Source organism: Urocampus carinirostris, chromosome 7, assembly GCF_059441175.1.
Source record: "Urocampus carinirostris isolate Australia breed hairy pipefish chromosome 7, RoL_Ucar_1.0, whole genome shotgun sequence".
NCBI lineage: Eukaryota > Metazoa > Chordata > Actinopteri > Syngnathiformes > Syngnathidae > Urocampus > Urocampus carinirostris.
This window is the reverse complement of record NC_142355.1, coordinates 37,184,358-37,252,454: the sequence shown is the minus strand read 5'-3', so window position 1 is coordinate 37,252,454 and position 68,097 is coordinate 37,184,358. Positions and strand designations below refer to the sequence as shown.

At 40.9% G+C, this 68,097-nt stretch overlaps 3 protein-coding genes across 13 annotated transcripts in view; 2 read left to right on the top strand and 1 right to left on the bottom strand.

Annotated features, from left to right (window-relative positions):
• Positions 1–7,962: 7,962 nt before the first annotated feature.
• Positions 7,963–49,226, top strand: pot1 (protection of telomeres 1 homolog). 8 transcript variants are annotated; one of them, XM_088340842.1, is made up of 17 exons: positions 7,986–8,082; positions 8,733–8,780; positions 17,992–18,114; positions 18,233–18,454; positions 19,732–19,839; positions 20,966–21,049; positions 21,129–21,234; positions 22,810–23,306; positions 24,013–24,168; positions 41,376–41,560; positions 41,629–41,717; positions 42,895–43,051; positions 43,127–43,344; positions 45,953–46,091; positions 46,164–46,249; positions 47,959–48,053; positions 48,132–49,226. In XM_088340842.1, exons 3-17 carry the CDS (start codon positions 18,007–18,009, stop codon positions 48,345–48,347), a joined length of 2,466 nt encoding a protein of 821 aa, XP_088196968.1. In that variant the 5' UTR covers positions 7,986–8,082; positions 8,733–8,780; positions 17,992–18,006; the 3' UTR covers positions 48,348–49,226. The 8 variants fall into 8 exon arrangements, with proteins under 8 accessions (XP_088196969.1, XP_088196968.1, XP_088196970.1 ...); XM_088340847.1 differs by lacking the exons at positions 7,986–8,082; positions 8,733–8,780 and adding an exon at positions 17,343–17,586 and having other exon boundaries at positions 18,233–18,305; positions 18,363–18,454; XM_088340848.1 differs by lacking the exons at positions 7,986–8,082; positions 8,733–8,780 and adding an exon at positions 17,344–17,586 and having other exon boundaries at positions 22,810–22,940; positions 23,013–23,306.
• Positions 49,227–50,929: 1,703 nt separating this feature from the next.
• Positions 50,930–55,967, top strand: LOC148363232 (prosaposin receptor GPR37-like). The gene is made up of 2 exons (XM_088340839.1): positions 50,930–51,697; positions 53,925–55,967. The coding sequence occupies exons 1-2, from the start codon at positions 51,044–51,046 to the stop codon at positions 54,768–54,770; spliced, it is 1,500 nt and encodes a 499-aa protein (XP_088196965.1). The 5' UTR covers positions 50,930–51,043; the 3' UTR covers positions 54,771–55,967.
• A 5,938-nt stretch (positions 55,968–61,905) lies between these two features.
• Positions 61,906–68,097, bottom strand: part of LOC148363231 (hyaluronidase sv-hya-like) — a 23,636-nt gene continuing 17,444 nt past the window's right edge. For all 4 annotated transcript variants that reach the window (XM_088340835.1, XM_088340837.1, XM_088340836.1 and 1 more), the window contains one exon: positions 61,906–65,245. In XM_088340835.1, coding sequence (XP_088196961.1) covers positions 64,808–65,245 — 438 coding nt within the window. In that variant the 3' untranslated portion in view covers positions 61,906–64,807. The remainder of the gene's footprint in view (positions 65,246–68,097) is intronic.

Here is a 68,097-nt window from a genome sequence, read left to right as displayed (position 1 = left end):
GGAAAGCCCCCTACCACAACTGGTCCTAGTAGGCACCAACAATCGCTGTCATGATCCGCAAAACTCTGTTGTCGAAAAAAGAACTCAATTACTGGGTGAAAAACTGGGAAAAATGCATGGAAATGAATGTATTTAATAACATCTTCAAGAAAATACTACACAATTTATAAATTGGAGTTTTTTTTTCCAAAACAAAAGAACGTACTTCTCTAAAATGAAAAAAAAAACAACAACCAGATAAAAGAAAGCAAAGAAACAAATTTGTCAAGAATCGGAACAGGAGGAGAACCCAGATGCGTGACGTTTCTCACACAAGATTTTATTTTACGAGAAATGGGGCAGTCATGCACGTTAGGCAGCAGTCTGGTGTGGAATGAAAGGAAGCCAGAGGCCGACAAGATCGATACCAATTGCCCGAGCAGATATCGGACTGCTGGGGGCGAAACCGGACAGGACGGAACAGACAGGGTTGATATCAAAACAGGATATCAAAATTAAACAGGAAAAACTAGACGCGAACGAAAACTGGAGAGAATAATAACAGGACAAAATAGACGGGAACAATACCAGACAGGAAACCCAAGCAGGAAACCGAACAAAACTTCAAGTCAAAACCGACGTCTTGCAGGTGCAGAGGTTCTTTGACAGACTGACAAAGGGTGAGTGAGAGCAAAAAAGGGACAATTTTATTCCAGACGAATTATTTTTCTTATTTTCAACTAAAATATTCAAATTGTCCTCAATAAGTTGGGGGGCTGAGGGGTATGTTTTGGATATTTAATACCTATAAAAGATAAAATAAAATAAAATAAATCCACAATTTTATTAACAGCCTAAAATTTGATTTTTTTTTTAAAGAATAACTATTTCTTTAAAAGAATTCTAAAAATATGATTATGTCACGGTTGCCACGGCGCTTAATTGGCCCCGTCCATGTGGCACCAGCTGCGGCTCGTTGACAAATTGGCTTCCCTTCTATTTAAGCTCAGTGCTCCCACTCACCCTTTGTCAGTCCGTCAACGAACCTCTGCCACGCAAGACGTGTGTTTTGACTCTGTCCGGTTTCCTGCCTGTATTTCCTGTCTGGTAATGATCCCAGCTATTTTTGCCCTGTTTATTATTCTCTCCTGTTTTCGTTCCAGTCTACCTTGTCCTGTTTAATTTTGATATCCTGTTTCATTATCTATCATGTCTGTCCCGTCCAGTCTGGTATCGAACCCATCTGTCCGATATCTGCTCGGGCAATTGGTATCAATCTCGTCCACGCCAGACTGCTGCCGTAAAATAAAACGTCACGCATTTGGGTTCTCCTCCTATTCCGGTTCATGACAGATTATTTTTTTGAAGAAATAAATCGCCAAGACAAGGCATTTTCATCATTGTTGTTAAAATGAAACACACCAGAAAATAAAGTAAGGAAGCGAGATCCAGATGGTTCATTTTTTCCCCTTGCATTTGACATTGATTTTTTTATTAATTTATTTTTACAATGGATACATTTTAAAGTTTTCCCTTTTTTTGTGGGCATGGACATGTTCTTTATTGTTAAAATGAAAGTACAAAAAAAAAAGACTAAAAGGCGATATTTTTTCCTGACATAACATTTTTTTAACAAAAGAAAAAATCGAACTCAAAAAAATTCTTATGTTGTTGACAAGATTTATTGTTCTATTTTTATTTTATTTTAGCAATGTCAGAGCCCGAACAGACGATGAGCCCAAAAGCGTAACATTTTCACAGCAGGCTTTATTTTACGGAAACGGGGCAGACATAGGCGGGAACACAAACGCCAGCGATCGCTGGGCAGAGAAGTCAGGCACGGGAAAACAGGAAGCCAGGGGCAGACGAGCAGGTTCCCGGACAGGGCAGACGGGATTGATACCAAATACACGAGCAGGTACCGGACAGGACGGGACAGATACCTGGTACAGGATGCATGAGCAAGTTACTGGACAGGACGGGACAGACTAAATCGATACCTGATAAAGGAGCAAGATACCGGACAGGACGGGACAGACGGGATCGATACCGGATGCAGGAGCAAGATACTGGACAGGACGGGATCGATACCTGATACAGGATGCACGAGCAAGATACCGGACAGGACGGGACAGATACACGAGCAGGATACCGGACAGGACGGGACAGACAGGATCGATAGCATATGCAAGATACACGAGAAGGATACCGGACAGGACGGGGCCGACGTGATTGCTATTGGATACTGGATACACAAGCAGGATACCAGACAGAGTCAAAATGCTTGCCTTGTAAGTGCAGAGGTTCATTGACGGACTGACGAGAAATGAATGAGAGCACTGCGTATGAATAGGATGGGAGCCAATCCGGCAACGAGCAGCAGCTGGAGCCAAACAAGCAGGCACAGGTGAGGGCAATGGGCAACCGTGACAAGATAAAAAAAAAAAAAAATTCCAACAAATGTAACTGATTTTTTTTAATAATTAAAAAATTCAATTTTTTGGGGCAAGTGGGGCATGTATTTTATTTTTAAATAATACTATAAAATCCGTACAAATAATTTAGAAGTGGTTATACTGTAATTTTTAATAAAAGAAAATTATTACGAATATTTTTAAAAATAATACCAATCCCTCCAAAACTGAAAAACAACACAAACGAAAAAAATCTTAAAATATATATTTGTATGATTTTATTAATATATCACATAAAAGTAAAGAGACAAAATGAGACCGAAAAGGGACACATTTTCTCCTGGCAAACAAAATGATTTTTTTCTCTTTACAATGGAAATATTCTAATTTGTCATAGAAAATTTTGAGGAAATAGGTGTTCGATTTCAAATTCTTATTAAAAAAAAAAATGATTCTATGAGTGGAGTTTAAGTGGTAAATGTTTTTGCAAGCGTGCAAAGTGTGCAGATGGCGACACAGTCTGTTCCCGAGAAAGTTTCCCGGAGTGAAGAGGAAGTTAAAAAAAAAATCAGGAAGACCTTTGTCTTTGCACATTTTTCCTTCTCCTTTTTGGCACAATTTGCTCCTCACGTTCATCTTGTCAAACATCTTTTTGCACTCATTAATTTGGATGCATTATTCTAGTATCATTCCTCCTTCTTATTTATTTTCCCTCAAGTTCAATCTTTTTCATAAATCATGAATTTATTTTTATTTTTTTCATCCCTCCACAATATTTAACCTTTAAGTGTCTGTTGTGTTTCCAACTTATACAATTGTCATGGTTGCCAAGGCGCCCAATTGGCCCCGCCCGTGTGGTGCCAGCTGCGACTCATTGATAGATTGGCTTTCCATCTTTTTAAGCTCATTGCTCTCATTCTTCCTTTGTCAGTCCGTCAACGGACCTCTGCCCCGCAAGATGTGGATTCTGACTCGGTCCTGGTTTCCTGATGGCATTTCCTGTCCTGTATTGTTCCCGTTTATTTTTGTCCTGTTTAATATTGGTTTCCAGTTTCGTTCCCGCCTATTTTTGTCCTGTTAGGTCCTGATCCAATGTTTTCAAATGTATTACATGAATTTGATATTTAGTAATCATCGTTTGTTATTTGCTTATTGGGTCCGTTACTGACAAAATAATTTACAGTAACAGTTTACATTTGAAATTTGCTCCATTAACCTCCAGATTACCGTATATACTCGCATTGAAGCCAACCCCCTAAAACTGCCTAAAAAAAAGCACATAGTAAAAGAAAAAGAAGAAAACGCACTCCAACCCGTGAAAGCAGTGAACCCTTTTCTTATTTATTAATTTCTGAGAGCTTTCAATTGAATACTTACCTGAGACACTCCATATCCATTTTGTCGCCTGTCTTCAAACCACTCAAAGATCTCCTTCTCCTTTTGTGGGAACTGTCCTGTACGTTTTCTTTTTTCTCCAGGCGTGGTGGATCGCAAAAATGATTTTACAAATAAAAGGGCTAAAATTCAGCACACTCTTACCATAAATACTGTGCTTATGTTTGTCCTATTGCATTCCTGTTGGTTTGTTGTTCCTGTATATTATTGCTCATTTCGATTCAGTTTTGTCCTGTTAGAGCTGATTGGTGTTGAAACTTTATGTAGTGGAAAATGTGAGTATAGTCTCTGCATCCTTGTCCTTACATGTTTTGTTCAGTTTGAACCACTTGGTACTCCACCATAGCATGTGTATTTACCATTCATGTTTCATCTATTTTGATCTAGGTATTGTACTGTTACAGCTGGATGAACATGAAGTAGTTGTTCTTTTCACGCGTCACTATGTTCCTTGTGTCTTTGTACTTTCTTGTTTTGTTTAGCTGGAACCATTTGGTATTCTACCGTCTTAACTTCTCATATATTGTTCATCAAGATTGAGGTTTTGCTTCCCGCGTCCAGCAGGCTGTGGCGCAGCCCTTCCTCTTTCCTTCAATAAAACTTGTGGGAAACGTAACACAATTTGGTCCTGTTTCCGTTCTCGTCCTGACAATAATTCTGTTCCCTGCCTCCTCATGCTGTCGGGTTATGTTCAGTTAAAACCTGATGCTATTTCACCATACCCTGCACCTCCTTTCATGTTTTGTTCATTTAGATCTAGTTAATTTTTCAACATTATGTTGCAGGGAGGTTTAATGGAGCCTGTGTTAGACTAGCTTTGTCTTTGAATTCAGAAGATCCTAGTAAACTTTGTTGTTCCGTTACAGTAAACCATCTGATACTTTCTCCTTTCCTGCAAAAAAAACATTTTCTTATATCTTATTTGGCGTCTACATCTACATCTTGACGCCACTTTCTTCACATCACTCGTAAAACATCTTGTCGTATTGCAGCAATTCTTCTTGCGGTAAACAGTGCAAAAAGTGGAACAGTCGGAAGAAATGGGCGCTCTGGTCTCGCTTGGAGTGCGGACTTTATTGGCGACATCCTTCACGGCGGAGCGCCAGGCGGCGCCGGACCGAAGCCGATGCAGGAAAAGGACAAAGCCATTCGGGCTGAGCGATGAGCCGCTTGCTAACAAAATGACGCCTTCCATCTCAGCCTTCACGCAGTCTTTGCCGTTTCCTCAGTGTCACGGAACTCTTAATGGCCTTCCGTTTCGGATCCATTAGCGAGACAAGAAAAATGGCGCAGTTGTTGTGAGATCAGAGCGTTTTATCCAGGATGGTGATACTTATTACTATTTTTAAACTAGACTACACTGGGGAAACACTGTTAGCCCATTGCCAGATATGTTTGCTTATTTTCAAGGGAGAGTGCGTAATATATACTGCCTCCTAATGGTACTGTTCTTCAGTAGAAAAAAACATTGATTTGATAGATAGTTTATGTATTTTTGCCTATCATACCAATTTTCTATCTATCTATCTATCTATCTATCTATCTATCTATCTATCTATCTATCTATCTATCTATCTATCTATCTACCCTGGTCATATCCCACGAGAGGGGTGACCGGCAGCAAGACAAACACATACACAAAAACAAAGAAAATAAAAAAGGAAAAAGTAGCAAAAAAAATCACACACAATTTTTTGGGGACCATGGCCAACCCAAATGCCCGAACACCCAAACAAGTTAAGCACCTCGGCACTCAAGTTGGTCATGCTTTCGTCCCTCCAGATGAAACGGGACACAAGAAAGCGGCCGTGTCACTCGGGTCAGGGTGACACAACACACTCTTTTGTTCAACAGGGCCCGACAGCTTTCACTGGTTTACCCCTGCCGCATTATACAAGTGCCCTGCCCATCCCTTAGAACGCGTCCAAACATCCCACTATCCTTTTACAACACCTCTCCACTCATTCCTATCACCAACAAGAGCTCTATCTTCCACCAGATTTAGACCTCGTTCCTGCAGTGCACTCGTAACACCATCCATCCATGTCAACTGTGGCCGTCCTCTTGGTCTCCTTCCATTTACTTCTGCTCTGTGGATCCTCTTTAACATTCGCTCCTCATCCATCCTCTCAATGTGTCCAAACCAACCGAGTACTCTCTTATCTTGCTCAATTCCACGACTACTCCAGTTCTGTCTCTCACAATTTCATTTCTCAATCTATCCAATCTTGTCACTCCTAACATACTCCTCAAACACTTCATCTCAAAAACATTTAATTTCCGTCTCAAATCTGCGTTCATGCTCCAAGTCTCTGCACCATAAAACACAGTCGGCACAATCACACTCACATACAGTCCCCTCTTAACATCCTTACTCATACTCTTGATGCTCATCACTCTCCTCAGAGCACCCAAAACCTTGCTTCAGTAAGGCATACCAATTTTAATGTATATAAATATTTATAGGTGAAAACATTTGTCGACAGAGAGGAATCCATACCTAGTAGTTGCCGTCTTGTTTGTCTTGCATCTTACTGCTTTGCTCATTTGACACTAGTTTTCATTCGCATTAGACAATACAATGCCTTCTAGTGGTCAAATACAATATACCTTTAAGCATTGGTTCGACCTTTGTAATTAGCGTTAAGCTAGCAGGGCAATTCGATAGACCCATTTCATTATGCTTCTTTTTTTCTTGTAAATCGATTTTCTTTTGTTTTTTTCTGGTTGCAAAGTAAGGGAAAACTTGAGCCAATTGATATTGATTGCAATTCCCCTTCCTAGGTCAAGTCAAGTCCTGTTTATTTGTATAGCCCTTATCCACAAAGAGTCTCAAAGGGCTGCACAGACCACAGATTATTGCAAACCACAGACTATTATGACACCATCCCCTGATCTAAAACCTACATGAGGGCAAGGAAAAACTCAAAAACCTCAACATGAGGAAAATGAAGAAACCTTGAGAAGGGACCCCACATAAGGTCGTCCCCCTTCCAGGATGACCAGGCTGCAACAGATTTTGCAATAACAAATGATAAACAGATATTGTCAACCTAAAATAGAGGTTATTCACATGCTATAGAATAGAAATGTGTTTTAAGCTTAGATTCAAACATTTCCACTGAGGTTGCAGATCGAATCTCAGGGGGAAGAGCATTCCACAGCATCAAGGCCCGAATGGAGAACGCTCTTTAACCTTACAAACACAACGGCTGCGCCTATTTACTCACAGAAACACAGACATTGTTGAATAAAAACAAAGATAATTTGTGTAAACAAGTTAAGCTCGTGTACGGCGACCATTTTATCAATCTACATTGACATCTGCTTTCAGGGACTGAGACGATCCGGATAAGAGCCGGAATTGTTTGAGACGAGATGAGTTTCAGAATTTTGTTTTTTACCTGTAATAAAATATGATATGGCGTACACTGTTTGAAACGCTCAAACGACATATAAAATACGGGGAAAACGTCCAAGTTGACAGGTATGGGATAAGGAGAGGGAAAAAGAAAGAAATAAGAGAAAATTGTGTAGTGTTTATTTAACCAAACATATTCTCATCTCTCATCTCATTAGCCGTACCGCTTATCCTCAGTAGGGTCGCGGGGGGGCTGGAGCCCATCCCAGCAATCATCGGGCAGTGGGCAGGGGACACCCTGAACTGGTTGCCATCCAATCGCAGGGCACACAGGGACAGACAACTCATTCGCTCATTCATACCTAGGGACAATTTGGACCGGCCAATTCACCTGAAATGCATGTCTTTGGAATGTGGGAGGAAACCGGAGTGCCCGGAGGAAACCCACGCAAGCACGGGGAGGACATACAAACTCCGCACAGAAAGTCTGGAGCTGGATTTGAACTCACGACAGGTTCCCATGACATGAACTGTGCCGCACAAGCGCTAACCACTGCGCCGCCGTGCTGCCACCAAACATATTATACTTGATTAATACACTAGAAGCTGTTCGTCACAGCACAACACACAAAATATATGAGCTGTCTTTTCCTTTTTGTAATACATATTTGATTTGATTTTTATTGTACCTTAGTTTTAAACTTTTATTATCAAAGAAATTTGCATTGGCGTTTTTATGATAATAGGCCTAAAGACGACCTCGTCGGAGAATGACGTCACGTGAAAGTTCTAAAAAAAGTCTAGTTTGAAACGTGGCGTATCGCGCATGCGCGTTTGTGCAGCTTCCGTATTTTTCTACCGCGCATGCTCAGCTGCCCGTTTGAAAGCCAAGCGAGGGATTTATCGAAATAAAAAGGAAAAGCACCCGAAACGGTAATAAAAAGGTTTTGTCACTTAAATGTCATTTCACGTTCTGCGTGTTTTCAGATACGCGGAGTAAACCGAAGACTTAAAAAAAAGTCCGTATAACCGCTGTCGGAAATGACAGCTTCCATATTCAGGGGTTGGTTGGGGGATAGCCCAAGTTAGCTTTAGCTTCTAAGTTTTTCCTAATACACTATTGGCAACCCTTAATTCAAGGTAACGAAAATAAATTGCCTTGACGTTAAAATTTTACTCTATGAGTGTATTTTAGAAACCATGTACCATAAATTTCCAATTTCAATGAGAAGGATAAACCACCTTTTACACGATTCCCTCAATTTTCGCGGTTGGTACCTCAGTGTAGCACATGCAGTTTCCCCTCATCCGGGAGATTTGTATGCCTCAAAGCACTGTGGGACTTGGAGTACTGAGACGAATGATACATGTGCCCCATGTGTATTGTTTAATTTCTCCAGGACATGTATTTAGCTTTGTTGGGTGGGGAAAAAGGAAATATTTTATTTCCTCAATGTACATTAAACGTTTGTATACAGCATTTTGAGTGTCAATTCATTGCCTGTAAAGGGCTTCAACATTTTATTTTGATCGAATATTTTTTCCTGTATGCACTTACGGCAAACATGCTCTCGTAATTCCAGGTGGAGATCAACTAACTACTACAGCTCAACTTTTAGCATAGCCACCAGGTGAGTGCAGCTAATCCCCCAACCCCTTCCAAAATCAACAAATCCAACAAGACCTTTTTTTTTATTCTGATTGCTGTAATAGTTGGAAATAGACATCAACTGACCACTTAAGCTCCAATCTTTAGCATAAGCACCAGTTACACCAAAAATTGTTGACAAAAATCAACAAAAATACCGTTTTTGGTCTTGTGATTGCCATAGTATTTGCAGGTGGAAAGAGAATAACTACTACAGCTCCAATTTCGAGCTTAAGCATCAATTGTAAGCAGCTAATCAGAAAATACTACCAAAAGAGCAAGAAAATAATCGCTGAAAAATAAACAATATTTGTTAGCATTCTTATTGCTGTAGTAATGCAGTTGGAGAGCATGTAACTACTACAGCTCCAACTTTAGCATGACCAATGAATAAATCAAACAACGCTTGATTTCAGCCAATCAGAACGGGAAGCAGACGACTGCCCGGCCCCTTTTGTATTACAATGAATGGCATGCTAGCAGCTTCACCATCAACTCAACGTGCATTGGATCGATGGGAACCGAAACCCAAGTTATTTGTTCTACATTAAGTGTTTTATTTTTATAACACTGCTGTTGGGTCGGTTAGTTGTCAGTGAGATAAGTTTGTAAGTTACTGCGGCCGCTTTACTTGGAATTTCTTTGAGTATATCATTGCTACCTCGTAAGCATATGACACAAACAAATACAAGGGAAATTGGCCTTTCGTAGTTAAAGTAAAACTTGTAAATTATGGGATTGATAGGATGTGCAGTTAGTGAACCGGTGTATCGGGTTTGTGGGGCTCGTGATGCAGTTTCCAGATGTTACTCGCCGCAGACTTAGAACAGGTGGAGATTGCGCCACTGCTTTGTGACTTTTATGTGCTGGGTCTTTTGTTTGTATATCTTGTATATACTGTTATCTCTCACAAATCTGAATCTGTGTCCATGTGTAGTTGTTATGGGGCTTCTGACTTCCTCCTAAATCGCCAACATTTTGCATCCACCCCGTACAATGTTATTAGCATCTTTGGACACTTTCATGTCATGGATAAAACTGTACAGAATAATTGAGACCCTTTTCTTCTGACTTTTGGGATACGTTTGTATATCTATCTATCTATGTCATATCCCTCAAGACCGACAGCAAGACAAACACATACAATAACAAAGAAAATAAAAAGGGGAAAAAAATAGCAAAAATCACACACATTTTTGGACCGTGGCCAACCCAAACACCCAAGCAAGTTAGGCACCTCTGCACCTAAGTTGGTCATGCTTTCGTCCCTCCAGATGAAACGGGACACGAGAAAGCGGCCATGTCACTCATGTCAGGGTGACACAACACACTCATTTGTTTAACAGCAGGGGCAGAAAGCTTTCACTGGTTTACCCCTGCCGCAAAGGAAGGGGGGCGGGAGACCGAAAGGTCTAGTAAACCCTATTAATATGGTCACTAAATGTGAGAGGATGTGGAAGTAAAGCGACTGAGTGGAAGAAAGAGGAGATCGGAAGGATGATGACTAAAAGGAAGGTTGATGTGTTAGCCCTGAGTGAAACAAAGATGAAAGGAAAGGGTGAATTACAGCTCGGAGGTATGTATGGTAGAAGGTCTGGAGTTACGGGTGGACATGCTAGAGAAGGAGTGGCTGTGCTTGTGAGTGAGAAAGCAAAGGAAAAACTGGTGGAGTGGAAAGAGATATCTTCCAGATTGATGTGGGTGAGGTTGAAGTGGGGTGCAGAAGTATGGATGTTTATAAGTGCATATGGACCTGGTTCAGAAAGAAGCGCTGAGGAGTTGTGGAAGGACTTTTCTGAATTTGTGGCAAGTGCGAAAGAAGGGTGGAAAGTGGTAATACTAGGTGACCTAAATGCGAGAGTGGGTGATGGAACGGTTGAAAATGTGATATGGAGTACCAGGAAGAAATGACAGTGGGAAGAAATTGGTTAAGTTATGTGTGGAAAATGAGTTGGTGATTGGAAATACATTGTTTAAAAAGAGGGACGTGAATAAGTATACCTTTGTCAGAGTGGATGGTGGTGAGCTGGTGGACAGAGCACTGATGGATTATGTAGTGGTTAGGAAAGGGATATTAAGTAGATTGCTGAATGTGCATGTTTAGAGAGGTGAAAATATTGGTATGTCTGATCATTTTTATGTGAAAGGAAAACTGAGAATAGATGGATGGTGGAGGGCTAGTTATAAGAAGAGTGTGAGGGAAGAGGTGAAAAGGAAAGAGTTTAAAGAAGAGGATAGGGGAAGAGTATGAACGGATTAGTAGAAGAGAAATGTGGAGAGTGTGGAAATGGAATGGAAGTGGTTTAAAGAGGCAGTGTTGAGAAGTGCAAAAGAAGTGTGTGGAATGAGAAAAATTGGTCAGGGTATTAGGTAAGGAAGTGAATGATGAGGTATCAGAGGCTGTGACAGAAAAGAGACGTGCCTTTGAGGAGTGACTGCAAGATAAGAGTGGCGATGCGTATGAAAAGTATAAAGTAAAGAAAAGGTTGGTAAAAGTGGCAGTGGAAGCAGCGAAAAGAAAAGCAAATGATGAATGGTATCGAAAGATAGGAGTGAACTTTGAGGAAAGGCGATAAGTGTTCTGGAAAGAAGTGAAAAGAGTAAGAAACAGTGAGTCTGGAAAGGAAGAGAAAGTGAAATATAAGGATGGTAGATTGCTGGTTAGCGGTAGTGCAGTCAGGACGAGATGGGCCGAGTATTTTGAGGAGTTGCTAAATGTGGAGGATGGGAGAGAAGTGAGAGTCGGGGCGATCGATGGTATGGAGAGAATGCCTGTGTTGGGTGATTTAAATGTGAAGCCTGTGGAAACATGGGAGGTGCAAGAGGCAGTGAAATAAATGAAAGGGCGGAAGGCACCTGGGTTAGATGGTTGCACTGCTGAATGCCTGAAAAAAGGTGGCACAGCTATGATTGACTGGTTAGTTAGTAAGCTTGTTGAACGTATGCTTTTTAAGTGGTGTAGTGCATGTGTGGTGCCATTGTATTAGGGTAAAGGTGTTAAGTATGAATCTAGCAATTCGAGAGGTATCAGTTTGTTGTCCGTGTATGGAAGAGTCTTGATTAAGAGAGTGAGAGAAAGAACGAATAGGGTGGTGATGGAGGAGCGGAGTGGTCTCAGGAAAGGAAGTGGATGTGTGGATCAGGTGTTTGCAGTACGACAGGTGTGTGAGAAATATTTTGCAAAAGGTAAGGATGTTTATTTGGCTTTCATGGACTTGGAAAAGGCTTATGACAGTTGATAGAAAGGCGTTGTGGCAAGTGATGGTAATGTATGGAGTGGGTGGAACGTTGTTGGAACCATTGAAGAGTTTTTATGTGAACAGCAGAGCATGTGTAAGAGTAGGGAGTGAGACAAGTGAGTGGTTCCCTGTGTTGACTGGTGTGAGACAAGGGTGCGTGATGTCACCATGGCTGTTTAATGTGTACATGGATGGCATGGTGAGAGAGGTGAATGCAAGAGTATTTAGCAGAGGTGTAGAGATGATGGATAACAGTGGAACGGCGTGGCAGGTAAGTCAGTTGTCGTTTGCAGATGACAGCGCTTGTGGCTGATTCTAAGGAAACTTTGAGAAGGTTGGTAACGGAGTTTGGAAGAGAATGTGATAGGCGTAAGTTAAGTGTGAATGTTGGGAAGAGTAAGGTGATGAAGGGTTCACGTGATGGAGTGGGCATGACGTCAGAAATAAGGTTGCATGGACGGGTGCTGGAAGAAGTTGAAAGCTTTAGGTACTTGGGTTGTGATGTCGCTGCAGTCGGTGGAATGGAGTGCGAGTGAATCAAGGAAGCAAGGTTTTGTGTGCTCTGAGGAGAGTGATGAGCAACAAGAGTATGAGTAAGGATGTTAAGAGGGGACTGTATGTGAGTGTGATTGTGCCGACTCTGTTTTATGGTGCAGAGACTTCGAGCATGAACGCAGATTTGAGAAGGAAATTAAATATTTTTTAGATGAAGTTGTGAGAGACAGAACTGGAGTAGTCGTGGAATTGAGCAAGCGTGTTGATAAGAGAGTACTCTGTTGGTTTGGACACATGGAGACGATGGACTAAGAGGAAGGCCGCGATTGACGTGGATGGATGGTGTTATGAGTGCACTGCAGGAAAGAGGTCTAAATATAATGGAAGCTCAGGCTCTTGTTGGTGATAGGAATGAGTGAAGAGGTGTTGTGAAAGGATAGTGGGATGTTGGACGCGTTCTAAGGGATGGGCGGGGCACCTGTATGATGCAGCAGGGGTAAACCAGTGCAAGCTGTCGGGCCCTCATGTTGAACAAAAGAGTGTGTTGTGTCACCCTGACCCGAGTAACATGGCCGCTTTCTCGTGTCCCGTTTCATCTGGAGGGACAAAAGCATGACCAACTTAGGTGCCGAGGTGCCTAACTTGTTTGGGTGTTTGGGCATTTGGGTTGGCCATGGTCCCTTTTATTTTCTTTGTTATTGTATGTGTTTGTCTTGCCTTCGGTCCCCCCTCTTGAGGGATATGACCAAGGTAGATAGATAGACCCCTGCCTATTATACAGGTGCCCTGCCCATCCCTTAGAACACGTCCAAACATCCAACTATCCTTTTACAACACCTCTCCACTCATTCCTATTACCAACAAGAGCTCTTGCTTCTACTAGATTTAGATTTAAGTTTGTTTAATAATGATATATAATCTCTAAAGCCTTTACATAGTCAATAACCTGATTTTAATCTCTACATACCTGTTGTTTTATACCATCTATAATATTTATATTTATTGCACTACCATGTCCTTCTTACTTAACCATTATACATAGAGTTTACTCCTGCACTCTTTTACATAAATATTTAATATTTATACGCTGCTCTGCATTTCTGTTTGGATGCTAACTGCATTTTGTTGCCTTGTATTTGTGACTTGTGCAAAAATGATAAAGTTGAATCTAATCTAATCTATAAGAAGGAAGGAATGATATGGGTATGTTATCAGGAATAGCAACTAAAAAGTCGCTTACTGTTGTTTCGTACGCCCTCTCTGTCTGATCTACTATATTAATTGGAGGAAGCAAGTTGGAAAAACTACAAAAAATAAGAATTACCGTATTTTCCGCACTATAAGGTGCACCGGGTTATAGGGCGCACCCCGAAAAAATAGTTTTTGGTCCTATATTTGACATACATAAGACGCACCGGATTATAAGGTGCTACAATGGGAACGTCGACAAAACAGTCAGATAGTTCAGTCAAACTTATTACCCCCTTAACATTCCCAAAGCTTGCAAAGAAGCAAATACGTGTCATAGACACGTGCGGAAGTGGTGTCCGTACGATGTCACTCAAATGCATCGTTCCAAATATCATTCGGAAGGTTAAAGTCTTGGGATTCAAGAAATGCCAACCATTCCTTAGTTCCTATTTTCTTTTTCGCTCGCAACTTTACTGTGCATATGACAATAAACTCTTGGAATTGTTTTTAAATTAAAAATAGACACTCCATTCCATCCATTATCTGCACCGCTTATCACAGAAACATCGAGTTCAGTCTGAAACAAGATACAGGGAAAATATATAGCCGGAGTAGCTCACCGAAGTCGTTGTGTTCAATAATAATGTGCAACCATGGTCCTCTTATATCCGTGAGTGTAGTAAATCCAGGAGAGTAAAATATTTACAAATACAGTACAGAATAGTAAAATACTGTTTTCTCTATGCCGTCAACCCAACTTGCTATTCACATTCATCTTTTTCGGCCAATTGCAGGCTTTGTTTTGTCCCTTTAGCCTATGCCAGCCTGTAATTGATAAAAAGGATCCGCCCCCTTTACCTCCGAATAACTTTAGCCAATAGTGATCGATTCAACTGATGATTGAAACATCTTTTTCGGCCAATTGCAGGCTTTGTTTTGCGCCTTTAGCCTATGCGAGCCTGTAAATGATAAAAAGGATCCGCCCCCTTTACCTGCGAATAACTTTAGCCAATAGTGATGGATTCAAATGATGATTGACACATTGGTTAGCCAATGAAACGCCGGTAAATAAATCCCAGCATACACCGCGGACTACTTTGCGTTTGGGGGAAATCTAGTCTGCGGCTGCTGCATTAGTTGCAAGACTTTGCGACTTAATATCGATCCATAAATAAGGCGCACTGTATTATAAGGCGCATGGTCAGCTTTTGAAAAAAATTAAGACTTTTAGGTGCGCCTTATAGTGCGGAAAATACGGTATAATCACTGACATTTAACAATAACCTTTTTTTGCTTCCTGATTGCTGCGGTAATTGCAGAGGGAGAGCAAATAACTATTGCAGCTCTAATTCTTATCATAATACCCAGTGGAAGGTAGCTAATCAGAAAAAAATACAACCCCCCCCTTAAAATAAACAATAAAAATTTTCAAGTCAACCTGTCATTGCTATTTCGGATGAGTTTGTGTGTTTTCTATTCAACACAAGCAAGAGGGAGAGAAAAAGTCGTAGAATCCGAAAGGCCATATTCCGGCAACTTTGGAATGACTCCTCTCTTTTTAATTCAGCCTCCCCGCGGCTTCTCTCCCACACTTTGAAGCAGCGAGTTTCATCCCGTTAATGCCCTTTTCCGCGCCTGCAAACGTTGCGTCTGCCCGGCAGGCTGTTGCCGCTCACATTTTTTTAAGCTGAGCGAGTGTGACAGAAAGCCAGGCGTTACCTGCTGGGACCACTTTCCGACTTGACTCCCCCAAAAGCTCTGACACCCGCCCCCCTCTGGGTTTACGTTTGGAGTTTAAACTTGTTTCCTGACTAAATGTCAACTGTGTGGCTCACATATACCTTCAAAATGAAGACATTTCTGCCTTCATCTAAAGTTATTCGGGTTAGGATAGTCGTTCAATAGAAGCACCTGATTTCTAGGATTTGAGATGCGAGATGGATCGCTTTTAGTCCGCATCTTCACTTCTTATTGGTTTGACTTGAGTGTAGGCAGTCGACCCCCGGGATACAACATTAATCGCTTCTGCGGTCTGGATTGCAAGGTGAAACTGTCATATACAGGGTTCTTACGGGTGCTTGAAATCCTTTAAGGCTAGAATTTTAATGTTGTGTTTTCAAGAATTGAAAAGTGCTTGAAATTTGGGTGCTTGTAGATGCTTGAAATTGTTGCCATATTTCTCAACAAATCTGATTGAAAATGACTCTGACACTGCTCTCTCGTTGCTTCGTTTCGCCATTGCATTTTGTCTTCCCTCGTTAATAACTGCAGCTGCTACATTAGTTTGTATTGCATTATCCTATGAAGCATCATCGCCCCCTTTGGGTTGCGCCCAGAGGACATATGCACGCTGCACTCAACAGGGCATTATGAAATGTGTATGGGACTACATATAAATTATGTAAATGTATTATGGACCATGCAATAAATGATGTAGTGTTTCCCAGTGGTAAATTGTGATGGAAGAAGAACTTTCTGCAATGGAAAATGAAAGCAAGGAAATACTGTCATTTTTACCCACCACTTATATGGGGACAGATATGTCTCAAAAATATTTACAATCGTTTGTTCAGATACGCAAATATATTCACGATTTACTCGATCTAAAATCATTTGACTTGATAAATGCACTCACATTATTTCAAATTGCAAATGTAAATTGCAGATATATTTGTGTCTCTGAAAAATACATTATTCACACCGGATTTATTCTTTAAATACTACAGAAAAAAAATTTGTATAATTGGCCTTGAGATTTTTTGGGCCATGAGAAAAGGTGTATGAACCCTGCGTATTGCGGGGGATAGAAACTTATTTAGCTAATCCGTTCTAATCCTCTGGTACACTAGGTAAATACATTGCAGTTGTATATACATAATAAACATCAGTAACGAAATTGTGCATAATAGTCACCACTTATATGTGAGATAAAGGGTATCCTAAAAATGTATACACATTAAATAGCCAAAATGTTCCACATATACAGTAGATGCCCCAACATATCTTTGCACATCAGCCTTTCACTTTTCCTGAATGTTTTCAGAACAATCATCTGCAACTCTTACCACACAATCAAATCTGAAATAGAAAAAAGTCCATTGGCTCTTAAAAGTCAGTGTGTGATTGCGCATATCATAAAATTACATTATAAATAAATATTTACAAAAAAATACATTTTATTTAACAGCTGTTTTTAAAATTAAAAATCAATGTCAAACTTCCACTTGTGAGGTTTTATATGCCTTTAGAAGACTTTGTCATTCCAATCACCTTTTGTTCGTAATGGTCCAGAATCGTCAATTGGTTACAGCCATATTCCTTAGAGAGGGGAAACGATGTGTGTGTCTTCTTCATATTTTTGATATTACAAGCTTCCTTTCAATGTTTATCATGTTTTGCTTTTACCCATTGCTACAAAATGCATTTAAAAAAAAAAATCATTTTTTTTTAATTGCACAAACACACGTTTTACAAAACCCTTATTATTCTAATTTAAAGAGAAAGAGTTGATTGTGGGATGGAATTTAGCAAATAGCATCGTCATCTTTATGATGCTGTGACGCAAACAAACAGCACACAAGCCTTTTATGTGACATTGATCAATAGTAGACAGGCATTTTGGAGACATAAAATTGAAAATATGAGAAGTGGATCTCATCCAAGAGAAGATAATTGAAGCAACCGCCTGCAGGGGAGTAACTTTTTCTTTTAAAGGGAACGGTGGAAAAACAAGTAGAATTAACCATATGATATGCATAGCAAATTGGGGCGGCAGTAGCTCAGGAGGTAGAGCGATCGTCTTAGGATTTAGGGATCCCAGTTCGAATCCCGGCTTGTCTGTGTTACATGTCGAAGTGTCCTTGGGTAAGACATTGAACCCCCAATTACCCCCAATAAGCAGGTTAGCGCCTTACCAGCTCAGTAGCCTAGATGGTAGGGCGCCCGCTTTGAGACTGGGAGGTCGCTGGTTCGCGCCTCGGCCGAGTCATACCTAAGACTTATAACATTGGTAAAATGGCGGCGCCCTCTGTTGGCTGCGGCTGCATCGGCTCGCTACAACGGGTCAGGTGTATCAACATTTCGTTCTGTGTACATTGTTACAAAGAATGACAATACAAAGGAAATTATTATTATTATTATCATTACATGGCTGCACAGATCACGGCCGCTATTGGGAAATGTGAAGCACAATGTAAAGCGCTTTGGGAAGTCATTGACTTGAAAAGCGCTATATAAATGCAGATCATTTCATTTCATTTCAAATTATAGGCCCCTGCTACCAGTATGCCTGTCATTGTGCTGTCGGAAGGGACGGGGCCAGATGTCCACCTCACCATCATTCCAATAGGCGATATAACTCCCAACGGTACCCACGGCCACCACTCGGTCAAGGTGAGGTCAAATGAAAAGTTTTTTGCTTTCCTAAATTGGAGACGACACATTGGACACAAAAATATGTATTGTAACGCTGGCCAAGTTTATTCTATCGCATTTGTATGTTTGCTTCCAGGGCACTGTAATCCACAAAGGTCCCCTGGTACCGTCCCCGATTTACCAATTCATCCTGAAAACCGTCATCGAAGGTATAAATATGGACATGAATTTGGACGGGCAATTTGTGAATTTGTGTTGCTCATCAGACGACAAATGTGGGCTGCGGGAGGCCTCGTCCATCAACTTGGTCCTGCTGGGGACACTGGCCAATGATTTCTATCAGTCTGTCAACCAAGGGGTATGTTTAATTCCCAACTGATTGGTTGTTTTCAGGGAATGTATTTTGGGAAATGGGACCCACACAAACATCATTTTCTTTGACTTTTTGTTCTAAGCTTATTCAGTTAAAGCTAACGGATTTTAGATTTTTTTTCTCAAATGTATAAGGATCTGTAATTGATTTGCTAATATTCCTAATTGAGAGTAACATTTGCAAAAATGAATAATCCAGGGACGCCTTAGAGGTCGTGTGAGTGAGACTGTCCTTTTTCAGGGTTTTTAAACGGTTGAAGGCAAGTCCTGAAGTTATACTTGCTGTATTGAATATTAGATTAGTTATAATATTTCATGTTAAATGCGTTTTACACCAATATAATTGACATTTTGTAGTCCTTACTGTTGGGGTTTTCAACCCTTTTTAACTAAGGCATAGTTTTTGTTTTGTTTCGTTTTTTCCATGAGAAATTCTCAGAGCATACGGTCTGTTAAAAGTTGATTCGGGCACCTGATTCAATTGACTTTTTAAACTGAAATAATCATGTTGACAGTATAAAGTATTCTACTGTCAACTTGATTACCTCGACCAGGAATAGTTTTTATCTTGTTTTTCTCAAAAAAATAACAATGTTTGCTCATTTGAAGAATCATTTTTGTGATAATAATTACTTAAATAGAAAAAATGGTAATCTGCTGCCACCTACTGTTATGGATGAATGTAACAGTTACTCGGCTGATCACTGAAAGAAAGCGAAGATACTAAACAATGGCATGCTTTTTAATAAAGATACAATTCGGCAGTTTGATGTGGCGCACAAGACAAGGTCTTACAGCACGGTGGTTGAAAAACACTGCCTCACTGCATGTGTATTGTTTGAAGATGTCACCTTAAATGTAAATACCACTGACCACAAGCTTACCAGTGAAAATTCTAGTGAATTTTGTAGACTTTTTGTGATAGTCCGTCTCTCTTGAGAACAATTATCACTTGCTTACAATTTTTTTCCCACTGAAAGTGTCACGTTGTGCTGAGAAACTGTGGTTAAGTGCCGTTAATGGTGCTTGGTGTCGCAAAGTCATCATCCAGGCGTGGCATACGACTTCTCCTTAATTGCCGTTTGTTTGCCTTTCTGAAAAACGATGAGACTTTTTGCAATAGCTCATCAGCGACGCCTTGTTCCGCCGCATTCTTTTGACCCTCGAGTGTGTCGCATCTGCTGCTTAAATCCGCCCGGCGAACCCCCCGCAGCTTCTTAAAACGGAACACGATTCATCCTCCCACATGTCGTGTCTCGCCAGGATGTGGTGACGGCCTCGGGCTTCACGGTGGGCAAATCTCCCACGGCCAAACTGGACAAACGCCATCCGTGCAACCTGCTACTGTCAGGAGATGAAGCCTTCATCCATGTAAGAACATGAAGGATGTCACCATTGGTGGTAGAAAGTGGATGCAGACGTCTCACATTGAAATTAGCAACGACACACAAATCTTTAACTTGTATTCAATAACTTATTATCATTCTGGTATATTCAAAATCTGATGGCAATATCTACCACCAATGACAAGTGATTGAGACAGGTTTGTCCTCTGTTACTCAAACTGATGACTAGTTTTTGAAGCTGGGAGCTACTTTTTTCTTACTGATTAATGGGAGGGGCTACCTCGTTGATGTGGAGTTAGATAAACGCTTGTTATGTTGTTACTATTTTATACCAGGATGCAATTAAGGGCTCAGTCAACCACTTTAAACATCAGTAAGAAATCACAATTACTCATCACTGTTGAACTCTTTTCAGATCCAGTCGGCGACCTACTTGGGTGGCCACTTGTTTCGGTTTGACTCTGAAATAAGGGATTTAAGACACCAAAAACCCCATCACGAACACAATTGAAAACAATGTTACAATTATCAGAAGAAAATGCGTATACTAATTAAAAACAGGAGTAATTGTCTCAGAATTTTTTTTTTGAAAGCTACTCAAACTAAGTTGCAAGAGCAAAGTCACACTCAATAAACAATCCATAAATTCACAATATAATTGGAATGAAATAAAAAAGAGAAACGGGCTGACGGGAAAATGCAGAAGCTTATTTTAATAAAACAATATTGTACATGAATGAATATAAAAAGCACAGGAAAAACTTTGTATTAAAATGCGAAAATGTGACATGGGAGAAAATAACAAATTTTCAACTGAGGAAGTAATGCAAAGTATTGCACAAACTAAAATATTATATAGCCAATACTCACTATAATGCATGATAAAGACAAATACAATCAAATACTAGCTGTAAAATAAAAAATATCAAAAGTTCTTTCAACAAACACCCAAAAATAATGTGTCATATTTCAAAAATGAATAATTTGCCGTTTGTGGTATATAATTATTTAGCCTTGTTGGTATGAGTAAAAAACAACCGATTTGCTTGAGGAATTATACGTGCTTCCTCGCTCGCCAGGTTGTCCTTGTGCGTTTGATTCTTTTTCTTTCTCTTTTTTTTTTTTTTTTCTCTCAATCTTGTGTACTTCAGGTGTCTCCAAGTCCACCCACTGACCTCGCCTCACCCAGAGCCAAAAAGAAAGCCCCCCCACCCTCTCCTGGGGTCAGAAGCACAGTAAGTTTTTCTAAATTTTCATCAAATCTTACAATTGCAACAAGTTACAGGCTTGGTGATTATGGTTGTTTTTCTGCAGGTTCCCACCATCTACGTCAAGCTCGGGGACTTAAAACCTGACATGGTGGTCAATGTATACGGTGTGGTGGTCTTTTTCAAACTGCCCTTCAAAAGCAGAGGCTCAGGTCAGAATCCAAATTGGACACACTGCTGCTAAAAACGTCACATTATATGTCGTATGTATTATTTCTTTTAAAATTATTTATGTGGCGCGTTTTACTACAGCATTAGAATTGTCTTTATTGTCATTGATAATTACGTAGTGTAATTTTCACAAGAAATTATAAATTTTACACGTGGCACTCCAGGATAAACAGAATAAAAACCTGAATTGAAAATGTCAAAATAAACAGGTCAGGAGCAATATTTACAAAATAGTGCTTGTAGGGACTGGCCCAAGTTGTAAGTGCATCTAAAACAGTGCAGTTAACCCTATTAGCAACATTGGACAAAAACAAGAAGGATGAAACTTGTTTAGGGCACTGATGGCTGTGGGTAAAAAAACTCTGAGCCTGTTATGTCTTTTTAAGGGACCTGTAGCAATTCCTGAGATGGTGGCTGGGGTGAGAGGAGTCCACTACAATGTTGTCGGCAATGTCCTCAAAACTGGGCAGGGAGCAGCCGAAGATTTTCTGGGCTTTTTTGATGACTTTCTAAAGTCCTTATGTCTGCTGTTGGGGTCCCAGCATACCGGAGAATTACATACAGAAAAAATAATCTCTATGATTGTATTTATAAGTGTTTGGTGTGCCTCAGTGATTAAGGTGCACAAGGCTCTGCAGCAGCAGATGTTTTCTTGGATCCCAATCGTCATTCCTGCCACATTTGCGGAGAGGCGAGGCGCGATGGTGAGGCGTGTTTGCGCTCTAATTGCAAACGCGCTTGTGTTAACAAGCCTCTCTTAGCATTTGCAGATTGTCTCGCTTATGTGCCGTGAAGACATCTCTAGCGGCCCAATCCGTTCTCTTTTCTTTTTTTTCCTTGTACTGGTTTCCTACACTATCGGGGACTAATGGGGTTCAGATGGTATTTGGTGTTGTCATAAAATGAGGAATCTTGGAGCTGTTTCTTTTTGTCACTGATTAGTTATAACTATGTAATTACCAGCTTTTAATTATTGTGTTTCTTTCCCGGGAACATCTGCACCCTAAACAAGCGCGCAAAACTGAAAATTGTATATTTTGCCAGTTGCATCAAAAAAATGTATACTTCTATCTTATTGACTTATTTGTTGCCGTCAATTTCATTGCATTATTAGTACAACTTAGGCCTTCTAGAAGTAAGGTTAGAATATCCTCAGTCAACTACTAAAACATCTGGTGTTTTTTGTAAAGTCAAGTTTATTTGTATATCCCTTAATCACAAGAAACTGAGTGCTTTACATTTATAATTTTAAAAATAATTTTGGAAGAGCCCTTCATGTCAATGATTTTTCATACCAGTTAGAAATCAAATTTCCAGGAAAATCACAATGACTCATTGCTAGTTTCAGTTTCAGTCCGCGTGCTCTTCAGATGTTTGTAGGTGTGTTGGTGCCTTCTGTTCAATTTACTTTAAGCTGGGATGGGTATAACTGACATAGTTGGAAATATACTCAAACAATCTTGGTTTGGTCTAAATTAAAACATAAGGAGGAAATTAAACAAAAAAAGGAACTATTCCGATCAAAGGAATGAAACAATTTTATCTCCTCTCGGCAGACTTATGCTCCAGCCTAAAAATCACAGACGAATCCAAGAAAGAAATAAGCTGCACCGTCTTCTCACCAAAAATGGAATCACACCCTCAAATCTTTAAGATCGGCGATATCGTGCGCTTGCACAAATTCAAGGTTTCGTATCTCCATTCACGGATAATAAGTAGCAATCAGTCCGTTTTGACTTCCGTCCTTGTTTTCTGGCAGACGAAGCTTTACAATAATTCCCTCACGCTTCTCACCACCTACGGCTTTTCGGCAATGACCTTCAGCGGAATGGTGGGCGCAGACATGGAGCCTCGGCCCTCTAGACAGAACTTCCACTTCACCGAGGAGGATCGTCGCATCGTGACGAATCTGCGCTCGTGGGTGGCCAGCCAGAATCTTCTGCCGCCTGAGCCAGCCGTCCCGCTGTCTGCCGTCCAGCCCAAAATGTACTTCGACCTCACCTGCCAGCTGCTCGCCAAGGCTCCCTTCGACGCCACATGCACCTTGCTGAGGGTAAGAGCCCGATTATATCCATTTCGCATTAAAAAAATCTTTAGACTTTTTAAGCATTTGAACTTGCGATGTCAGCCTGTGCTCAAGTCCTGTTGTGTTTAATCAAGCAAGTTTTCTTAAGTTCTTTTTTTTGTCAACTCATGCTAGACTAGGGATGCACATGTCATATTGCCTTGAAGTAAATGTTCCAGGGACTGAATTTTCTTCTGTGTTTTTGAATCTTTCTAAAAAAAAAAAGTTATTGTCTTTCTCTTGAAAGTGACTGCATTTCAATGCAGGCAATAACCCGATTGGGAATGGAATATTGGATGACTGGAGTAATCCAATCGAATCATTGACATGGGTACAGACAAATTACCCCGTAAACATGGCAGAATATATATATTTTATATTGATATTACAAGGACAAAGCGGGAGGGACAACATTACGCAAAATCAAAATAGAATATGTGGTGAAGGAAACTGCTCGTTAGCACAAGGAATTGAATGCGTTTACATGCACGAGTAATTGGAAAAATGAAAGGACTAACCCAATAATTTTTATTGGAATACTTTCAGTTGTAGCCTTAACTGGATGCGCATTTTCGTGGATTTAATTCATTGGAATACTGGCAATATTGCGTTTCCGATAGGATTATTGCCTGCATGTAAACATACCCAATCTTTTTGATGACTTCATGACATTGTCATCGTTCGTCACCAATAGGTTTGGGACGGCACCCAGTGTCCTCACACTCTCCTCAAAGTGACTGTGGACCCCAACATTGTGGAAGGGCCGGTCTCTTTCTCGAAGGCGCGCGAACACATGATCGCCGACGTGCTGGTGTACGACAATCATGTGCAGTCCGCCCAGCAGCTAAAGGTCAGATTTCAAACTCTTCACCCACTGAAACGGCAGCAGCCTCTTGTTGGAGGCATGTGTTGAGTATTATATAGTTTTTACATTACAAACGAGAGTTCTTGGGTGTCTCATCACATGTCTAGGACATTCTTTGGTTTGAATATGGATTACAGCACAAATACCCAAAAAAGGGCTGAGGGAGATGATTTTTGACCAGGCTGTTAATATAAAGCGTATCATAATATTTTTTTTTCTTTGCATGCTGTGTTTCAATGAGGGCAACAAAACTGTACAAAATTAACGACGCAATTAAATGGAACAAAAAAAGACCCTAACTGTTGTTTTGGTACACTAGGTAAGTTGAGTGGCTTTTGTGCTGCTCTTTTAGGTGTATCTAACCATGTCCATCTGGGGGGAAAGGTAATGCACAGAAGGCCATACTCATTAGTGTGGTACTAAGGATGGGTTTTCTACGCGGAGGATTAAGAAATCATGAACGTCTGAGTCAAGTTGGCGTTCACAATTCTTTGATTTCAATTGTATTTGACTCAAGCTCCCTTTATTAGACTGCTCTCATAGACCACTCAAAGTTGAGTTCTTAAAACAGTCCATGTGCAGGGATGCCGGCGAGTGGCACCGGAGGGTAAATAAAGCTCTTCTTGGCTTCTTGTTGTGAGGCCGAGGGATTGTCTCTCATCTGAAACCTGCTGAGTAGGCATGCTTTTATCAGATCGAGTCTTAATCCTTCCACCTCTTTTTTCTAAGGCTTTTGGAATAAAAAAAGCAGCACGTCAATAAGACCTCTTAAGTTCTTTTTGTGTTCGCCGGTGCACTTTTCAGTTGGAGTGAACTCTCGTTCATCGCTAAGTTTACGTTCCAAAGTAGAAAGCTTCATTTGATGTTTGTTACAATTATTATTCATGTTAATCCTCTATTAAACATTGAAACTAAAGAACAACCTTTTTACTGGCCCAAGCATTCTTTTGTCAAATAAAAGTACCAAACATTACATAAAAGTTTATTTTCGGTTTACCAATACCTACTCTCTTAGGAACTGTTTCGCCAATCAGTAAACAATGCTTGATAAAAATCTGATTGTGATAGGTCAACCATGTTATAGTGAGGGATTGCTGTATTTTTGTCACATTGTACATCACATTGTACATGCTCCAAAGTCTGATTTATATTATTATGTTGTCAGTTTAATTATTTTGACTAATTCCTTGAAGGAAAAAAGTCAAAAATGGATCCTATATAATATGAAATTAGGTAAATAAGCAGTACATTTTTTAATTGAGAATGCAAACCCAAAATTAGACATGATGTTTGGAGCAAATCATGTTTGCAGCATGAGTCAAAGTGGCAGTGTCTTGGTGTTTTGTTATTTTTTTATATTGAGGTCTGGCTTTGCAAACACATTCCCCAACTGTTTATCTGGTATGAGTGGAAAACGACACTGGCAAAATCGCATTGAATCAGGCTTCTTACGGCACCGCAGCATTGTGTTGTTAAGCAGCCTCTGCCTCGACTTTCCTCCTTCCAATTGCTTTGACCTCTGTTCAATCAATCCAGCGCCCACTTAGTAATTTCGCAGTCATGTCGAGTTTTTAAACTTCGTTGAGGTTGTCTCCACTACTAACTCGCACAATTTTGGTAGCGTTGAACAAATGTATCATGTCAACATCCTCCAGAGTCTGTTTGTTCATAGCTTTTAATTTAGGCACAGCACAAAAAACAACAACCATTAATTAACAAAAGGAAATAACGAAATACTTGCACAAAAACCCCTTTACAATGATATAATACATAAACATGTTGCCCAAAGGAGGTAGGCTGAAGCAGGTTTAACTGCCTACCGCTATTCAAAATCAAAACAAGAAAACTTTATCCCACAAAAAGAAAAATAGAAATGACATATAAGACCTGCAAGTATACAGGGAGTGCAGAATTATTAGGCAAGTTGTATTTTTGAGGATTAATTTTATTATTGAACAACAACCATGTTCTTAATGAACCCAAAAGTCTCATTAATATCAAAGCTGAATATTTTGGAAGTTGGAGTGGGGCTTTTTTAGTTTTAGCTATTTTAGGAGGATATCTGTGTGTGCAGGTGACTATTACTGTGCATAATTATTAGGCAACTTAACAAAAAACAAATGTATACCCATTTCAATTATTTATTTTCATCAGGGAAACCAATATAACAGCTCAACATTCATAAATATACATTTCTGACATTCAAAAACAAAACAAAAACAAATCAGTGACCAATATAGCCACCTTTCTTTGCAAGGACACTCAAAAGCCTGCCATCCATGGATTCTGTCAGTGCTTTGATCTGTTCACAATCAACATTGCGTGCAGGAGCAACCACAGCCTCCCAGACACTGTTCAGAGAGGTGTACTGTTTTCCCTCCTTGTAAATCTCACATTTGATGAGGGACCACAGGTTCTCTATGGGGTTCAGATCAGGTGAACAAGGAGGCCATGTCATTAGTTTTTCTTCTTTTAGACCCTTTCTTGCCAGCCACGCTGTGGAGTACTTGGATGCGTGTGATGGAGCGTTGTCCTGCATGAAAATCATGTTTTTCTTGAAGGATGCGGACTTCTTCCTGTACCACTGCTTGAAGAAGGTGTCTTCCAGAAACTGGCAGTAGGACTGGGAGTTGAGCTTGAGTCCATCCTCAACCCGAAAAGGCCCCACAAGCTCATCTTTGATGATACCAGCCCATACCAGTACCCCACCTCCACCTTGCTGGCGTCTGAGGCGGACTGGAGCTCTCTGCCCTTTACCGATCCAGCCACGGGCCCATCCATCTGGCCCATCAAGACTCACTCTCATTTCATCAGTCCATAAAACCTTAGAAAAATCCGTCTTGAGATTTTTCTTTGCCGAGTCTTGACGTTTCAGCTTGTGTGTCTTGTTCAGTGGTGGTCGTTTTTCAGCCTTTCTTACCTTGGCCATGTCTCTGAGTATTGCACACCTTGTGCTTTTGGGCACTCCAGTGATGTTGCAGCTCTGAAATATGGCAAAACTGGTGGCAAGTGGCATCTTGGCAGCTGTACGCTTGACTTTTCTCAGTTCACGGGCAGTTATTTTGCGCCTTGGTTTTTCTACACGCTTCTTGCGACCCTGTTGACTATTTTGAATGTAACGCTTGATTGTTCGATGATCACGCTTCAGAAGCTTGGCAATTTTAAGAGTGCTGCATCCCTCTGCAAGATATCTCACTATTTTTGACTTTTCAGAGCCTGTCAAGTCCCTCTTCTGACCCATTTTGCCAAAGGAAAGGAAGTTGCCTAATAATTATGCACACCTGATATAGGGTGTTGATGTCATTAGACCACACCCCTTCTCATTACAGAGATGCACATCACCTGATATGCTTAATTGGTAGTAGGCTTTCGAGCCTATACAGCTTGGAGTAAGACAACATGCATAAAGAGGATGATGTGGTCAAAATACTCATTTGCCTAATAATTCTGCACTCCCTGTACTGCTAGTGACTGCTAGTGGGGCGGCAGTAGCTCAGGAGGTAGAGCGCTCGTCTTGGGATCAAGGGATCCCAGTTCGGATCCCGGCTCGTCCGTGTTACATGTCGAAGTATCCTTGGGTAAGACACTGAACCCCTAATACCCCCAATAAGCAGGTTAGCTTCTTACATGGCTGCAAGGCCGCTATTGGGAAATGTGGAGCACATTGTAAAGCGCTTTGGCAAGTCTTGTCTTGAAAAGCGCTATATAAACGCAGATCATTTCATTTCATTCTATATCATAGAATACCCAAATAAACCTTTATATAGTAATCCTCTCTAAGATAGTTATACAAAATTAACGAATAGTACAGGGGTGGCGAACACGTGGCTCTAGAGTCGAGTTGGCCAATAAGAATGCGGCTCTTTGCTCATCATATTTTCTATATACTGTGTCTATTTGCCTTGTTTCATGTTTAGTTTTTTTTTTGTGTGTGTTTATTGAGGGTGGACACTTTCCTTGAAATCAGCAAAAGAACAATACTTGTTGTATTGTAAGGAGAGGAGTGTGTTATGGGAAATAATATGTTTTTAATTGTGTGTGTTTGTGTGCGTCTGTCATGGCAGGTCAGTGTGTGGTGTGGCTCTTTGATTCTCACAGTTAAAAATTTCGACTTTGTGTCAAACTTGTTCGCCACCTCTGGTATAGTATATCCTTCCATTCATAATTTGCACTGCCTATCCTCCCTAGGGTTGCAGGGTGTATATTATACTGTATGATTTTTTTGAATCAATATCAGTTGTGAGAATTTAAAAATATTCCTAAGTAATCAAAATCATCCATTATGAAGCGAATTGCTCCACGCTGACCTCATAATTTGTGCTTTAGCCATAATGACAACGTGTGACTTTTATGGGGGGGACGACAACTTAATTGAAGCGGAGGTTGACTGCTCCTTCATTTGCTACAGCAATGAACCAAGCACACATTTGAGCTTCATTGAAGTTGATTCATGTCTCTAAAAATGTAAAGCCTGTCAAAAGACGAGGGATGCCAAAAACTACCTTTTATTTCCTGTTTGTATGTTTTGCCACAACATGGCAATTTGGGGTAATGCCTTTATTGATAATAGATGTTTAATACCACTTTTTCAGACCATGCCAGTACGAATACTCAACTCTTGTTTGTTATTTTGTATCAAATATTACAGTAGACCCCAACCTTATGTCATAAATTTGCAGAGCAGAATCTGATGCTTTTTCAGCCCCATCTTTATGGCATTTTCCTCTCGGTTTCACATCAACAACGAAGTAATTTGCGTGCCCAAATACAATTTAAACTTTCAGGTGTCCTTGCGTATGATGTATTGGGTCTTTAAGATGCCCATTTGCAATAGGTGCATGCCATATAAAAATGCTGGTTTGCGTCATGGCAGATAGGCTATTTGCTGAACTACATCCTACAACACCTTTCTCTTTATTGTGTTCAGAAACTCGTGTGCTTTGTAAAGACTTTGTCAGTCGTCGATACAAAGCTGTATATTTTTTGCATTGTATTTTTTTGCAATGGGGCCCAAGGCTTGCAGTGATGCTAAAGAGAGAAGCACAAACATAACCATGGAAATACTGTATAAGGAAGTCTTGTGAATTGCTCGCCTTGCTAGCATACCCGTAACAAATCGACAATCAGAACATTTATTAATAAGCAAGTGATTAAAGCAAGAAAATTTATTAAGAACATGATGTGAAGTGGAAGTTTTGAAATCAGTTATGATTCAAATCTGTCTTCTCCTTTCTCTGCATCTACCCGCTAGTCTACTGTACAAGCTGAAGTCACGTCCTTTAAGTGTATATTTACTTAAAATGTTATTTAATCATGTACATGAACACTAAACATCAGTAGTACTTACTGTATACTCTTTTTATTTTTTTATTTGGGGTACCCGGGGTTCGGAGGGCATTACCTAATCATCATTGGTTTGTATCCCCTTCTATACGGCAATTTCACTTTGCAACCCCCACCTCAAAACGGATTTGTGGTTTATCACGGGGTTCTACCTTAGCTTTTCCACGATTTGAAAACATCAGTTCGATGTACTTTATTTTCCGTGTCCATCATTTTCCCAGAGCTACCAAATTTGAAATATTGTCAGGCGAGCATTGATGACACAAGTCATCCATGCTGTTTCCGTTTTCCTCTTTTTCATGTGCAGGCCCTGTGGCCGTCACTCATTATTTCCTGTTTAGCGCTCACGCTTGATCAAACCGGGCTCTTGCTTTTCTGTGTCACTGAACGCTGTCGGGCCCGAGCGGCCTCTTGTTTTTCAATATTTCTGCCGAACTAAACGAGACTTTACGGGGTCCGCCGGCGCTATTTTCGTCCGAAAAATCATAAGTAGGCAGCCGAAGCGAAGTGAGGAAAGTGTGTGTTGAGGTTATGCCATTATGTGTGCAGAAAACTATTACATGCATGCAAGATGGGAATCGTCACTTTAGTCTTGGGAGAGTCGGGCTAGTTTCTTCTCGTCTATTTGCTTCACAATTGCTTTTTTTTCACGCAGTGTAAGTCAGACCAGTGCTTTGCAATCATTTTTGAGTCAAGACACTTTTTTGTTTTATAAAAAAATCTTGAAGCTCACCAAAAATGTTTAAAAGCAGCAGTTTCATGTTTTTTTCAAACTTAAAATGTCATTTAATTGAATTGTCTTTATTGTTATTGATAACAATGTTATGAAACATTGTATACATTAGACATGTCACTCCAGGGTAAACCTATAATAAAGTCTTTAATGAGAAAAAAAAGATGAGACTGTCAGGATGACTAGGCAAAAAGATTTTCAAAGAAGTTCTTGGAGACTGGCCTAAGTTTTAACAACAATGCAATTATTTGTTAAAAATAGTGCATTGTAACAGCAGTGCAACGAAAAGTAGTGCAATAACACTCAGCACCAACGTAAAATATTTAGCAGCATAGAAAAAAATCCCAAATAAGTCACAAGATAGACATTATCATATTTTTGCGTGCTTGTTTAGGGTGGTGATATGCCCTGGAGAAGAAGTTCACAGGATAAAGAACCTCACCTTCGCTCATGAAGTAATACTGGTTACTCCTTCTGGTAAATAATTTAGCTGTAATTTGGGATATTACTATTTTATCTGTTTTTCAATTTTTTGGTGCAAAATACTAAGTAATTTTATTTAGTTAAATAGAAATGAAATTGTAAAGCAAGAATTCAATTCATATGCCATTGGAACCAAAAATGTTTTACATCCTTCTAACTTTTTTTTAAATGTATTTAATTTGTCGTGAAAATAAGAACTTATTTGCAAAATGTTTACTTGACTACTATTCTATTTAATGTATTAGTTTTTTGAAATGCAATTTTAAAAAGCTAAATAAAAAAAGATTCATTTTAATAAGTTTGCTGTAATTTTGTGTTTTACCATATGTTTTAACCTGTTTTTCCATCTCATAATACTTGTTTCTTTCTAAATAATATGACAATTAATATTATAGTATTATGTCCTACTGGAAATTTGTATTTACTACATTGTAACTTTTTGGGGGAATAGTATTTTTTTTTTAATTGGAAAAAAATCATTTGCAGGATTTCTACTATATTTAGTTTAATTATTAGTTCTTGAAGTGCACTTTTAAAACTGTTCCATCAAAAAGGTTATTTGTTTTGGAGAATAATTTCTTTACTTAAAATAATAAAAAAATCTGCCTTCACAACAATTTAATTTGACTACAATCTAACCTTTCTGTTTTTTAGCCAAATATAATAAAACAAAATTCAGGAAAATAAGGTGCACGTGTACTACTAAATTTGCTTTATTTTTGCAGTGCAATTTTAAACAGCTTTATAAAACAAGATAATAAATATACACTGCTACCTCATGAACAGATTAGTGTATATACAACTCCTAGCAGAAAGTAAGGAATGATCAGTCTTAGACGAGTACTCCGACATTTTATTCTGTAAAACAAACTCGGATACAAATCATGAAAAAAATAATGTGCAACTCCCTGGCATTTAGAAACACTAAAAGAAATGAATGAAAAAACCTAGTGGTGGTCAGTAAATGATACTTTTATAGACCAAGCACGGGTGGAATAACTCCATTCTGAGGAAAAAATAATGGAATCATGAAAAACACACAAAGAAATGACAATCAAAACATCCATCCATTCTTCCATTATCTGCACCGCTTATCCTCAGTAGGGTCGCGGGGGTGCTGCAGCTCATCCCAGCTATCTTCGGGCAGTGGGCAGGGGACACCCTAAACTGGTGCTGGAATGGAATTTGGATGTTTTCCTCTTTGTAAATCTCAACGGAACGGCACCAAAAAAGGTTTCAGCATCATCACCTTGTCCAATGCAGATTTGTGACTCATCACTAACGATAACCTTCATCCAGTCATCCACAGTCCATGATTGCCTCTCCTCGGCCCATTGCAGTCTTGTTCCTGTGTGTTTAAGCGTGAACAATGGTTTCCCATTTGTTTTAGGCGACTTTCCACAGTTCTGTCACATATATTGACTCCAATTTTCTCCCATTTTCTCTTCATTTGTCTTGTTGTGCATTTTCTGTTTTCAAGACATATGGCCTTTACTTGTTTGTCTTGACGCCTACATGTCTTCCTTCCTACAGCTGATTGTGAACAGCCCACATCTTTGGCAACCATAGGAGTAGAGTTACCATCTTCACAATGTTTGACTCTTTGGTATAAAGAGACATCTCTCTTATTGGAGCCATGATTTTTGCCAGTCCAGGTGTCCTCCAAGGTGTGATAACTGCACTGGTTTTAACTGCTGACTAACGAGCAGACTTCATTTAAGCCAGGTTCCCAATTAAGGAAAGGACACTGACTGGGTGTGTGTCCTTATTTTCTACTCAAAATGCACTGATTCAAATTCCCCCCCCTCACAGTGATTCCATATTTATTTCCCTACACTTGCTTTAAAATAAGTAACATTTTTTAGTGTTTCTGAATGCCAATATTTTGCACTTTGGAACGACCTAAAGATTGTTTCATGTTTGTGATCTGAGTTTTTTGCTCGGGGTTGTAAAAAGAAATAAAATAGTAATCGGCTTCCACCTACTAATATAGATAAGTAATAATTACTTTGCTGTAAGACAATAAATAAACGATGGTATGTTTTTTGTTGTTGTTTCAAAAATAACATTTCCTGCAGCACACTGGGCAAACTTGCATAAATAGGTAATTGGCACACTGCTTGAAAAATACTAGGTTAGCCACCATCTTTTAATAAAGTCTTATTTTTTTCTTAATGGAACCAATTTTCCGACAAGCTTCCCAGTCCCAGTTTTCAAGTCATACTTTTCATTCCTTCTCAAGCTAAATGAGCAACGTCACAAATGTTTTATTTTTACATCTCTCTGATTTTAATCAATATTACAGGCCAAGAAATCAGTCTGAACCCTTCCCCTTAAGGGCAAGCTGTTTTCCGCCAGACTGGCCAAACGGTTTTCATTTTCATAATTGCTCGTTTTCACTACGAGACAGCTCTCTGCTTTTCAGGCTATCGTCCCCACCAACAAGAAAGAAAAAGCCAAATTCTGAAAGCAGTTTATTTTTCATTTCCTGAAATATTAGAGCCCTTATTTTGCAATTTGAAGATGTGCTCCACCGTTGCTTGTTATTCACCTGCAGACTCTAAAAAGGGCACTATCATTCCAATGCTGTTTTCTAAGGGAAGGCAGTTTTGTTTAACAAAAACAAAAAAAATCTTCTGTGAACACGACCGTTGGTTACATTCAGAAAAGGTTTAGTTATAGTCATGATAAATGTTCTTTTAATAACGTATGAACAAAGGACTATTAAAAACATAAAGTAGCATATATGAATTATAAAGAAGTGTGTTTTCTAAACATTAAAGTCCCCATGTTTATTGGATAGCGACCCTTGGTAGAAAAACACTTCAGTCATTTTTCATCAACCCATTATCTGCACTGCTTATCCTCAGTAAGGTCGCGGGGGTGCTGGAGCCCATCCCAGCTATCTTCGGGCAGTGGGCAGGGGGACACCCTGAACTGGTTGACAGGCCACACAGAGACAGACAACTCACTCGCTCATTCACACCTAAGGAGAATTTGGACCAGCTAATTCACCTAATATGCATGTTTTTGGAATATGGGAGAAAACCGGAGTGCCCGTAGGAAACCCACGCAAGCACAGGAAGAACATTCAAACTCCGCACAGAAAGGTTCGATCTCATGACCTCAGAACTGTGCCGTACACGCGCTAATCACTGTGCCGCCGTGCTGCCCTCAGTTATTTTTATAAAAGACTATTCATTCAAATAGTGAGCAAAAACACATGTATTTTCTCATGAACATGATTTTAGGTTAAGAAATGTGGAATTATATGACATAATTTGAAAAAGTAGACATCTTCAGTGGGCATCTTGAATGAATGAATGAATGAATGAATGAAAATTTTATTTCGGACATAAAAATAAAAACAGGACAAAAACAATGAGTCAACAACGAAATAATGTCCCACAAAATGTTCGAAAAGGGGTAGTCAGAAGCAGATGCTTATTTTTCCTACCCCTTTATCTTCCCTATTAAATACATTTTATAGATAGCTCCCTCTTGTGTACAATACAACAAAATCTCATGGATATACTTATTACATAGGTCAGATATCAATAATTATAAGTTACAATAATCACATATTTTATACACTAATCTTCGCAATACCCATCCCTCAACGTCATAATGCGCATAATGTCACTGCGGCACCAGTGATAATATCAATAAAAATAAACACAATATTTATAACAGTTCTGATGTGATAATAGCACAATAACAACAAGTTAGCCATGGTTTGAAGTGCAGTATTTCCAGTCTCCCTCATATCCCATTTTCTTCATCTCTGTATTTCGCCAGTAATGCTTTTTTGTATTTAAATTTGAACACATGGATATTTGGACATTGTTTGATTTCATTTTGCAAATTATTCCAAAGTCTGACTCCACACACAGACACACACATACTTCTCCTGGTGGTTCTCACCTTTGGGATTTTGAATTCACCACAGCCCCTCAAGTTATAATTTCCCTCTTTCCGAGTGAATAATCTTTGTATGTTTTCTGGCACTATGTTTTTGTTGACTTTAAATAACAGTTGTGAAGTGAAAAATTTTATTAAATCATCCAGTTTCAATAAATTGGACTCTATGAATAAAATATTGGTATGATCCCGATATCCTACCCTGTGTATGGTTCTTATTGCACGTTTTTGAAGGATAAAAAGGGGCTGTAGTGAACTTTTGTAATTATTTCCCCAGACTTCTGCACCATATGTTAAATATGGCAGAACGAGAGAACAATATAATAAATACAATGCATTATAATGTAAAAGAACTTTGGTTTTATTAATTATTGAAATGCTTTTAGATACCTTTGTTTGTATGTGTCTGATGTGTGTTTTCCAACTTAGTTTATTGTCTATTATGACCCCTAAAAACTTAATTTCTGATACAATGTCTATTGTGACACCATCCATTTTTACTTCTAAATTTTGATTTGCCTTACGATTACCAAAGAATATTACTTTGGTTTTATTTAAATTTAAAGATAATTTATTTATATCCATCCATACTTTTAGGTTAATTAGTTCACGATTAATACAGGTTACCAAATCCATATAGTTATCATTTGAATAGAAAATGTTAGTGTCATCTGCAAATACTACTATTTTCAATAGTTTTGAAACATTGAAAATATCGTTAATATATAAATTAAATAGCTTTGGTCCCAGGATAGAACCCTGTGGTACTCCACAACAGATGTCCAAATATTCAGATGAAAACTCTCCCATTTTTACATATTGCTTCCTCCCCGTCAAATAACTTTGAATCCATTTCAAAGCCACTCCCCTGATGCCATATCTTTCCAGTTTTTTTAATAGTATATTATGATTAATGGTATCAAATGCTTTTTTTTAAGTCAATAAATACCCCGACTGCGTATCTCTTCTTTTCTATACTGTGGGTGATTTCTTCTACTGCATCAATAATTGCCATTGTTGCTGATCTGTTTGCTCTAAAACCATATTGACTTTCATTAATCAATTTATGTTTATCTACAAATTGTTCCAGTCTATTATTGTAAAGTCTCTCTAATATTTTAGAGAACTGAGGAAGCAGAGATACCGGTCTATAGTTTGTAAAAATGTGCTTGTTCCCATTTTTGTATATTGGTATAACTTTTGCTATTTTCATTTGATTTGGAAATGTGCCTGTTAGAAATGATAGATTACAGATGTAGGTCAATGGTTTCACAATGCTGTTTATAATTTGCTTAATTAGTACCATATCGATGTCAAAACAATCCATAGACGTTTTGTTTTTACAGTTGTTAACCACGTCTAAGATTTCTGATTCCGTAACCCCAGATAAAAACATGGTCTTGGAGTTCATTTTTATTAGTGACTCAAATTGTTTACCACTGCACTCTGGGATATTTGCAGCGAGCTCTGGTCCAACATTTACAAAATAACTATTGAAATTCTCCACAACTTGATTTAAATTATAATTTTCACTGTTCTTATCAATAAAATAGTTTGGATATGCATTGCTTACATTCTTTCCTTTTATTATACTATTTAATATATCCCAAATACCTTTGATATTACTTTTGTTATGATGTAATAAATTGGTATAGTATAATTTCTTGCTTGCTCTTAATATTCCTGTCAATTTGTTTTTATACGTTTTATACCAGGTTTCGGCTTCCTTAGTTCTTAGTTTAATAAATTTTCTATATAAGTAGTTTTTTTTCTTACAAGCATTATGTAAACCCTTAGTTATCCATGGATGATTTACAGATTTATTCTTAATATTAATTTGTCTCATTGGGCAATTTTTGTTGTACTTGTTGGTGAATATTTCCAAAAATATGTCAAACGCACCATCCACATCATCTGTACCATATATAGCATTCCAGTTTTGTTTAACTAAGTCATCATACAGTGATATAATAGTCGCTTCAGTTCTAACTCGTTTGTAAACATAATCCTTAATTGATTCTTGTCTAGTAACCTTTTCATCATATACTGTAAATACTGGTAGGTGATCAGAAATATTACAAACCAGTAACCCGCTGACATTTGTAAATTCCATATTATTTGTAAATATATTGTCAATGAGTGTTGCACTGTGTAAAGTGAGTCTACTAGGCCTTAATATAGTTGGGTACAAACTCATACTGTACATCATATTAATATAGTCATCAATGTTTTTATGATTGTTTGGATTCATTAGATCGATGTTGAAATCTCCACAAATGAATAGTGTTTTGGCGCTTATTGTTGAATATGTTTTTTCAGCCCAGTTTGTGAAGGTTTCCAGATTTGAGCCCGGTGTTCTATACACACAACTGACTATGATATTTTTCCTTTTTTCATTTATAATTTCTATTGTAATACATTCAAGTAAATCGTCAATGACAAATGACATGTTTTGTAATATTTTCGATTTTAATCTTTTGTGCACATATATAGCTACTCCACCTCCTATTTTGTTAGTTCTATTTACATAGTTCAGATTATAATTATTTAATTCAAAATTGACACCCCTTCCCTCACTGAACCACGTTTCAGAAACTGCAATAACACTAAACGCGTTCTCAAATTGTTGTAAGTACTCAGTGATGTCATCAAAATTTGTGTACATACTTCTACTGTTAAAGTGTATTATTGAGAATTTGTCTTCAGATTTAACAAAGGTATTGTATTCATTTCCAGTATAATATTTGCAATTGTCTGAGCTAGCTGATATGAATTTGTGGTCAGGATCGAAGTCATCTAATCTTGAATTATTGGAGTCAGTGTGATTAACAATGCTCAGTTCCGGTAAATCATGGCCTAATATTTTATGATGGATTTTTTTATTGTGATCTGTAATAAGGGTGTCCATATTGTCAGTCCAGGATGCCATTGTTACACTTCAGGCAAATCTGTCCAGCTCCTGCATTTCTCGAACCCATAATATTTTTGCTTGTTCCGGAGTGCCGTTTAACTTTATGTATACTCTGCAGTTTGAAGTCCATGTTCCTTGTATTTTGTTCGTTTTCCTCAAAAATCGAGCCTGTCTTGCAATGTCAGAGTTTTTTTTGCTTAAGTGTTCATTTAAATAAACATTAGTCCCTTTTAGTTTTTTTCCTTGCTTAAGGATTTCATGTTTCCGTTTTCTGTTAACAAACCTCACGATGGTCGCCTTGGGTCGGTTGTCACCTCTTGTTAATGGGTGGCATGCTTCTATGTCCTCAGCATTGATGGATATGCCTTTTTTACTCATAAAAGCAATGACCTGTTGCTCAGCTGAATCCTCATCAGCATCTGTTGCAATATTTGTATTTGCCACAGCCTTGGCATAGGTCCGAGGTTTGATGTCCAAACCGGTGATAATGATGTCGTTTATCCTGGTATACTGTTCCAGATCTGCTACGCGTCCTTCTAGTGCAATAATCCTCTTTTCTTTCTCCATGTTTTCGTTTTTTAGGTTTTTGATTTCTGCCATTAAACTCAAAATTGTGTCTTGTTGTCTGGTGACGATATCCATTTTATCCATTAAAAAGCCGAGTGACTTTTTAATTTCCTCGAGTTCTTTATCTCTGCTCGGCATCTTGAAAATTTCACGTTCCTCTTACGGCACCGTCCGCTGGTCGCATCACCCAATCGCCCTCTGAGTCTCAAGTTGTTATTTTCGCCGGACTTAGTTTCCCCGACTGTTGGTCGCTATACAAGTAGCGCCGCCATGTTTGCCAGCGTCAACAATGGCCGATCTTTAACATTGTGGCGACACGCTTTTGGCGTTATGGCGACTCGCTCTTGACGAAGCACACTCAAACGAGCGAAGAGACGATTCGACGCCGCACAGTCAACCAAAAGCCGAACGGTCGACGAGCAGGAAAGAAAGCGGCTGCGGGGAGTGAAGGCGAGTCACGTCCCAGCCGAAGCTAGCTTGACTGCCGCTTCCCCGCACGGAGCCGACGTCGCCGATACAATCTGAAACTTTCCAACAGTTCAAGCTGAAAAATCTCAGTCCAGAATTCGTGAATTCTGGTATAGCTGGAATCTGAATCGCGACGACGTGGGAGACACAAAAATTGCCGCCACTCGATAACCCGGAAGCCCAAATGAGGATTTGGCAAGCTAGATTTTCTTGGTGGGGCTTTTTTGTACTTATTAGCTACTCAATACACACAGCTTAGCCCCAAATGTTATGGTCCTTGGCTGAGTCCCGTCATTCAGGCATCTTCCACTTTTTCCCCATTGTTTCCTTCTCTAGCCACTCATGTTAGCCACTTAGCCTCAAGCTCTGGCTCGCCATTAACCGCTGTTGTTATTGTAAGCGCTTCCTGCTTTGTCTATCTGTGCCTTCCACAGCTTGTCATACAAAAGAACGTTGCCGAACCTTCACTTACAAGTTGTTGTGCTAAAATGCAGCGGAATGATCTGATTTTAATACAGGAGTCCAACTGTTGCCTGAGTTTCACTTAGTCTTCATAATGTTCGGTCAAAAGGAGCAGCCAATTCATGGTAAGTATTTTAATGCTTGAATACAAAAACATTCGAGGAAGACATTTTCGGACGCATCTCATCCGACAGTCCCTGAACGCCTCCCCGGGGTGCTAATCTACTCATTTTAAGTAAGCGCCGTCCCCGCTGAACCTTCTTATTGGCTGAATAACCTAACTCCTAAAGCACTTTAACAGTGCACCATTCTCCCGTTGCTGTGGCAACGCTCACGGTAACGCCTCCCCCCCAACCCAGTAAAAAGGACATTTTCTTAATCCTGCATAGACGGAAGAGAAAACGAAGGCTAAGTAGGATGTGAAGAGACCCTTTTCATTAGGAATAAAGGTGCAAAATGAAAAAATGTCAATTGAAATTTAGTTTTTTTTTGTGTACAGTATTTCATTTTGTCAAAATGCAAAATGATGGTTTATGAGTTAAGAGGTGAAACAAGTTAGCTCAGTCAGGGATAAACATTCGCCAAACTGCTGCTTTCTAGATACTGCAGTTGCACATATAACGACAATAGAGTTCCCGCTTTTGTGCCCCTGGGCGACGAGCCCGCCCTGGCACAAATCCATGCTCGGCTGAAGACGACTCGCTGATCTTCCTGATGCGATGACACTTCATGTATGTTTTCGGCTTCCTTGAATCCGCTTACGAACATTGACCGCCTCTGACAGCTCATGTCGATGCTTAAAATCATCAGCAGCATGATGATGATGAGGAGGAGAGGGTTGTGTTTGTGCCTTTTTGTCGTGACAAACATTTGAAGGGGGAGCGAGTCCTCTCCAGGCATCTGACTCACTGCTCACACTACCAAGTTTGATACAAAAGGCGACACCTGCTGGCAAGCAGTAAGGGAGCTTTTGTATTTCTTGTTAAAACTTACCTTTTTTGGTTTTCCACTGCAAATTGACTTTTTGGGATCAAACTTTAAATGTTTGCAGGGTTCATATGGGTGCTTAAAATCCTTAAAAATGCTTAAGTTTTCAAAGATTAAAAAGTTCTTGCATTTTGGGTAAGGTGCTTGTCAATGATTGAAAATGTGGCTATTTTTCTCGACAAGTCTGCTCAAAAATGACGGTGACGCTGCTTTTTTGTGGCTTTTCATTGCCATTGCATTTCCTTTTCCCTCATTATAATGGCAGCTGTCCGTTGTTTGCATGGCATTGAAGTGTCATCGCACTCTACGGGTGCGCTCAAGAGGACAGGTGCATGCTACATGCAAACCGGGCACTATGAAATGTGTATTACCACAAGCAATACATATCAATTATGGGCCATGGAAGAAAATGAAGGTAGTGTTTCCCTACTACTGTAATGAGAATAACTTCCTGCAACTGAAAATGTAGGCTACATATTACTGTCATAGATATTAGATATTGGATATTTTTCAGCAAAAAAATATATTTGTGATTTACTTAGATCTAAAACTCGTATGTCTTGATAAATGCACACGCAAGATTAAAAATTGCACCTGAAAATCACTGATATATTGATTGATTTCCAAAATACATGATTCACAGCGGATTTCTTCTTTTAATAGTACTGGAGAAATTGAAAAATTAGCCTTGAAGGTGCTTAAAAACTAAAAAAAATGCTTACATTTGGCCCCGAAAAGGGTTACGAACCCTGTCTTTAGGGGTAGCAGTCTTGTAGGGGTTCATTCATCCATCCATCCATTATCTGCACCGTTTATCCAAAGTAGGGTCGTGGGTGTGCTGGAGCCCATCCCAGCTATCTTCGGGCAGTGGGCAGGGGGCACAGACAGACAACTCACTTGCTCATTCACACCTAGGGACAATTTGGACCGGCCAATTAACCTGACATACATGTTTTTGGGAATGTGGGAGGAAACCGGAGTGCCCGGAGAAGCACGGGGAGAACATGCAAACTCCACACAGGAAGGTTTGATTTTATGACTTTAAAAGTGTGCTGCAAACGCGCTAACCACTGCGCCGCTGTGCGGGGTTCATTCATTCATTCATTATAATAATGAATGAAGGTTCATTCATACACTGTAATAAAACCCCAATAAACGCTGAATACAACACAAAACATCTGAATAAAATATCCAATAATTTGCCTTTTTACTAAACTTTTAAATTTATAAAGAGACTTTATGGATACCCTGTTTCTTACTTAAAATTGTTTAGCAAACGTGGTTACAATGATGTTCCTTCTCAATGTCCGCCACCAGCCCGGAGACTTTCTCAAGATCTTCAACCTGCGAGCCATCCTGGGTTCCGTCAAGCTCCCCGGGCTGAACAGCAGCCAGACCGAAGATGTCAACCCTCTCGCCTTTCACCTGCACGGCGGCACGGCATACGGCAGGGGCTTCCGCGTCCTACCCCAAAACTGTCCTGATGTTCAAGAGCTGAAGAGGTGACTCGCCCACAGCCTCCCGGTGTGTCCTTTCCAACATCAGAGTTGACTTCCCGCTTTCCACCCAGCGTGATGGAGAACTTCAAGGATTCGATTGAGGTCCACATCAATGACGCCACCATGTGCGATGTCTGGAGCACGCCTACGCCGAGTCCAGGTGAGACGGGAGGAAAAAAGACTAATTTATCTTGGATTTGCAGAATTCATTTCAACAGTCCTGAAATTCATCCTCTTAATAATGGATTTACAGAGTAATTGTTTTACCATATGCCATTCTATTGCAGTAGGAGTTGCAGCAACTCACACAAAGGTACATAAAAACTTAAATAGCTCCTTCATCCATCCTTCTATTATCTGCACCGCTTATCCTCATTAGGGTCGCGGGGGTGCTGGAGCCCATCCCAGCTATCTTCGGGCAGTGGGCAGGGGACACCCTGAACTGATTGCCAGCCAGTCGCAGGGCACACAGGGACAGACAATTCGCTCGCTCATTCACACCTAGGGACAATTTAGACCGGCCAATTAACCTGACATGCATGTTTTTGGAATGTGGGAGGAAATCGGAGTGCCCGGAGAAAACCCACGCAAGCACAGGGAGAACATGCAAATTTCAAAACGACTAAAATGACTCATTTTTTACTTTTACTATCAAAAAACAAACCTTGCAGGAAATAACATTAGGCTTAGCAGCAACTCGTATAAAGGTACATTAAAATCTAAATAACTCCCTGATATTTTTTTTTTACAATGAATAAATAAAATTATCATTACAAGCCATCTTGACTTAAATTAACTTTAAAAAAAGTGCATTGACATTTTAACAGATGTTGTGAATTGAAAAGAATGGGCACTTCTGTTTTAGACCCAAATTAGTAAACTAATGTTATGATAAGAGCTAAGTCTCAGTCTCAACCTGAACGTGCTTCCATAAAACTAACTACACAATGTCTCAATCACACGCACGCTTTTCTTCCTCTGACTTTTAAAATCTCAATATTATCAGTGGGCTTGAGTCACAGGCATGTTGGGACTCACTAGCAGAGCTTTTTTTTTTTTTTTACTCCGCTCCGTTATTCTTCATGCTTCAGGTTCTCCGTCCCCGGTCGCTTATCCAATCAGCATGGGAGGCAGGAGAGAGGGAGAGAAAGGCTCTGCTGTAGCTGAGCCCAAATAGTAGTCCCGTCTAATAAATAGAAATGTCGATACCTGTATCTGTCGAATTTCCAAATATCTGTGCCAATAATCGGTCGACCTCCGGTGCAGCCCTTTGAGACTTGTGATTAAGGGCTATACCAATACATATGACTTGATTCGTCTTAATTTGTGCTTTTCAGAAATTCAGCGTGACGATGGCACGCGGCGCTTCACATTGGCAGAACTGAAGCGTTGCAAGCCAGGCGGCGTCCATTGTGTCCGGGCCCGGCTGCGATCCTACGAGCCCCGGCGTCTTCACCAAGCGCTCAAACTCTTCTGCAACAAGTGCAACTCCATGTAGAAAAGCCGCAAACACACGCTTTGCTACTTAGGGTATCAGCTCGTAACTTCAATGATACTCTGCCCCTCCAGGCACGATATTCCCCACGAAGAACATGTCGCAAACGTGTTGTCCGAGGCGGCGGCCAACCAGGGAAAGCCCCCTGATAGACCAACTTGGATCCTCTCGGGGGAGGTTCGACTGCCCAGGGAAAACCCGGGGACAGGACCTCCTGTTCGCTTGATCGGGGTTCATCTGTCCGGGGAACTCTTAGGGAATGCCATGTCCCAGGACCTCCTTATGCTCACCGGTAAATATTTTTTTTCCTTTCACATGTGCCTTTTTTATGTATCTATTTTTGATAACCACTGGTAAAACTGAGTTGAAAGTTTTTTTGCAATTTTCTTTAAAAAACATTGTTTAATATTGAGTGCCCCCTAGTGGTACAAAAAAAAAACTTTCATTCAGGGAAAATAAAAAACGTTGATTTAAATACTAGGCAAAAATACTAGAACATTCATCCCAATGTTAATTTTTATTTAAAAAAAAATCATAGCGGAATTCATACCTAGAAGTCGCCGCCATGTTTGTCTGGCATCTTGCTGATGCACTGTCCTCTTGACACAGGTTTATGTTCACATAGTGCAATCTTTTAGTCAAATATGACACACTGGGGCTTTAACATGATTTTTTTTTGTCTTCCCTTCACAGTTCATGTTTTTAAAAATGTATTTTCTAATGGTGCATTTTTTTCCCTATTCTGGGCTAACCCCATTCAAACCCCCTATACATATATATATATATATATATATATATATATTATATACACAAACCAACCCGGGCAGCACGGCAGCGCAGTGATTAGCGATTGTGCGACACAGTTCATGTCGTGGGTTCAAATCCAGCTCCAGACTTCCTGTGCGGAGTTTGTATGTTCTCCCCGTGCTTGCGTGGATTTCCTCCGGGCACTCCGGTTTCCTCCCACATTCCAAAAACATGCATTCCAGGTGAATTGGCCGGTCTAAATTGTCCCTAGGTGTGAATGAGCGAATGAGTTGTCTGTCCCTGTGTGCCCTGCGATTGGCTGGCAACCAGTTCAGGGTGTCCCCTGCCCACTGCCTGGAGATGGCTGGGATGGGCCCCAGCCCCCCCGCGACCCTAATGAGGATAAGCGGTACGGCTAATGAGATGAGATGAGACAAACCAACCCTTTTTTTTTTTTTTTTTTTTTTTTTTACATTTTCCTTACGTTTACAATTTTTATTTTTTTCCTTCCTGGTTAATGTTTTTTCTTTTAATGGTGAAATAACCTTTTCATTCTCTCTTAGGTACTTATTTTCATTTTCATTTTTTTTTTTCATTATGGATAATTTTTTATTTCTTTAATGTGCTTTTTGAATTTTTCTTCACAGGATCACATTTCTTTTATTTTCGATTCACATTTGTTTTTCTTCATGTTTTTTTTATTTAGGAGTATTTCTTAAAAAAAGTATATTTTTTTCTTTTATTTATCATTTAATTTTCTTTTCTTTAGAATATTTAAGAGTACAATATTTTTTGATTCTCATGGGTGCCTTTCTTTTTTTCTATTCACATTCTTTTTCTTTTGTATTTTTTTCTCTCGGGTACATTTTTTTTTCATTCACATTACTTTTCTTCAAGTTTTTGTTCTTTAATGGTAATTTTTTTTCCCCTATTTTTTTTTTGTTTTGTTTTCATAACAATTTAAATTTTTTCATTCTAAATGGGTAAATTATCCTTTCACTCGTACAATTTGTTTTCTAACAGTAAAACAATGTGGTGATTGTTTTCTTCTGTTTACATCTTTTTTTTTTAATGGGTTAATTTTTACCCTTCAACTTTTTCTTTTTTCCTTTTTATTCTCAACGGTTATTTTTTTAATGATCTTTACATTTACAATTCTTTATTTCTCCATTGGTGTTATCAGTGTCTGAAATAACGTCTGTTCGGACGTCTGGGGCGTGCATCTTTTACGTCGGGCGTACAACTTACAAAACGTCTCCGCCCGGGTGGCCGACAACTTTTTCAAGAAAAGAAAATATTTTGTTTTCTTTTCTTTTTTTTTTTTTTTCAAACAAACTTTTGTATTATTCCAATTTTTAAAACCTTTTTTTCGGTTTGGAAATTTTGGAATTTCGGTTCGTTTGGCAATTTGCATACTCGGCAGCCAATCAGAAGCCTGCATTGAATAACTTCGTGCTTCCGGACATTCCCGAGCGTTATAAGATCATTTTCCAAAGTAGACGCACAGAGAACACAAGAAAAATGGATAAGTGTTTAGGAATCAAGCCAAAACCTCAGCCCCAGAAGAAAGATTCAAAAGAAGCTAACAACATGTATGACGCTACAAAACGCAAACATACATTAAAAGCATCGTGGAAAGAGGAGTTGACGTGGCTTGTAGCAGACGACACAACGCAAACATTGCATGAATAAAGATGAGTCAATACAGGTACATACTGATGGCCGATGGGAAAACAGCAATGTCATATCCATGCAATAAATGTCATAAGTAGATTTATAATAAACTTAATTTTAAAGTGTTGTTCTGTTTTATATTCTGATTATCGATCCTTAATACTTTGCAACAATGGTTTTTTTTGTGATTAGTCGTCTTATTGTGTTTCAAGTTGTGAAAAATGGGGCAGGCAACTTTATGGCTGGGCAGGCAACTGTTCAGAGTTGTCTGCCCTGGTGTCCGCTAACTTTGTGTCATGAGTTTCAGACACTAATATTATTCTCTTTTTTCCCCCTCTAATGGTTAAAGTAAGTCATTTGTCTACAGTAACTATAGAAAAAGAATAGACTGGTTAGTAATTGATTAGAGTACGGCATGACAATTTTTTTCTCTCATCGCCTGCTTCAATCCTCCTAAGCACGGTTGCAATGTTTTTCAGGGTGCACGTTACCGGACGTCCTTTGCCTTGCAGACACGTACCATAACATAGTCCCTGCCAGGTTCTCACCTGGAGGCCAACTGACTCTACTGGACCTCAGCGTGCCTTTTTTATTCAGTGGCAGGAGTCGCTACTACGGGTCGGGACCAATCACGTCGACGGAACATAAATGAGCTTTTCAACTCACCGGTGGGTGACTTCCTGTTTTTAGGTGTCAACGATGTTCTGCGGGAACTGCTGTCACAGAACTACATGTTGAAGCCAACACGGTCATTGATGAGAAGTTTCTTGCTGAAGGTCAATTTTTCAAGGTTTATTTTTTGATGTCCCAATACTTTGGATTTAATATAAATGCCCCATTATCCTTGTTAAGATAGTTTTAGGCTCAATCCCTTTACTCTAGCTTCCTCATTACATTTTATTTCTGTCTCCTCCCCCTTCCACTTTGGTGAAGAATTGGGAACATACTTCCTGCTCATCGTGTAACATATGCAGCAATTGTTCACTGCTTTTGTTTAGCTTTTACTTTTATATTTCACTCCCTTCAAACGAGTCACATTAGAACTGGCTTCAACAAACTCTTTAAAATAAATAATCATGCCAGAGTACTGCGTTTCATTCTTGTAACCTCAGTAGAACTGTTTAAATCTAAGCTTGAAACACACTTCTATTCTCTAGCTGATGAATAACCTATATTTTATGTTGACAATATTTGTGCATTATTTGTTATTGCAACATCCATTGCAGCCTGGTCATCCTAGAAGGGGAATGACCTCATGTGCGGTCCCTTATCAAGGTATCTTCATTTTCCTCGTTGTGGTGTCGTGTAATACACTCCCCTTCCTGCAGTGTCACTGTATACTAATGTGCAGCCTTGTACTTGTGCTTGAGAACCACCGAGGAAGAAGTTAAGTAAACACTCTATGAATGTACCGTCCGTGCCTGTCTTGAATCTACTACAAATCCTACTACAACCCTACTACATACACAACACTCATGTTGAGGTTTTTGCGTTTTTCCTTGCCCTCATGTAGGTTTTAGATCAGGGGATGGTGTAATAGTAGTATGTGGTTTGCACTAATCTGTGGTCTGTGCAGACCTTTGAGACTCTTTGTGATTAAGGGCGTTACAAATAAACATGACTTGACTTTGTCCAGCCCACAACCACACCCATCCCTGTGCTTTTCCAAGTCCTACAGCGCCCTCTGTAGGAATGTATTGTTCCATAACACAACATAAACAAAGAATTGGTTCATTCCCTCTCATGGTTGCTTTCATTTGGTTGGTAATGCCGAGGGGGCTGTGACTAGGAATTAGGGCCCTCCTTAGCTGACTCGGTATAAAGTGACTTCACTCTTTGAAATGGAATTGTCTTTATTGTCATTGATAGCAACGTAGTAAACAATGTATGCAACAGGAATAGACATACATGGCTCTCCAAGATGAGCACGCAATAAACACTTAAAAAGGAAAAATATCATCAAAGTATGTCAGAATAGTCGGAAATATGTACAAAGTAGTGCTTGGAGACAAAATTAAGTTATAATGATTGGGATAATTAATAAATATTGTGCCTTGTGACAATAGTGCAATGATAAGTACTCTATACTTTGGGGAGGACTGGCACTTTATTACCCTCATCTTGAAGCTGCTTTGGTAGGGGTAGGGGTAAAATCGAGGGAAAGCGAGAGTAATGGGATTGAATTTACTCTCCACTTAACGAAAGATTCGGACTTTCTTACCATCATTGTGAAGGTGCTTTGCTAGCAACGTTTAAGGGAAGGGTGAGTTATGGGATTGAGCCTGGATTTGTCTTTGCCTGTGCTTGATCAAACTTTTTATTTCATGCATTACATTTCCAGTTTTTTTCTATTTTATGTACCTAAAAAAGTTCTCTTAAAATCAGATTTGAAATCAGTGCACGGATGCAAAATAGACGTCAATTGTTGTTATCTGTTGTAACTTTCTATCTTTCTCCAACACTCCATGTATTCTGCGTCTTCTAGCATTTGGCATCCAGCTGCTCAAGTACGTCCTGCTGTTCAAGTTCTGTCTGCAGGACCCCAAGGACACCCTGGACGTCTTTCTATGGAGAAACGCGGTCAGTCGGTGCAGACGTAGCATCACATCACGACACGTAACAAGCCTCCAATCACTCGATTTTGTCCTTTCTGATTAGGAGTCCTTCTTTAACGTGTCGGCGGGGATGTCTGCTATCAGTCAGGAGGCCCAGGATCAAATCAGCGGAACCCTGGACTCCATGTGTCCACCGGAGGGCGCTAAAGGTGAACCTCCACTGTTGGACTGGTGTCTCAGGGTTTACACTTGTGTGAACGGTACTAAGTCTTGGGAGATCTGCTCAAGCAACAACGGTGGGGAATTAATTGGTATTTAAAAGAGTAAAAAGTAAAAAAACAAAAAAAAACCATCATAATCCTGCCAGAGATTTTAAGATGCACATCATGTCAATGAATGAAGACGAAAACTGTTATTACAAGAGCGTGCAAGAGACAAAATCCGACCCCATTGGCACACTATTTAGCTCATTTTAAGTACAGTACCTGCCGGGTTTCTAATGGAATTGCCTGTCCCTCTTTACTGCATTTCCCCTACCTTAAGATATAGACAGCAAATTATTTGACGTGTCCAAAAACGTACAAATTCAGAGTTTGCATTGTTTGTCTGTATGACATTTAAGATAACCTTTTGCTATTGGTCGACCTCATGCAATATGCTGGTCAGTTATTGGTTTGCATCACTGTATCATGAAACCCAACTAGATATTGAATGAACTCCCTCCCACAATGCCTTTCCCTTTATTCAGGTTAGAAATTAAAGACTTTGCGAGATGGCGATTCAATACTGTATTATTTTTCGTTATTGGTCCCAAGGTTTGTAGCGATGCTAAAGGGAGAAGCAAAAACATGATAACCATGGAAAAAAAGCTTGTGATGATTTAAGTAATGTGAGTCGCCACCCTCAGTAAGTTGCAATGCTGTTACCAATCGGAAATCAGGACTATTATTAAGATTAAGACTCTGCGAATCAGCAATTTTGTACTGCAATTTTGTACTGTGTGTATTTGGTATGGGTCCAAACAGTTGCAGCGATGCTAAAGGGAAAAGCAAAAAATATGGTTATTCTGTGCCTTGACATCTTGTTATGGTTTATTGTTTGTTTGTGTTCTCCTTTCTTCCAAAGCTTTGTGTGTCTGTGTACTTAAACCAGGATGTTGGACTTTTTTTTTGTGTGAATTAAAACATTTCATGCAGCACTTTGCCTTGCAAATCTTTATTTCATCGTTTCACAGTGGATAATTACAAATACAGTATTCACTTAGAATTCTTGGCATTTTCAGCAGAAAAAAAATCTTCCTTGTTCAGTTAATTAAAGGGACAGTGTATTATTTATCGCCTCCTAGGGGGGAACATGTGATTTTAATCACCATATTTTCTGCACTATAAGGCGCACTGGGTTATAGAGCGCACCCCGAAAAAATAGTTTTTGGTCCTACTTTTGACATACATAAGACGCACCGGATTATAAGGCGCTACAATGGGAACGTGGACAAAACAGTCAGATAGTTCAGTCAAACTTATTACCCCCTTAACATTCCCAAAGCTTGCAAAGACGCAAATACGTGTTGAGAACACGTGCGGATGCAGTGTCCGTATGATGTCACTCAACTCAAATGCATCGTTCCATCATTCGGAAGGTTAAAGTCTTGGGATTCAAGAAATGCCAACCATTCCTTAGTTTCTATTTTCTTTTTCGCTCCCAACTTTACTGTGCATATGACAATAAACACTTGGAATTGAGTTTAATTTAAAAATAGACACTCCATTCCATCCATTATCTGCACCGCTTATCACCGAAACATTGAGTTCAGTCTGAAACAAGATACAGGGATAATATATATAGCCGGAGTAGTTCACCCAAGTCGTGTTCATAATAATGTGCAGCCGTGGTCCTCTTATATCCGTGAGTGTAGTAAATCCAGGAGAATAAAATATTTACGAATGCAGAATAGTAAAAAATGCTTTCTGTAAGCCGTCAACCACGTGCTATACACATTCATCTTTTTCGGCCAACTGCAGGCTTTGTTTTGCCGTTTAAGCCTATGGCAGCCTGTAAATGGTAAAAAGGATCCGCCCCTTGACCTCCGAATAACTTTAGCCAATAGTGATCGATTCAACTGATGATTGACACGTCTTTTTTGGCCAATTGCAGGCTTTGTTTTGCCGTTCAAGCCAATGCCAGCCTGTAAATGATAAAAATGATCCTCCCCTTGACCTCCGAATAACTTTAGCCAATATCGATCCATTCAAATGATGATTGACACATTGGTTAGCCAATGAAACGCCGGTAAATAAATCCCAGCATACACCGCGGACTACTTGGCGTTCGGGGGAAAATCTAGTCGGCGGCTGCAAGTTAGTTGCAAGACTTTGCGAATTAATATTGATCCATAAATAAGGCGCACTGTATTATAAGAGGCATGGTCAGCTTTTGAAAAAAATAAAGGCTTTCAGGTGCGCCTTATAGTGCGGAAAATACGGTAATAAGCAAAAATACATGAACAATCATAATTTTTTTTACACTTGAAGGTTTAGAAATTGGCATTTACTTTCCATGACGTGAGCCCCACTCAAAGAAGCTAAAATAATTGTCCACCATCTTGCTGCTACGGGTACCCAAAATACTGCAAAAGGCTGGGCAACAAAAAAAAGTGGTAAGTTTTGGACACTTTCAGGCGCTATTTTGTATTGTGCTTTTAATCATTCGTTTTTGATCGCGGTAAACCATACAGCGACATCTAGTGGTCAGATAATACACACTTTAATGAAAACCAAACTTTATCTGAGAGGGAAAACTTGCGCTTGGAAGTCGGAAGTCACGTGAGCCCATTGGATTCTCGCAACGCCCACTATTTCTCAGCCCCGCCCCCTCTCCATCCTTTAAGCCGGCTGTGCGCGTCCCATTTATCGGAGGACTTTTTTCCCCTTTGTTTTCTCCCTAAACTACGAGCTCAGAGGGGCCACTTTTCCATGCCATGCCGGGTCGCACGCGGCCTTGAACCGCCGCGGGACTATGCGCCTCCCCACCCGGCTACTGTGCTTGTGGATGTGCGCCCAAGCCGCGACGGCGCACGTGGATAAACGCTGGCGCAGATTCGACGCGGGGACAGTGCAGAATGTCGCTGGGTTGGCGTCCAATTCCAAGTCCGACGTGAGCCTCATGCGCAACGACGCCGGAGCGCCGGCGTTACGCGCGAATGTCAGCGGGACAAACCACTGGGAGCGAGACGAACGCGCCGCGCCGGAGGAAGAAGAATCCCCCGATACTCCTCCCGCCTCCAACGCCAGCGACTACGGCGAGGGAGCAGTGAACGAGTGGACCGAGCCCCCTCCAGGCCTGGAACCGCCGTACACACGCCCACCCGGAAGAAAAGTCAAGCGACTGAGGAACCCCTTTTCCCCGCCGTCCGCGCGCGCTGTCGGCGCGGGGGCGCTGCTGGCGGCTGCCGTTGCCCTCTTGTGCGCGGGCGCGCTTGGCAACGTGTCGCTCATGTGTATGGTGTGCCACAACTACTACATGCGGAGCGTTTCCAACTCGTTGTTGGCCAGCATGGCGGTTTGGGACTTCGCTGTGCTGCTGGTGTGTCTGCCGCTGGTCATCTTCCACGCGCTCACCGACGACTGGATGCTGGGGGAGGCGGCGTGCAGGCTGGTGCCCTACTTGGAGGTCGGAGCATCTTCACACTCTTTGCTTCCTTCTCATCTCGCCCTCTATCCTCCTCTCCTTGTTCTTCTTATTCAGTGGTGCCCTTAAAATTTAATGCTTTTTATCGTTATTGATAACAGTAGTGAACATTGTTTTCAAGGAGTTAAGACATGGCAATAAAAGATAAACACATTGTAAAGAGGAAAGAGAAAAACGGGATAAAGGATGTTGGGATAAATAAGCAAACATTTGGTAGTGCTTGGGGACTGGCCAAAATTGTAATATAATAGTGCATCGTAATTCGTAACATTAGTGCCATGAAAAGTAGTGCAATACCATTTAGCAGCAAACCCATTTTTTTTAGTAAAACTGCCAAGATACATATTGTTTAGGCCCTGCATGGGGAAGACACTCTGAACCTGTTAGATCTTGTTTAAGGGAACCGTAGCGCCTACCAGAGGGCAACAGGTCAAAGAGGTGGTTGGGCGGTTTTATGTGACCGCAGCCCACACAGGTTATTGCTTCGTCTATTACTCCTTATTGGATTTATTTGTGTGTATGTTTCGATCTTATTTCGATTCCACATTTCTAATTGCAGTGTCTGAAACTTGTGACGAAAAGTTAGCGGACACCAGGGCATTTGTTTTAATACCGTGAACGTTAGAAATAGAATAATCATTAATAACAATGTAGTGTACATTGTATATCCAATGCAGACTTTAGATAAAAGAAATTCAGGATAGATTGGATATTTTCACTGGGTAGCGCTTGTTAACTGGCCAAAGGGATCAAAAACAAAGTACAATGAAAATGTCCTTCTGTCCATCCAGAGAGCAGACAATGATTCAGCTAAGATTTGATTTGAGGATTTTCCAACTTTATTTTTGGAGCCGTGCTTCTTTATTATTTTTGTTTAAATGTAGATCCTCCCAGCTAAGTATCAAAGCAAGATTAAAACCATTAGGAGCAGATTGCATTACAAGTGATTTATTTTTTTCACGATGAATCGACTCAATCTGCGGACTCGTTTTTAGCCAATCACAGTGCGGAACACAATTACGACCACTCGGATTAGAATGGCTGGAAAACAGCTTAATTTTTAATCCCCTAATTTTATGTCTAAACGCAGAAGCCAAAATATTGTATGACTTAATCTTGACAAGACGGTTTTGCTCTCACAGTGACACATTTTAGTGATCTTTATTTTTCAAGGAAACCTTAAAATTGATAGATTAAATTAAAATATACCATACCCTCACCTATGTTCATAAACTGTGGGTTATGACCGAAAGAACACGATCCCGGATACAAGTGGCTGAAATGAGTGTCCTCCGCAGGGTGTCTAGCTTCCCCCTTTTGAGATAAGGGGAGAAGCTCAGTCATCCGGGAGGGATTCTGCGTAGAGCCAATGCTCCTCCGCATTGAGAGGAGCCAGTTGAGGTGGCTTGGGCATCTGATTAGGATGCCTCCTGGACGCCTCCCTCGGGATGTGTTCCAGGCATGTCCCACTGGCAGGAGACCCCGGGGGCGACCCAGTCTCTGGACAACTTTTTCCATTGCTCATGGTTCCTGGCCTGAGTTGGGGTCGTGGCAAAGTTGGCACCAGTACATCCTTAATGTTGTTGGACTTGGTTCTGTTTCGGTCTGTTCCTCACCTCCTGCCCTCTTGGACTGCCCTGGAGAATTATCTTGGAAAGTTCTGAATATCTTGTAATGTCAAGTCTCATTTATTGGTATAACCCTTATCCCAAAATGTCCCATAATCCCCTGATCTTAAACCAACATGCGGGTTAGGAAAAACTCAAAAACTCAACACAAGGAAAAAAAGAAACCTTGAAAAGGGGCCTCAAAAGTTGTAAATTCCCATTCAAGGATCACAATACTACAGTCTAAAATAATAAGAGAAGACATCTATTGATTTCGAACTTGCAAGGAAGACTGAGAGAGAAGCCTCCAAATAAGAACTTCAGCCTTTTCTAATGGCCCTCCCATGAGTACTTTCTTTTAACGCCAGCTCCAAGGTTACAAACGCAGATCAAATCTAAAGGGTGTGGAAATCAAAGCAACAACATGATGTGAACGGTGCATAGTAGTCAAAACAATGAACTGTCAAAATAAGGTACTGGCGTCCTGTGAAAACCCCAAAAATAGAATAAACCTATCCATAACCCAACAAGTAAATATGTTTTCTACCAATTTAAAGTTTAGTTTATCGATTTGTTAATGATACCAAGTGTCGTCCCCGCAGGTGGCGTCCCTGGGCGTGACCACCTTCACCCTGTGCGCCCTGTGCATCGATCGCTTCCGCGCCGCCGCCAACGTGCGCTCCTACTATGAAATGACGGACAACTGGGCGTCCACCGGCGCCAAACTCGCCGTCATCTGGTTGGGCGCTGTGCTGCTGGCCCTGCCCGAGCTGCTCATCCGGCAACTGGCGACGGAGGAGTCGGCGGACCGAGACGGGACGGAGCGCCAGCGCTGCGTGGTGCGCGTGCCCACCCGCCTGCCCGACACGCTCTACGTTCTGGGCCTGACCTACGCCGGCGCACGCCTGTGGTGGTTCTTCGGCTGCTACTTCTGCCTGCCGACGCTTTTCACCATCTCCTGCTCGCTGGCCACCGCCCGCAAGATCCGGGGCGCCGAGCGGGCGGCGGCGTCCACGCGGGGCACCAAGACGCAAATGCGGCTGGAGAGTCAGATGAACTGCACGGTGGTGGCGCTGGCCATCCTCTATGGCTTTTGCCTGATCCCGGAGAACGTGTGCAACGTGGTGGTGGCGTACATGGCGGCGGGGGTGGCGCCGCGTGTCCTGGACGTCGTGCAGCTGCTCGGCCAGCTGCTGCTTTTCTGCAAGGCGGCCGGCGCCCCCGTGCTGGTTCTGGTTCTCTGCCGGCCTTTCCGCCGGGCCTTCCTGGACTGCTGCTGCTGTTGCTGCCAGGAGCTTGGCACCGGGACGCGTGCGGGCCCGGCTTCCGTCCCGGCTTCCGTCCCGGCTTCCGTCCCCAACGACGGTTTGGAACTAGCGAGCGCTGAAGGCGCCCCCAATGATGGGGAAGCATCCACCACCTATGCCACAGTGGGCACGCGCTGCTGAAGTCAACTGACACAACACTGTGAAAAGTGCAGTCCAATAATCGTAAGGGGAAAAATCGTCTTCCTAAATGATATTGAAAGATAATGTTTGGCATTTTTCTTATTTTACCTTCAATTCCTATCTAAATTATAAATCATTCTTTTATATCCTTAATTTTTAAACTCTCTGCTCTTCTCTTCAAACAGTCCAATTATAAAACGTGTAAAATAAAAAGAAACCCACAATGAAAACATTTGTACTGTATGTCCACCCATCCATTATCTGCATTGCTTATCCTCAGTAGGGCCGCGGGGGTGCTAGACCCCATCCCAGGTATCTTTGGGCAGTTGGCAGGGGACACCCTGAACTGGTTGCCAGCAAATCGCAGGGCATACTGTATGTCTAAGATGTTTATTTTATATATTTAAAATAATATTTTTGATTATTTGTTTGCACATATTTGTAGCTATTATATTCTCACATTTTAATTGCCATCTTGTCTTTTGCAGTATTAGCCTGTCGGCCCACTCTGCAAAAATTCAATTCAAAATTTGGAAAAAACTATAGAACAAAAAGTCATCATTATTAGAATTTGTACAATAAACGCACCATTTGGACAAAAAGGGACAAAGAAACATTTCTTAGGTATATAAAGTAGAATTAAAGGAAATGCATGGTTTGCACGGCAAAATTCAGGAAAACAAATAGTAAAAAGTAAAAACCTTTAATAGAGGTGAAAAAATAGTACAGGAAATCTGATTTTTTTTCCAGAACGTTTTACGCGATGGATGACTATTTTTCCCCTCGTTTTTAAACTGAGCTTTTTGCATCTAAATCATAAATGTTTGCACTGGACCTGAAAAGGATTTCAAAATGATGCTGCGCTAACCAGCGCTAATAGGCTAACAGTGTTGAAAACTCTGAAAGTCAAAAAATGAACAATGGGACAGTGATTGTGATGGCCATCGATAGCATGACTGGTCAATCGGTGTGTCTGCTAGGTGCAACGTGGACAAATGAAACAAGCTAGCGAGTGTCAACGTAGATGAACGTCTCCCACACGTGTAGCCACTTGTTTAGCTTTCAATTCCACCAGCACCTCCCATCCTCTAGGTGGCGCTCACCAAAAGTCACAATTGTATCTTGTAATGCTGTTGTGCCTGTCGGACACTAGCCATTTTATGACTATTAAAATTGTTCACCGATTGTACTTTGAAATTGCGATCCCGAAGCTGATTTAAGCTGGTTACAAAAAAAAACGCTTTGTTTCATCATCTGTTCAGTGTAGCCTATGACCACCTCCGAAATTTTCATCTAAATTTTCTGTACATTTGTTGTCTACTTGAATTTGCAGAGTCACAAGCAGGATCTTCATCACTGGGCTTATTTTTCCGGCTCCTCCCAGCCAATACAAGGGCCGCCATTGTCCCGAGGGCCTGCCCGCCGTGTGAACGGACCCACAGTGTTCCCACACTGATGTATTGTGTTCTTTCTGCCTGCCAAATCAGCACCAAAACATCCCAAACAGGATTTGGTTGACATTGAAAGCTAAATGCGCAGTCTACAGATTAGCGCGCTAGCAGGTCACAATCTTAACCCGTTCAGGTTAACGTATGCTAAATGACCATAACCCCATGCCTGTCATTGTTTCGGTTTTGGCAAGCGTAGGCGCTGCGTGTTTGGGTCTTTGTTGTGTTTGTAGAGCAGGCTGGGGCCCCCATCGCTGCGCTAGCAATTAAACAGACTTCATTCATCGGCGAACAATGGGGGCCGCCGGGCCTAAAACACAAACGCCCTGGCAGGGTTCTGGTCCCGATGAGTCCCCACAAAGACTGGACTGAATGCAAGTCGGACTGCCGGTCCGGAGGCAACAAGTGTGTCGTAAAGCTAATGTCTACACGGTTAAAGCTTGTTCCTGATGAAACGGCCACCTACCAACTGTTTCTGACCAGCTAACTTAACCAAGTGTTGTAGAACTGAGAAGTGCAAAGACGAGCTTGAAAATGACATTTTCTGTTTCCTAGCACAAAATGCTAGGTAGCTTACAAAATAATAATAAAAAAACAGATCTTAAAACATCTGTTTTCCATTATCTTATCCTCAGTAGGGCCACGGGGGTGCCGGAATCCATACCAGCAGTGGGCAGGGGACACCCTGAACTGCTTGCCAGCCAGTCACAGGGCACACAGAGACGAGTAACTTGCTCATTCCCACCTAGGGACTATTTGGACCAGCCAATTCATCTGACATGCATGTTTTTGGAATGTGGGAGGAAACCCACGCAGGAGAACATGCAAACTCCGCACGGGACCTAGACCTACGCACTGTGGGGCTGCGTGCTAGCCACCCAAACCATAATCGACAAAAACATCTGACAATGAAAATATAATTGTTAGAATTCCTTGTAAAGCATGCTGTTAGAAATTCCTAATATCATTTAGTTCATATTGGCCATGTTATATGATCGCGTTTCTATTTTACACCAGGCACAATGTTGGACAGATAAAGGGTCTTGTGAGTGAGGACTCAAAAGTGAAAGGTTAATGAAAACATTTGACCTTTTTTAACAGCTAATCTAAACAACTTGTACTGACTTTCATCACTGTTTCTAGTTCTTGGAAAACGTAAGAGTGGCACATTGGTACATTTTAAGTCAGGCATTCGCTAAATGGGTCCATGAGTAAGGATTCAAAAAGGGTCTGTAGTTAAACAGTGGGTAAATACATTTCACATTGTCTTGCAAATAATATATTCAGTAACTTTAATCAGTGTTTTGGAATGTTCTTGTTCAACGTAAAAACACATTTTCCCTTAGGCACATCTTTGGACAGCTAAGTGGGTCCTTGAGTGAGGAACTGACAGTTGATCAAAACATTTCACATTTGTTCTAGCTGTTAACGTAAATCATGTCCGGTAGTCTGCTGGAGTTGAGGGTATAAAATCAGCACTTGAGGAAATCCGGGTTATTCAAGTCAAGGGGCCCCTAGCAGATTTTTGCGGTACTGCGGCTCTCATTGGAAATGCATTGCCCACAAACAGGTATCAATATTTTTGGGTTCTTTAGATTTGTACATATTCCATCAGGCACATTGCCGGACAGCTAAGAAAGTCTCACATAAGGTTGTTTTCAACAGTTGTTGGAAACATTTGACCTTTTCTAGCTGCTACTGTCACAAACAGTTATCAAAGTTTTCATATGTTTTACAGTTAAAGGGAAAAAAGACAACTCGTAAAAAAACTTATATTATATGCTACAGCCCAAACTTGACAACAAGGTAAGAAATCTCTCTCGACTGAGAAAAAAAGCCTAAAATGCAGCGTGAAATTATTTGTTTGAGGTGTTCATTTTTATTTCACAAGTTTTGTTATTCAGCACGGCGGCACAGTTCTGAGGTCATGAGATCCAACCTCCTGTGTGGAGTTTGCATGTTCTCCCCCGTATTTGGTTTTCCTCCAGGCACTCCGGTTTCCTCCCACATTCCAGAAGCGTGCATGTTAAGTTAATTGTCCCTCGGTGTGAATGAGCGAGTAAGTTGTCTGTCTCTGTGTACCCTGTGATTGGCTGGACACCAGTTCAGGGTGACCCCTGCCCACTGCCCGAAGACAGCTAAGATGGACTCCAGCACCCCCGCGACCCCACTGAGGATAAGCGTTGCAGATGATGGATGGATGTTTTGTTATATGTTGTATAAGAGTAAAATGCCATTTTCAGGGTTTGTTGGCGTGTTATGACGGTGATAAATCCTGTAGTCACGTGACTCGCCCCTCCCCCATGATCCAGTCTCCGCCCACTACCCCCCCCTCGAAGCTTCATCAACCCGTGAGACAATTTGAGCAAATGAGCGAAGCTTCCAATTAGTTGAGAAAAGAAGCTTAGAATAAACAATGGCCGCTTGTTTGTCAGCAAGCTGTGTTCTTATGACAAATTGGGGGTTGGGGGATTAATTCCCACAACAGAGCATCAATTGGGGCAGCTGGTGACCCAAAAACGCTTATCGAGACAATTAAGCTTTTCTTAACATGCACTGGAACAGATTAGGTATGTTTTCTTTTTGAATCCATCAACTGCATGAAAACTAAAGAGGAAGCGGTTCTGTTCTGAAGGGGAAATTGTCATATAGGGGGGGATAGGAACAGTAATATAAATACATAGTAAATGACATCAAAGATAGCAAAGAAAAATTAAATTTGATTTATCTTTGGTGTTACTTGAAATGAGCTGGTCAAGTGGGGTAGCAGGTGGATGCAACCTCAGAGCTACTGAGGGAGGAAATGTTTGGAAGGGGACATTTTCGTATAAAGAGGGATAGAAATGTAATATAAGTACGTTTTAAAAGCTTTATATAAATATGTCCCAAAAAATTCAGATTTACATTTTCCCCTTTCTCTCCCTTTTTCTCTGTCTTACTATTAATTTTCTCTTTCTCTCTTTCTTTTGCTCCTTTCTTCTTTTTGCACTTTCTCATTGTCACCCCCCCCCCTCTCTTTCTCATGCTCACTATCTTTCTCTATTTTTCTCTTCTCTCGCTTTCTATTTTTCTTTCTTTTTTCTCTCTCTCTCACTCTCTCGTTTTTTAAATTCTATCCGTCTTTTGCTCCTTCCTTCTTTTTTGCTCTTTCTCTCCTTCTACTTCCTTTCTCTATCTCTTATGCTTGCACTTTTTTCCTTTCTTTTTCTATTGTGCTCTCACTTTTTCCCTTTTTCTGTCTCTTATCTTGTCTTTCTTACTATGTCTCCTTATTTTTCTCTCTTTCCTTCTCTTGAACCTACAAGTCCGGCCCCCTTTGGGATTTCGATTTCTGGCCCGTGGCCCCTGAGCAGCTCAAACGAGTTGTATCCCGGGGGTCTTCTGCATTCCCCCCTTTGTGACCTCTTAAATGTTTGCGCATTGAGGCAAGAGGAGGCATTTGCTGACGCACCAAAGTCGGCAGAAGCATTCAAGTATGCAGAATATATGCATACCGAATGCGCGTTAAGCCTTCCTCACAATACTCTGAGACCCGACAATGCTGCAGTCTGTCTGGCCCCGAGTACCAATTCAGGCGGAAAATACTCTTCTCGGCGTACGCGATTCGTTCCTCACAACAAAATCCTTTCCAAGTACTCTGCATTCCTCCCTTCTTTGATTGACCGCCCTGATGGAACAAGGGTCCCCCTTTAGAACAGGGGGTCTCCGACGTAGTGGCCCCTAAGGACAGCTGAGTTGCCCACGGACCAGTGCTGGGTCATTGTGATTGTCTAGTCTATTTTACCCTCCTTTAAATAATCAGTGTGATAGCGTGATAAGTTATTTTAGGAATGCATCGCAAGCATGGTGCCCTATGCTCTAATAGTTACAAAAGTTCTTGGCTTGAGAAGGGTTGAAGACCCCTGATCAAGAGCGTGGTCTCAAAAGTGCGGGTCGGGGCGGCCCACCGAGGGTTTTAATACAGACCGCGAGAAAATACAGAGAGAAGCACGGGAGAAAAATGACTTGCAGTCTGAAATATCTCCACTGGATGCCGCAATAGCCATACACCACTCGCAAAGCACCTAAAGCTGGGTATATATCTCCCCCTCTTTTTTTCTTTCTCTTTCTCACTCTCTTTTCCTCTCTTGCTCTTTATCTCCCTATGTATCTCTATTTTTTCTTATTCTCTTTTTTTCTATTTATTCTCATTCTTTCCCCGCTCTCTTTTCCTCTTTTGCTCTTTCTGCCCTTTTCTCTTTCAGTCTCTATCTTTCTTTCTCTCTCTCTGTTCCTGTATTTGTTCTCTGTCACTTTTTTCTTTTCCTCTCTGTATCTCTTTTCTCATCTCTCCCCCCTCTTTATTTCTTCTTTGTTTCTCCCACCCTCTGCCTCTTATTTTCTTCTCTCTTTATGCCTCTCTGTCTCTATTCACTTCTTTTCTCTTCTATTTTTCTCTCTTTGCCTCTCTCTCTCTCTCTCTATTTCTGTCTTTCTCTTTCTTTATCTCCCATTTCCTTACTCTTTATTTCTCTTTCTTGCTTTTTCTCTCTCACACTCTCAATATCTGTCCCTCCCTCTCTCTCTTTCTCTACCGTTCTTTCTCTTTTGGTTCGCGTCACAGCATCACAAAAATGCTGATATGCTTTGGGCTAAACTCCTTCCAACAATACCTTTCTCTTCATTCAATTCGGAATCTCGGGTAAGAAACGTGAATTTGTCTACTAATGAGTTCCAAAGTACGTGTTCATTCTAAAGGGATAACCATAGAAACATAGCTTAAGTACTCAGCTTAAGTTAACCTCAGTAAGGAATATGGCCTTAACCAATATCAGTTTTCTTTTGAATCTGCCGTTTTCTCTCTCCCCTACATCCACCCGCTACTCCACTGGACCAGCTCAAGTCATATCACAAAGGTATATCAAATGTCTTTTTCCCAGTATAGTTGTATTTTATCACATCGAATACAAATATATTACTGATAGTACTTAATAGCTATTTTTGTTTTAATGTTTTTATCTTGGGTTTGGGGTATTCGAAAAAGCTAATCACCATCGTTTTAGTCCCCCCGCTATGCATCAATTTCACTTTACACCCACGGGAACAATGGATGTATCCGGGGATCCACAGTACCAGTTATAATCTTGTCAATGCGTTCATTTGCAGGGGCAGCCAATGGAGTTTGAGAAAAACTAATGGGACCATTTCTGTTTTTTTTCATTCCTTTCCTTTTATCTGGTCCTTTTTTTATTGCCGTTTCCTCTTTTTATTTTTCTCTATCTTCCTTTTTAAATGAAAATATTTTTCCTTTCTGTTTGTCTTTCTTTGAGAAAGGCTGGCTAAAAATGGGAGGAAAAGGGTGATTTTTGCTCCCTCTCAGTCTTGGACTTATTTTTGGGTGCATTACAGAGGACAGCGACATCTAGTGGCAAAATATAAAACACTGTCCCTCGAAAAACGCAGTATTTTTGTGGAAATGCCCATTTAGCCCAACCTGACCCGGATCTTAGCTTCCAAGACCCCCAACTCAATTGAGATCGAAACCCCTGTGACCAGTGTCTGCTTGCTGGTGCTTCTCTGGCGCTCTCTTGTGGAAAAACTACAACAAAGGTAAATTTTCAATGAGGTACTGAGAAGTGAGAACCGTTGCTTCTCTTGCTCTTAAACAAAACATGTGTTTGGGGAACAAAAGAGCAAGAAACAGTTGATTGGGTAGAATAAACTTTATTACATTGAGGCTAATTTGTCTTTGACATTAAAATGAGATAGTAAGCAGGGACAAACCATTAAAGCGACGTTGACTCCATAGATACCGTAAATTCCAGACTATAAGCTGCTACTTTTTCCCCAAATGTTCAACCCTGCGGCTTATTCAGTGATGCGGCCAATTTATGTATTTTTTTCTAACAGCCGCCAGCGACGCTCGAGTACAAAAGGTAAGATTTGGTGGAATATATGCGAGTGAGCTGCAAGCGTGATTTTGAATAAAGGAGCGTAGGACGAAGTCTATACGACAAAGTCTCTTTCCCATAACTTTAATGACGTCAGTTATAAGGAGGAAAATGAGCACTGTTTACCATGATTTTTGCAAATACCGTATTATTTTTTAACAGACCTGTTTCCTTGAGTTGCGAGTGTGTTCCTAGTAGCGTTTTGCTACCCTTCACAGACACAGTTTGGGATGAAAGTTATAATATTATTAAAGCTTTGAAAACTCACTCGGTGTACCGTCTTTCTTTGTAAATATGTGTAACCATGTATAATATGTATTTGCAACTATATTTTTGTAATGTATTTGTTTTTGAGACTTATTCTGTTTTCCACGGGTGAATCAAAAAGAAGGGGCGAATACAACGTGGGCTGATGGGAAGTGGAGTAAAGGTGAGACGTGTTTGTGGACGCAGCGGACAATAGTGGATGTATATTTTTCCCACCCTTACCTTTGGAAATATATTTTTTTTCCTTGGATTATTTGCAACGGGACCCGGACTCTGCAGGTCTGCGTCATATCTTTAAGTACCGGTATCATTTTACGTTCAATTTGCCGGCTGTTGCTTTTGGACTGTGTACTTCATATTCAGTCTGCCTCTTGGCTTTGTAGTGTATTATGATTTGACCGATAATGGATCATTAATAAAGAATATAGAACAATAAACCTCTACAAAAAAACCCTATGGACCGTGGACAGAGACAGAACAGGAAGGACTCCCACTGACGGTGTTAAAGACAGACCAGAAAATTCTAGGGATAAAATTCAATGCGGATGGAGGAGGCGAGACCAGCCGGGACGATGTGACAAGGAAAGTTAAGCAAAGAATTGTTTTTTGGACACTAAGAAAACTTGACAATAGAGGGGAAGGTCCTAATCATCAAAGCGATCATCCTCCTACTGCTTTTATCAGTCAGTTTAGTTTTTATGCCCAAAAGAAACGTGCTGCTACAACTGGACCGAGCCATCTTTCACTTTATCTGGGGCTCAAAGTGGGAAAGGATAAAAAGAGGAAAAAAGGGGGGAAAGGAGTGCCTGACCGCCAGCTTTTCCTGGGAAGCAAATATGTCTCCCTCCACTTCCAAAAGGCTATGGGCCCACCCAACAACCCGAAAAGTCAAGCGATGACCCGGTTCTGGATGGGCTCGTACTTGCGGAAGCTAAAGCTTGTACCAAACAATCATTTGATTCCAGTTTCCTTTAACTTGCCACCAATACATCTCTTTATTCGGGACTTTTTAAAGAAATTTGATTTAGAAACACAAGAATGTCACACTTTACAAAACCACAGGGCCCTTATTGCTATTGTGCAAGAGCGAGCAACAGAGTCCTGTGCGGGGGCTTGCGTTTGGCGAACCTACAACGGTTTGGAGCAACGTGAATCATCCTGCCCTCCCAAACAGACTACGGGACTTATCATGGATGGTGGCTCATGAGGTTCTCCCAGTCAGAGCCGTAATGCACCACAGAGGAATGTCAGCGATTTTGACGTGCCCTCGACCTGGCTGTGGCGCCCAGGAGTCGGTGAGGCACCTTTTTTGTGAGTGCAGCGCTGCCGAGGACCTGTGGGCAATGGCCGGCCACCTAGGAAAATTCCCGGACTTGCCAGCAGGGGAAGTCCCTGACGCACAGTACGTGCTTTACGGAGTGAGTCGGTCGAGGAGGTCTCGGAACGACTTTGCCAGGGACTGGCTCACTCTCGCCGCCATCAAGGACGCCATCTGGACCTCCAGAAACCTGCTGGTAAGGAGGTGCAGGCAGATCCCCCCCGTGGCTGTGCTCCGAATGGCTGCAGATACCATACAATCTGCGAGCGGCAAGCCTAGGATGCAGCCATAAAGAAGAATCGCCTACACCCACCCGGAGGGGGGAACCGGAGCTCCACTGTGGGGGTCCCGGCAACAACGGCCTGGTTGTGGAAGGTAGAAGTAAGAAGGGAGAGGACCCATCCCGGGCAGAGGACTGGAGGATGCTGCTTGGGAGGGTGGGATGGAATCCCATTTGAGAAGACAGAGATATGCCCTTGCACAATACTATTGCCCTTTACACATTGGTTAACTGCTGTTAAGTTCAAACCTCATATTGTATGTTAAAAGTGTCGATAATAACTCATATTGTTGGGATATGATGTAACGAAATTGCTTAATTGATGTTGAAAATGTCAGAAAAATTGTTAAAACATCATATTGTCAGATATAACAAAATTGTGAATATGCTTGATTGTTGTTAAGATTGTCGAGAGGGGTTGCTCAAACCTCACATTGTTTGTTTTCTGTTATTAGTGTCAATAAATTTGTTCAAACCAAAAAAAAAAAAAATTCAGTTACAATTGCGGGACTCAAAGTCGGGTTTGGGTTAATTTTGTTATTGTTTTAAATGTTTTAATGTGCGCATGCGGCTTATACGCAGGTGCGGCTTGTTTAAGTACAAAAGCGGTTATCCTCTTAAAATGTGGTGGGTGCGGCTTATAATCAGGTACGCTCTATAGTCCGGAATTTACGGTAGATAAGTGTAACCGGGGAAAAACACGTTTAAGTACTGTCAAAATATGCTTTGAAATTAATGGCCCGGGCACAAATCCAAATTTCAAGTGTTAAAGGAGAAGTGGACGGAGACCGTATTTAGGAAGCCCCTTTCGGGAGTGGCAGCAGGCATGCCACGGCAGCCACCAGGACCAGGACCGACCCGCGGAGCGGACCACGGCCGTCCGAGCCGCTCCGGGCCTGGGGTTGGAACCCCTGGATGGCGTTGAAGGTGCTAGGCGAGCGGCAGGGCCGGCTATCGTAGCATATGCAGTCGAAATGTTGGTCGAAGCGGTCCACGTCGTCCTGGGACAGGCCGCCCTCCAACACCGTCAGCGCCCCCAGCCGGTGGCGCCGTCCGATGCGGTAGCGGCGCCGGTCCAGGTGCAGGTACACGTCCTGGTCCCAGCGCTTGCGGACGCAACGGCCTCGGCTCTGGCACAGCGCTTCGCTGCACAGCCTGGTCGCCGTGGAGACGTTGAGGATGTAGGGGTTCATCACGTCCTCTAGGTGGCGCCGGGCGTCGAAGCATGAGTCCTAAGACACAAATTTGGATCGATTGTAAAAATATCCATAGAATGGGAACATCAGACAGGTCAAGGTGGTTCTCATTTACATTCCTTGGAAGAACATTCTAAGAAATGATCTTTTGTTACTAAAACTGTTCTTGACAAGCTCACTTGACCACACACAGTTCTTGATATTGAGAAACCCTTGTCTCATTTGTCCTGTCAAGCACCATCCTGGTTGTCCTGTTTATCTCCTTCCTTGTTTGTCCAGCCAGCCCCTTTCGGTTGGTCCCATCTAGTCAAGTCATGTTTATTTGTGACGCCCTCAATCACAAGAAGTCTCATAGAGATCTACAGATTACTATTATACCATCCCCTGATCTAAAACCTACCCCATCTCGGTTGTCCCATTTAGCCCCTTCTGGTTATCCTGTCCTGCCCCTCCCTGGTTGGTCCAGGTAGACCTTTCCTGGTTGTCCTGACTAGTCCCTTCCAAATTGTCCCGTTTACCACGTCCCGGATGTTGTCCCGTTGACCTGCCCTTTCCTGGTTGTCTCGACTAGCCCCTTATTAATTGTCCCATCTCACCCATCCCATTTGTTCCACCTAGCCCCTTCTGGTTACCCCGACTACCCCCTTGCATGTTGTCTTGTCTAGTCCCCAATATAAGTAGTCTCGTCTAGTCCCAGTTTCAGCTAGTCTTGTCTTACTTAGTCTCCATTCCCGGTACTCTTGTCACGACCCTTCCCTGGTTGTCTCGACTAGCCCCTCCTTGATTGTCTCATCTAGCCCATCCTATTTGTTCCACCTAGCCCCTTCTGGTTATCCGGACTAGCCCCTGCAGGTTGTGTTGTCTAGTCCACTTTCTAAGTAGTCTCATCTAGTCCACTTTCTTAGTAGTCTTGTCTAGTCCATTTTCTTTGTAGTCTCGTCTAGTCCCAATTCCAGGTACTCTTGTCTCGTCTCCATTCCTGGTACTCTCGTCAGGACTCTTCCCTGGTTGTCCCGTCTCAACTCAATTCAGCTCCTATCTTTCAACTTATAACCAACCGAGTTTCCTAGTTTGCTGGGCTGGTTACTTGTCGACCAAAGAAGGGTCCTTCAATTCTGTGAGTTTGCTTTCTCAACCCTTCGCTTCCAACTTGCTTCTCTTCAACTCACTTTTGTCAACACGAGCGTGTTTTAAGAAGCAACATTTGAGTTCTTCTCTTTACTCTCTCAAGGCTTCCTGTCTGCACTTAGCTTGTTTACCGTCTTAGTGTGTAATTAAATGTGACGGGTGGCCTGCTAAGTGCCGCGCTAAAAGTCCTCGTTCTGGACTAAAGTCACTTGCATGAATCATTTCCAAATCTGATTGTTTGCTCCAGAAGAGACAATAGTGGGATTTAATCTGTGTTGGCATTTCATGTGGCAATGGCTGTCAAGTGGGCGATGGATACCTATGGTAATGCCAAGCTAATGCTAATGCATTCTGAACTCCTGGTATACCAGATATAAACATTTTAATCACAAAATGTTGTATAGTATTGTACTACTTATAATGGTGTATGAGATGATGAAATACCATTATAAATAAAGATACATTTTTTTCGACGTGACTTAAGCTGGTACATTGAAGTAGCGGGTGGATGCAGAGGGGGTGGAGACAGCAAATGTAAAATAGATTTAGTTATTCTGTAAAGATTGTCAGGCCCTTAGCAGATTTTCTTGCTCTAATGGCCAACTTATTTTTAAAAATAGGCCCAATCGTCGTTTGGTTACAGCAATATTCCTTAATAATAATAATAATATAATAATAATTTCCTTGTATTGTCATTCTGTGTAACAATGTACACAGAACGAAATGTCGATTGCACCTGACCCGATGCAGCCGCAGCCAAGAGAGGGCGCCGCCGACCACTTTTTAAGTCTTAGGAATGACTCGGCCGGGGCGCGAACCCGAACCTCCCAGTCTCAAAGCGGGCGCCTTACCATCTAGGCTACTGGTAGCGATTCGTGCGCCTTGTTTTTATTGATAATTGCAAGCTTCGTTTCCATGGTTATAATATTTTTTGCTTTACCTTTTAGCATCACATTAAATAAATAGTCATTGTTTAAGAATTACCTTGGTCTCCGAAATGGAACTCCTAAATACTGCTAGAAAATTTCAAGTTTGGAAATTCTCTTAATCCGTTCTGTTACACGATTTTTAATATTTGTCAGGTCTGAAATGAATATAAATGTAGCAGAAAAATACATTTAATTTATCGTTGCTGTGACGCGACTTGGGCTGGTGCAATGGTGTAGCAGGTGGATGCAGAGTATGGGGGGGATGGCTGCAGATTAAAGCTAAAGCTGATTTTAAAATTTCCACTTGCGAGGATTTTCATGCCCTAAGAATTTCCTTGCTTTAATCGCCTCCTTATTTTTACCAATAATACTGATTATGGATTGGTTATGGTGATATTCCTCCACTTACCAGGTTATCATAATTTTACGTCTTCCTTTAGCATCACGCCAAGCCTTGGACCTATCAACAATCATTTTTCCTGGGCTTAACTCTGATCAATCAGGGGCTGGCTCTCATACACACACATGCGACTGTGTACAACAGGGGTCTCAGGATAATAGTTTGAGGCACCTTCCTTAATGTTAAAGTTAAAGGGACAGTGTGTATTATTTAACAACTGAACGTTGCTGTATTGTGTAATGCAACAAAAACAAAGCACAAAGGGAAAAAGCAAACTTTAATACTTCTAAAAAGAGAAAAGGGAAGAAACTGGGCTGTTCTCCTATCCAAAGAATACAGTATCGTATTGCCAACTTGCCAAGTATTTACAAAGTCTTAAAATTCTGAACTCTATGAAGAGAGAAAAAGGCATTGTGGGAGGTAGTTCAGCC

Coding starts and splice junctions, on each gene's coding strand:
- pot1 (XM_088340841.1), top strand. Junction 43,052..43,126: donor TGCAACAAGTGCAACTCCAT/GTAGAAAAGCCG, acceptor CTGCCCCTCCAG/GCACGATATTCCCCACGAAG. Junction 46,250..47,958: donor TGAGAAGTTTCTTGCTGAAG/GTCAATTTTTCA, acceptor TGCGTCTTCTAG/CATTTGGCATCCAGCTGCTC.
- LOC148363232 (XM_088340839.1), top strand. CDS start 51,044: ATGCGCCTCCCCACCCGGCTACTGTGCTTGTGGATGTGCGCCCAAGCC. Junction 51,698..53,924: donor GGCTGGTGCCCTACTTGGAG/GTCGGAGCATCT, acceptor TCGTCCCCGCAG/GTGGCGTCCCTGGGCGTGAC.